The sequence below is a fragment of the Chenopodium album genome, chromosome 2 (genome assembly GCF_948465745.1).
Source record: "Chenopodium album chromosome 2, dcCheAlbu1.1, whole genome shotgun sequence".
NCBI lineage: Eukaryota > Viridiplantae > Streptophyta > Magnoliopsida > Caryophyllales > Amaranthaceae > Chenopodium > Chenopodium album.
This window is the reverse complement of record NC_137835.1, coordinates 69,474,541-69,546,629: the sequence shown is the minus strand read 5'-3', so window position 1 is coordinate 69,546,629 and position 72,089 is coordinate 69,474,541. Positions and strand designations below refer to the sequence as shown.

General features: G+C 36.2%; 2 protein-coding genes and 1 pseudogene across 5 annotated transcripts; 2 read left to right on the top strand and 1 right to left on the bottom strand.

The window, feature by feature from the left end:
* The first annotated feature begins 26,438 nt into the window (after positions 1–26,438).
* On the top strand, positions 26,439–41,510 carry LOC145600170 (SART-1 family protein DOT2-like). Of its 3 annotated transcripts, none has more exons than XM_081656078.1 (14): positions 26,439–26,633; positions 27,060–27,124; positions 30,466–31,436; positions 31,617–31,758; positions 31,867–31,921; positions 32,130–32,243; positions 32,349–32,445; positions 32,994–33,060; positions 33,175–33,234; positions 33,346–33,961; positions 34,862–35,271; positions 36,023–36,243; positions 36,557–36,641; positions 41,218–41,510. In XM_081656078.1, the coding sequence occupies exons 3-14, from the start codon at positions 30,523–30,525 to the stop codon at positions 41,290–41,292; spliced, it is 2,856 nt and encodes a 951-aa protein (XP_081512204.1). In that variant the 5' UTR covers positions 26,439–26,633; positions 27,060–27,124; positions 30,466–30,522; the 3' UTR covers positions 41,293–41,510. The 3 variants fall into 3 exon arrangements, with proteins under 3 accessions (XP_081512204.1, XP_081512198.1, XP_081512211.1); XM_081656072.1 differs by having other exon boundaries at positions 27,055–27,124; XM_081656085.1 differs by lacking the exon at positions 27,060–27,124.
* A 13,027-nt stretch (positions 41,511–54,537) lies between these two features.
* On the top strand, positions 54,538–57,343 carry LOC145586795 (rust resistance kinase Lr10-like; annotated as a pseudogene). Its single transcript, XR_014101025.1, has 2 exons — positions 54,538–54,821; positions 56,183–57,343. The product of XR_014101025.1 is annotated as a rust resistance kinase Lr10-like (transcript).
* Positions 57,344–58,150: 807 nt separating this feature from the next.
* LOC145600159 (thylakoid lumenal 17.9 kDa protein, chloroplastic-like) lies at positions 58,151–62,891 on the bottom strand. Its single transcript, XM_081656062.1, has 4 exons — positions 60,720–62,891; positions 60,511–60,625; positions 58,921–58,990; positions 58,151–58,642 (listed from the first exon to the last, which is right to left on the bottom strand). Exons 1-4 carry the CDS (start codon positions 61,019–61,021, stop codon positions 58,422–58,424), a joined length of 708 nt encoding a protein of 235 aa, XP_081512188.1. The 5' UTR covers positions 61,022–62,891; the 3' UTR covers positions 58,151–58,421.
* Between the last annotated feature and the right edge of the window lie 9,198 nt (positions 62,892–72,089).

Below are 72,089 nucleotides of genomic sequence, written 5' to 3'. Positions count from 1 at the left end.
CAAATATGACCGTGGGACGGGGTATAAAAATATATATAAAATAGACTCATCAAGTTACTTGCTAAGTTATAACGGGTTACTAAATAATACAAAGGACAAATTACTAAGTATTTATGGGGTTAGTACTTGATCAGTAATAATAGGGTTACTATGTAATAGTGGGGTTCTTGTAGGGGTTACTTGATTGGTCAGTATTATTGGGGTTACTTATAGGAGTTGTTTGGTTGGTGATGTTGGGGTTATCTATAGAGGTTAATTACATATAGTAATATTGGGGTTACTTGGTCAGTAATAATGGGGTTACTTATAGGGGTTACTTGATAAGTTATATTTGGATTACTCGTAGGGGATACTGGATAAGTTATACAGGGGTTAATTTATCGGCAAATACAAGTTTATATGCCAGATAAACGAATTTTTGTTAATCTGATGACATTTCTGTAAATATATTGAAAAAGCGTGGTCATTTATTCAGTATTTTTGGTGACCTGTCAATTACTGTTTGCAACTTGCTTTTACTGTTTGGTGAGAAAATTACACATGTATCCCTCAACTAGTACATGAAAAGATGCATATACCCCTCCACTGGTACTTGAAAAGATGATTATACCCCTACATAAACAAATTATTTTGTTTATCTGAGAATTAACTGGGCACAATTCTTACTTAATAAGTTATATTGGGGTTACTTATAGGGTTAATTGATAAGTTATATAGGGGTTACTTAATAATTCATGCTGGGTTACGAAGTGATAATGGGGTTAATTAATTATTTTTTTAAACAGGGGTTACTTGATAGGGGTTATATTGGACATACTTATAGGGGTTACTTGATAGGGGTTATATTGGACATACTTATAGGGGTTACTTCAGGGGCGGATCTATTAAGGTGCACAGTGAGTCACGTGACTCACCAGCACAAACAAAAAAAAAAAAAAAAATCTAAGAGACCGCATATTACAGATAGGCGGTCTCTTTGTTAGTTCTATTTGAGTTTAGCCCACTGTCAGTTTTTTAAATATCAAAGAGACCGCCTATCAAAATATCAGATAGGTGGTCTCTTTGTTGCTGCTATTGCCATCACGTCATTAGAGACCTGTTATCTAGAAAACAGGTCTCTTTTTGTCAGCCATTGAATCAGAATAATTTTTTGCCGCTGCTTTCATTATTTCATTAAAGAGACCTGTTATATTTAATAACCGGTCTCTTAAGTTATTTAACTTTTTTTTTAAATAATTCTTGTTTTTAAGTAAAAAAATCATAAAGTTAGTTTAATGTAATAGTTTTATAGTATGTATTTTTATATCCTATTTTTGGATTGAAATCATTTTGGTGAAATATAATTTTTTTAATATAATTTTTGGATTGAACAAGTGATCAATTATTGATGGTGACTCATAAGTTCGAAAATCCTGGATCCGCCACTGGGTTACTTGATAAGTTTTATTTGGATTACTCGTAGGGGTTACTTAATATAAGTTATACAAGGGGTTACTTAATAAGTTATATTGGGGTTACTTATAAGGTTAATTGATAAGTTATATAGGAGTTACTTGATAAGTCATATTGGGTTACTTAATGATAAAGAGGTTACTTTATTAGTGATAATAATGGGGTTAATTAATTAGTTCTTTTAAAGGGGTTACTTGATAAGTAATAATATTGGATATACTTATAGAGGTTACTTGATAAGTTATATTATAGTCATATTTAGTCAATAATATTGGGGTTACTTATAGGGGTTACTTGATAAGTTATATTTGCATTACTTGTAGGGGATACTTGATAAGTTATATAGGGGTTACTTAATAAGTTATATTGGGTTACTTAATTACTAAGTTATATTGGGTTACTTAATTAATAAGTTATATTGGGGTTACTTATAGGATTAATTGATAAGTTATATAGAGGTTACTTGACAAGTCATATTGGGTTACTTAGTGATAAATAGGTTACTTTATTAGTGATAATGGGGTTAATTAATTATTTTTTTAAAGGGGTTAATTGATAAGTAACATTAGACATACTTATAGGGGTTACTTGATAAGTTATACTACCTCCGGTTTCAATTATCTGCAACAAAGGGGTATTATTTGTAAGATATAAAATATTCCTTTGTTGCAGATAATTGAAACCGGAGGTCGTATTAGAGTTACTATAGGGGTTATTAGATAAGTTATATTGGAGTTACTTAAAAAGCTATATAAGGGTGACTTACTTACTTGATAAGTCATGATTGATTACTTAGCTTATTGATACGGAGGTTAGTTAGTGATATAATAGGGTTACTTGGTTTTCTTTTTTAGGGATTACTTGATAAGTTTTATCGGGTTACTTAGTGATATAGAGGTTACTTGGTTAGTAATAACGAGGTTACTTGGTTTTTTATAAGGGTTACTTGGTTATTGATACAAGAGTTACTTGATTAATGATACATTAGTTACTTTGTAATATAAAGGTTATTTAGTTAATGATACAAGGGTTACTTAATTAGTGATATAGTATAGGGGTTACTTGGTTAATGATACAGGGGTTACGTAGTGATCTAAGGGTTACTCGATTATTAAAAATGATTACTTATTGTTGATATAGGGGTTTTGGTTAGTTATTATACATGGGAAAATTGTAATGCATTATTTTTGTTTAGAGATTTGTGAAATAAATGAGAAAAGTGCACTACAAGAAATTAGAGTAAACTACACACTCACTCCCTAAACTTAGCTATTTGTTGCAATTCACTCCCTAAACTTACAAAACTTGCAAGTTACTCACTCATCCGGTCATCGGAGGTAATAATATCGGTAGTAACCGGTTACTACAAGTAACTCCCTAAACTTTTGAACTTTTTTTTAAAAAAAAAAATTGGAGTATCTTATCAAAACTGAGTAATCAATAGGAGGTCACCTTGGTAAACGAGAAAGACAAAGGCCTTCAGAACAAAGCTTTTTACAGAAGCTTTCTTCATCATTTCATATTCTGCCAAAAAAAAAAAACCTCCAAAAAAAAAACTTTAAAGCTTTCTCTTTGTAGAAGGACAACAAATTTAATGTAGTGGCCTATTGCTCATACCCCAGCCCATAAGCCACGAAGATTGTATTCTAAATAAGGTATATTCTTGTACTTGTTTTTTGTTTTTGTTTAAGTAAATGTTAGAGCATGTTTGGGTGAAATAAATTTTGAGAATTTTGATTATGTTTGTGTGAATCTAACTTAGAATAAACTCTTTGATACTAACAAACCACAATGGCACCTCTTTCCCCCTGAACTCATTCCAGAACTGCTCCTTGGCATATTTCAAATTTACTATATTATTTTGATCAGGAATATTTTGTAACCCGTTTTTTCAATGATTTTTTTGTTACAGATCTAATGTTTAGAAAAATCGAAAGCAATGGAGTATATAGAGCTGCTGCCTTTTATTTTTTATCAAACAATATTTTGTAACGGCAAGTTTTTGGAAGCAAAAGAAAAATATTTCTAAAAACGGTTCAAGGAATTCCTGCAATTAATTCAAAAAGTTTAGGGAGTTGTCAGAAAGTTTAGGAAGTTCTTGCATTTTACCTGTTGTTGTATGTCAAAACTCTCCATAGTGAGTGATTTGCAACTTTTAAAAGTTTAGTGAGTTGTCAAAATGTTTAGTAAGTTTAGGGAGTAGTGGTGTTGTTTACTCCAAGAAATTAGCAATTTTGCGACAGAGAAAATTTGCCGCAACAAATAACTAAAACTATTGCAAAAATTAGTTACGACAATCATCTGTCGCAATGGGTTTGTCGTAATCCGATAAGTCGCAAAATTCCAATTTTACGACAGCTTGACTGTCGTAAAAAATAACTACTACTAAAGATGGGCAACGGGCCGTGTCGTGCCGCGGTGGCGGGCGTGGCGTGCCAAAATTTGGCACACCCCAGCCCACGGCATGGCCCACGTGCCTGGCTGCGGGCCAACCCGTGCCACTTTTTTTTTTAATAATAATATTAATAAATGTAAATAAAAAAACAATATATATATTTTTTTTAGTACAACTTAATTTTATATAAATAATGTTATTAATTTATGTTAATGTTAATATTAATATATTTTGTTTTGAACAACTTTATTTTAATTAAGGTTATATAAATTATTTATATAATTATGTTTAAGTTTATGTAAATAATTTTATTAATTTAGCAAAAAACAACAATGCATATAATAAAAAACAATTACAAGTGCGATAAGCCAAAAACACAAAAAAATGAATAAAACACGTGTCATACTATAGGCGTCGCTCGAAGTGCGCCTACGTTAAAAGCATGTGGTGAATATGCTTGGCACTCATAGGAAGTGGGAATTGACATATACGATTAGGGACAAGGAAAGTAGGGAGCCGCTAACAAGTTTTTAAGGAACTTGTAAACCGTTCACGGATCATTTAAGGCAACCACGAATAAAGGGACAACGATAGGCAACAACGATTGACCCGTGAAGGTTACACCCCATTCATAATCCATGAGATTACTAACTCCATATGATTCGGAACCACGAAAGGAGGATCGAGGATGATGGTACGAAGTGAGTCATGGAGTCACATTCGCCCGTATTGGCCTCTACTCGATTCTTATAGTGAAAAGTGATTCCTGCGATCTCAAAGGCATACAAACAAAATATTCAATTCGCTCCAAACTATTATTAAGCTAAATTGGTTGAATATTAATGCAACACATAATTCTAAAATATCGTGATCACTTGATTAAACAACAAGATTAAAGAGGAACCTAAACCGGTTGTCCAAATTATCTTATTAGGCGTGATTTTCAATTATATATTCCCTTTATACATGCAATATGGTGATCATAATAACAATAGAATTACCATTAATATTGGAAGAAATTTAACAATAATAGCGTTAGTCAAATCAAATAATAAACCTAATCATGATTCTAGCAACAAGAATAAAAATAAGAGTAATTAAGTGATTAACTACTCACTTTCCGCGCTTCCTTGAATTGCTACATCATGAATAAATTGTTAGTAACTTCAATAAAAATATAAATCAAATTGAAATAATTAAATTAAATTAAATAAAAAGTAGAGTTAATTTGGTCCAAACCCTCAGTTATTTGTACCTTTCCCACCTTGGTTTAAGTATAGAACTTTGGGTGTTGTATGGACTCCTTGGAGTGCTTAAGGAAGAAATGATAGAATAGGGAGGCTAGTGTTTAGGATAAAGAGGGAGAAAAGAATTATTTGATGATCAAAATTGTTGATGTTTTAAAAAAGGGGAGATATGACCTCTATTTATAGAGAAAAAAGAAGGGTCGAAAAATTAAGATAAGATCCGAATTAAATCGGAATAAAACTCGATAGACAGCGATTTTTGCGGTTTTTGTTTTTATCATATCTTTTGATCCAGAAATCAGAATAAGATGAATAAGATATCGTTGGAAAGATCTTGAAGTCTACTTTCTAAACCAATTAAAATCAGATTAAAATATTTTGTAGAACAAAAGATATAGCCGAAATAGTGAGACGGTGTCAGTTTTGGATATAGTTTGACATTTTACTCATATCTTTTCCGTTATAGCTCGGAATTGATATTATAATATATCATTGGAAAGATAATTTCAAGGGATATCCAACCATATAAAATTCAGATAAAAAATATGAGACACTAAATTCATATCTGTCTATCTTTGAACGTCTTTCAATTCGGATAGAAATAGGATTTTAAAAAAAAAGGAGTTTTATTCAATTTCAAACTATTTAATCTTATCTTTTCAAAAAGGATAATTAAGATATTTTATAAACTTATGGAAGCTTCCAATTAATTCTAATTGTTTTAGGAATGGGATTAAATAATTTGGACCCTCCTCATGATCATTGGGTCGTAGGTAAGGTGGGCTTAGGTTCGGTTTGGGCTCAGTTTAATATTTTGGCCATAACTTATTCGTTATAACTCGGATATATCGTTGGAAAGCTCTTTTAAAGCACCATCCAACTATTCAATCATTAAACCCAGATAATGGACCAAAATAAACTGGATTAAACGTTTTATAAAAAGGACACGAAATGAATGATTTTAAAGGACACGAAATGAATTATTTTGGGTTTAAAGGCACGAAAAGAGGAAATTAAGTTATGGTTTGGGGAAATGGGCTAGGAATTGGTTTTGTTTATGAAATGGAAACATGGATTTAAGCACTCCAAAAATTAAATACTCAACCCGACCAATAATGGCGGTGAAAGGTTGTTCATCATCGGGTTTGGTTTTGGGGAGACATTTTTAGGTGTCTACACATACCGGGTCGTGTCGCGCCCTCGTACCATGTGTCGTGCCGGCGTGCCAACCCACGGGTCGGCCACCGTGCCTCGTGTCGTGCCCGTGCTAATTCCCAAATTTGTGTTCACGGCACAGCCCACGGCCCACAGGTGGGCCGCCGTGCCGGAGTCGTGTAGGGCTCGTGCCGCCCGCGTACTGGCTCGGCCCGTGCCTACTACGGTTTTACTAATTTCATCGACAGTTTTAAATTTTGTCGAAAAAAAAAGAAACCCCCCCCCCCCAACTACAGTAGATCTACCTCAGCCACCACCCACCACCACCAGAAACTACACAAAAACATCAAAACAACAACCCACCATCACCAGAAATACCAAATTAACCCATAGCACACATTATTGCCACATAAACCACTAGATCTAAAAAAAAAACCCCAAAATTGACCTAAAAAATCGGAAGTAATTACTTGACACTATCATGCTGATATATCCATTTTATATAGTAATTTACCCCCGTCCCTTGGTCATAATTAGTAGTGTTTTTGGCTCTTTCGAGCCACTTTTATTACTAATTTGTGTTTTCTAGTGCTTTTGTAGTTATAGTTGTATTTTATAGGAAATTGCACTTTTGGAGCTTTTTCCCGGGTTTTATGGATCAACTATGGAAGCTAGAAGGACACGGCCACTTTTGAAGCCCAAGATCGGTGAGAGCCGATGATTAAGGGCTCGGTATGAGATACCGAGGCTATTGGATCGTTTAATCAAGACCCGATGAGGAAACTTAGATTGGGCCGAGGAATTGAGCCCAATCGAAATCCGAGCCTCGAAGAAGAAGACCGGGCCCGATCGGGCAAGCATGCGCCCGATCGGGCGGCTGCGCGCATAAGGATCCTCAAGGGAGAGGCGCGCCCGATCGGGTGAGCATAAGCTCGATCGGGCGCGGCACACCAGAAGCGGGCAAAGCAAAAAAGGCGGGCCCGATCGGGCGGCCCTTCGCCTGATCGGGCGCGTGTTTTTCTCAGACCTGATTAGTTTAGTTTTAATTTTTGTTTTGGGGAATGCTTAAGTACGAATTATGTACGTAATTTTGGTTTTACCTTCTTTTTTAGACTTTCTCTCTCTACTTAGGATATTTTCTCTCTCTTAAATTTTCTCTCAACTTTTGTTCTTAATTACTTCCATTAATCCAGATTTCTTTTGGTAACAATTTCTTCTCTTTTAATTTCAGCTATTTTACTTACTTCTTTGATTATGCTTTGCTTTATTTATTTGATTAGTTTAGTTATGATGATGCTTGAGTAGTTTTATTTCTAGGGTTTATGGGGATCTAATAAATGATATGAAGGGGTAATTTTGTGATTGTTAATAATCAGTGCTTGGTTAATTTCCTATTGATTAATTTAATGCTATGCAATTAGGTTTGGCCAGATTTAATTGTATGAGTTTAGCAATGTTAATTCGAGATTCGACATATGAGAATTGATGTTTAGGCTTAGTTTCAATAGGCGGACTAATTTATGAATGGTTAAGTCGAGATTCGACATATGAGATTTAATACCGGTAAATTAACTCTGTGATTATAATACGTAGCGAAAGCCCTTTATAATTTGATTAACCAATGCTTGATGATTGCATATTATGATTTTCCCTGAAATATTGTTTATTAGTGAACATATGCCCTAGGTTTTTTAATATTTGATTTTCTCCTACTTTATTTCTTTCGACCTTATTCTCCGTAGTATAGAATTTATTCACAATAATATTGGTTACTTAGATAATTTAGATTATAATAAATAATTAGGAGTAAAAAGACTTGTTTCCCTGTGGAGTTCGACCCTACTTCCCTATCTACTTTAGTTAGAGGATTTAGGTAATCACTTTTGATTAGGGGATACGACTTTACCCTGTCAAAATTTGGCGCTGTTGCCGGGGAAACGGTTTTTTTTTTTGTTTTCTGATTATTTTTTGTAGTCTAGATTATCCCCTTTTGTCTCAGAGAACGTTAGTTATTTGAGGCAATTCTCATATTTGTCTTTTAGTTCCTTGTTTATGCCCAGGTGTTCCAGATCAGGTTACATTCCATTCGATCATGAGATCGAGCGCTCTTTTCATAGGCAAAGGAAAATCTATAGACAAATTCTGGCGGGTTCTGAGGAGGACAACAGTCGAAGAGATCCTCCCTCTGATTCTAGTGACACAGATATTCCTTCAGATTCAGAATCAGAGATGACGACCCAGAAGAAACTCAGTGACTACTCGCAGCCGAAGCTCACAGACTTCCCGCACCTTAATTACTCCCACTCCGGCACTAGATGGAGTTCAATTCGAAATCAAGCCCTAATTTATCACTATGATAGAGAGAAAGCTTCAATTCCTACATTTTTTCATTAAAAATGACTCTCAAAAGATCTAGGACCGTAAGGGGAGAAAGCTCAAGGAAACAAGAGCCTAGGATTGACCCGGAATTGCAAGTTCCGGGATGGGAGAGGGTGGTCATCACCACCCAAGAGCAAAAGCAAAGGATGATCAATCTCATGTCAAGGCAGGTAATTCCTACACGTTTTGTTCATCACCCCACCCTTGCTAAATTAGGAATTGATAAACCCGTAGAAAAGTTGTTTAAAGGAATTGGCATTAGTGGTTTGTTTAACATGCATTATGATACTTATGATTACTTGACTTTGGAATTTATTTCTAGTTTTAATGTCATAAAATCTAATTCTTTGATTTCTCATGTTCAATTTAGATTACTTAATAATGATGTTAGATTGTCTTTGAAAGAATTTGGCAAATTATTTGAGTTAAAATCGGATAGGCCAATTAAACCTCCTCAAGACAACATTGTCGTTGTCTATCAATCCCTTACGGGGGATGCTAACTTGAACCTCCAACATGCCAAGGGCACTTGGATACAACATCCCGTGCCAAAGTTTTGGCAACGGTTTGTTGGCCTTACCATCTTTGGGAGGCATGAACCCGCCAATGTTAGGCGGGATGAGCTAGAATTGTTAGGGTCATACATGATACCTAGGAGTGATAAGCTCAACATTGTCCACAAGATGGCCAAACACTTCCAAAGGGTGGCCAATGCGGCCGAGGCGGGTAGGTCTAGGGTACCCATTTATTTTGGTGGTCTAGTAACTCACATAGCGGTCAAACACCTTAACTTTGTCCCTAACAACGACGGGAAGGTAGCCGGCCCAACTATTATGGACCTACCCTATTTAGGTGGCCTAAATTGGATAAATGTCATGGGATGTGAGACTTGGTGGGTGATTCAAAGGGAATCGGGTAGAAGGTACAATGCTTTTACTTTGCCCAACCCCACCTTGACCAAATTTGAGAAGGGGAAGCCTTCTTATACTTTCGAGATTAACGGTCAAGGTGAGGTTCAACCACCTCACCCTTCACCACAACCCCACCACTCTCCCCTAGACCACTCCCCTCATCACCATTCACCACACTACCCACCACCTCCACCCTTCACATATGACATTCCCACTTCCTCAACCAACTACAACATTGACCCCAACGCCCCTTATGACTTTTCGGCTTTTAGGAGCCAATTGGATAGGATTGAGATGGGGCAAGGGAGAGTCGAGAGTATGGTTAGGGATTTGGATGCTAGAGTTGGGTCTCTAGATAGACGGGTGGGGTATGTGGAGAGGAACGTCGGGAGGGGTTAGTACCCCATGTATGATGATTATGCCCGTCGGGGGGCTATTCCCCCCGATTCACTTATTCCCGATTGGTTCCAATATCCGCAAGGCAGATACACGGACCCAAGTGGCTACGGTACCTATGTGGACTACTCATCGGTCCATGGTTATGGGACCGATGTTCCTTTTGGTGGGCTTGGGGGGAATGTGGACCCTAACTACTTTGCAGGTGGTTCGGGTTATGGAGGTGGTGGCTCTAGCCATGGAGGAGCTGGTTCTAGCCATGGAGGGGGCTATTCGAGGATGGACGAGGATGAGGAGTAGGCTACACTCCCAAGTCAATGAGGGCATTGCTTGATTTGGCTTGGGGGTGATCTTTCGCTTGGTAATTCTCTTCCTTTTCTCTTTTTATTTGCTTTCTAGTATAGTTTTATTTTCTTTCTAGTGTAGATTTTATTGCTTTCCTTTATGAGAAAAATACAAAAAAATTGAAAAATAAAAAATCCAAAAATACGTTCCAATGAATTGTAAATCATGCTTCCCTATGCTCCTTACTTGAGAAAATTTGTTTTGATTCTTGGTTATTGATAATGAGCATTGTGGATTTGTTGGTCATGATTTGAAGTTTAACTGTTTGGATTCCTAAACATGCGTCAATTTTGCCAACTACTTGTGAATATAGTGCTTGACTAGTTGATTTGGTTAGGAAATGTGTGATAGTTCCATAGTTCCTGGTATGTCAATGAATTTGAGTATTGGTTTGCAACTATGAGTAGTGTTTCATGACTTACTATTATGCACATGAGGAGGACGAAGGCGTTCATTCTTTTAGGTAGCCTTCAGAGTATTTAGATACATTTGTTCCCTTCTTGCTACCCATGTTGTTGCTTGTGCCCTTTTGTTGTTTATTTAGCCACATTACAAGCCTTTATGAGCCCCATTGGTTACTAGTTCCAAGCTTGGCTTGGGGGAGCTATTAGTTGGTGAGATGAGGGAGTTGTGGTGTGCACATTATTTGCACAATGTGGGAATAAAAGAAGAGTGATTGTTCTTTGATTTTTTATTGGAAAATATTGACATGTTGTGTTTCAAAGTTAAAATTTACAATATGAGTTAAAAAGAAAAAAAGAGCAAAAGAAAAAAAAATTAATGTTCAAGTGTTCTATTTGAAGGTCGTTCAAGGAAAAAAAAAAGGAAAAAAATTCAAGTTTGAAAAGAAAGAAAAAAAAAAAAGAGAATGAGTTCAAAGTTTGTATTTCACTCAAGTTCTACATTATCATTATTTTTATGAGTGAATTTTGTAAGTAATGGGATTGTTTATATTGTTTGGAGTTGTATTTGGTGGATTTTTGTTGGAGTTAGTTATGTTGATGGAGATGTATGATCATCATTTATTTTGATCATGGGTTTATTAGGATTTGGCTCCCTTAATGCATAGCTTTTCTCTCACATATTCCCAAATTTATCCTACCCTTTACCCTAGCCTTACATTACAAGCTTTAAAGACCTTCCGACCTTGTGCATAGAGTTGTGTAAATGTGAAAGTGTTGTTTATCAATGCAAGTTATGACTTGACATATTTCGAGTCGACTAGTAGGTTGAGCGTTCATTGTTTTAAACACACGAGAGTGTGAGATGGGTGGGCATTGTTCACAAGTAAAGGGGTTGGTTGGAGAGCGATCGTGTACACACCTAAAAATGTCTCCCCAAAACCAAAACCAAACCCAATGATGAACAACCTTTCACCACCACTATTGGTCGGGTTTAATATTTAATACCGAGAGTGCTTAAAAAATCGTATTTTATTAAACTCATATTTTTGAACAGTCCATGGATTAGTCTTAATGTTTGGTAAAAGCATAGTTTTAATTTCAGCCCAAACTTATTAATTAATTCTAGCCCAAACCTTTTTTATTTTGTTGTTTTATTATTTATTTTTGGCCCAAACCTTTTATTTATTTTTATTTAATTATTTTCTTATTTTAGCCCAAATAATAATAAGTCAGAAAAAGCCCGAAATTATCAATCGGCACTTAAAATACCGAAAGAAATTAGGGTTAAAAATGTATTTAGACGGAAAAACGGGCTAAAATTTCCCGCGCCACGGCAGGTATCTACCGTGTCACGAGAATCTTTCCCGTCTGACGGTGGGATTTCCCGTGACACGGGAAGTCTGCCGTGACACGGGACATTCCGTGTCTTTTCCGCGTAAACCCTTGACGCGTTTTCTATCCCGTTTTCTGAAAATTTCTCGCGTCACGCCAAAAGTGTACCGTGTCACGGGAAAGTGTGTCGTCTGACGGTGGAGCTTCCCGTGTCACGGTACAGTTTGACCGTGTCACGGGATACTTTTTTAGGGTTTTTATCATTTTAGGGTTCCGTGTGCTCTTCAGCACATTTTCCCTATAAATACCCCCTCATTTCTGATGTACGGGGCACCGAGTAATTCTCTGATTTAATTTTCTCTCTTCTATGCTTTAGCCTAAACACTAGTCTACCCCTTTTCTACTTCAAAATTCCTTCTTCAAGTACTCAAAGGAGTCCATACTTTACTCGTGGTTCTATCCTTAAGCCAAGGCGTGAAAGGTAGAACTGTTTGAGGGTTTGGCCCCAAATCTACCTTACTTAATTTAATTTAATTTAATTATTGCTTTATTATTTTCTTGAAGTTACTAACTCGTTTATTATTTTGTAGTTGCAAACAAACAGAATCAAAGTAAGAGTCATGCTCCTTTTATTTTTATTATTTTTCTAACGATTTTATGTTGTTGGAATTGTGATTAAATTGGTTTTAATATTAATGTTGTTTTATTATATTTATGATCACCATATTGCATGTTTAAAGGGAATATGTAATTGAAAATCACGCCTAATAAGATAATTTGGACAACCGGTTTAGGATCCTTTTTAATCTTATTATTAATTGAAGTAATCACCAATATTTTAGAATTATGTGTGCATTAATATTAAACCAATTTAGTTAAATAATAGTTTGGAGCGAATTGAATTATTGTTTGTATGCCTTTGAGATCACAGGAATGCTTTTCAATATAAGAATCGAGTATAGGCCAATACGGGCGAATGTGACTCCATGACTCACTTCGTACCATTATCCCCGATCCTCCTTTCGTGGTTCCGAACCTTATGGAGTTAGTAATATCATGGATTATGAATGGGAAGTAACCTTCACGGGTCAATCGTTGTTGCCTTCGTTGTCCCTTATTCGTGGTTGCCTTTTATGATCCGTGAACGGTTTACAAGTTCCTTATAAAATTTTTGGCGGCTCCGTACTTTCCTTGTCCCTAATCGTATTATGTCAATTCCTACTTCCTATGAGTGCCAAGCATATTCACAACATGCTTTAATGTAGGCGCACTTCGAACGACGCCTACAATTTGGCGACTCCATTGGGGACTCTCCTCGATCACGCCAGCTGGCCCCGACAGGGAAATCATGGACCGCTCCACGACGCCGGCGAGGAGCCAAGCCTGGGAAGTACTCGTAGAACCATAGCTGCGATGAAAAGTAATCTTTAGCACATGAGTCGAACAAGTTAAAGTGAAATAAAAAGGGAAAAGATCATCACCTCTACGACTCTCCACAGACCATAGACGGTGATGGGAGACTCGTCATTCAGCTGCCGACAGCCATGACGTAGCGATAAGAGGAGATCAGCGTATCCAAGGCTGGCCCAGCTATAGGATCCTATCTCATGGATCCTGACCAGAGAGCAGGGAGATAGCAAAGGAGTACACGTGAACTCCTATCGGGAGAAAGGGTGATAGAGATCAGGATCAGGATGAAGATCCGCACTCGCTGCTCAGCCGTCGTATCCTCCATGTCGAAGCCACGAGCTAAAACTGAAGCCAGCTCCGATCGTCCGCTCCTAGGACCTCCTCGAGACACTGGTCGGGACCTGATGTGCTGGACGATCGGACCCAACAAATCAGCTGTCTCAGCCGATCCCCAAGACAGATCAGACATTTGAGCTACAGCCCGGTCAGTGAAGCGCAGCCCGCTGATCATACTGAAGTCTTGGGGGGTCACCGTCATCTCCCCCCAAGCAAAATGAAAAGTGTTGGTAGTATCCCAGAAATACTCCAACAATGCGCGAACGGCCGTCGCACCGCAACCCCGGGGGCTGCGAAACCCTATAACCGCCGTATAGAAATCTACTAAGCCAGCCGATTCCCATAGGGCGTTCGTAGCAGGATCCCTCGTAATGATCTGGTGAAGTCGAGGGATCAAATCTCCAGCTCCAGAACCATGGTGGCGAAGCGTGCCATCAACTATGCCGGAGAGTGGGCGATGAGAGACATGGTTTTCACGGCAGAAAACCAACTGGTCTGGAGTCCACGGAGGTGGAACCCACCAACCCCTACTCGTAGAAGTCCGAGGCTCGGACTCTAAGACATCGTTGTCCATGCCCTTAGGAACGGTGGGAGTGTCCTCCCGAAAAGCCCGACGCCGGCCGTGGGTAGAAAGATCGTAATCTCGTCGTCTAGGCATGCTATTATAAAAATCTAAATGTTTAGCATCATTTCCTAAGACATTTAATTCAAGTTGCATATTTATAAAAATAAAAATCTAAATACTTAGCATCATTTCCTAAGTTATTTAGTTATTTATTGAATTATATGCTAAATTTTTACCTCCAGGCTAAAAATTGGCAAAATTATGGTATTTAGTTTCTCCATGACAAATTAATACTACAGTTCTCCTAGCCGCATGATACTATGTTCTCCATGGCAATATAGTACATATGCAAAAAATGAATCAATACATCATTTCACAAGGTTCACCACCATTTTTTCATCATTTCAAGTACAAAGAAGTAACATGAACATCATTTCACAAAGTAGTACCCAAAAATGGTGATTTGCTCAATTCTCCATCAAATCATGTAATTTTTGTCTCAAATTTCTCACAAACAGATATACATACATATACAAGTAAAATCATGGCAAGAATTTCAACATAAAACCTCAAAATAAAAAATCCCCAAATTGATTTTTAAGGGTTTGTCATGAAATTACTTTTGAAGCAAATTTGAGGCACAAATTAAGAAGAACTTACATAGATTCTTGTAGAGGTTCGAATATGAGGAGTATGGAAAAAGTTTGGAGTAAAATCGGCAGAAAATTGAGCAACAAAAGCTCGAAAAAAGCTCCGGCCACCAGCAGACCGCCGCGACACGGTCAGCAGAATCCGTGACACGGCGAGGCTGTCCCGTGTCACGGTGAGCTCGTAAGGCGACGGAGCTCCGGTGACTCCGACGGCAGCTCCGGCAGTGAACAGCAATAGCAACAGCAACAACAGTAGGCAGTAGCAGCAGCAAGTCGCAGAAGAAAATATAAAAAAAAAAAAGAGAAGGAGGTAGCAAACCGTCGTGACGCGGTTGTGGACGCCGACCGACGGGAAATGACACCGACCGCCGGTGAGAAGAAGCCGAGACACGAAACAGAATAAGCCCAAAGAAAATTCTTTCGAGATTAGGTGAAAATCGGAGGAGAAGAAGAATGAGCCAAAATGAGAAAATGTTGATATTTAAAAACATAAAAATCCCGTGCAACGGACCCCGTTCCCACGTAACGGTCAGTTTTTTGTGTGGTGCACAAGCCTTGACCGGTCAAAGATTCCTTTTTGACCGTTTTTCAGCCATTCGGTTCCCGTGACACGGGACCCCCTTGCCGTGTCACGGGAAGCAGATCCGCGTGACGGGGGGTCCTTCCCGTGTCACGGGAATTTGTTTTGTGACACGGTGATTTTTGTACAGTTATTTGCGAATATTTTGTTAGTTTGACTGAAGTTGCACGATTTTTTTTTTGCATAAATTGGACAGTTATTTTTCGTTGGAATTACGCGGAAAATTCTAACTGATACTTAAAGGGGACTAAAATTACCATTTTACCCCTGGCAAGCATCAAAGTCTATTTTTCGGCATTTTAAGCACTTAATATGGTCGGATAATCGGCTTAAAATTGTGAATCATCTACGGCCCACGTTCGGGGATAATCGAACCATCATACACTTACGAATTTCAGCAATCGTCGGCTTTCCTCAGGCTTGGAAAGCATTATCGGTGGATTTTTTCTTCAAGTATAGAAAACCGCCAAGTCGGCTTTCCTCAGGCTTGGAAAGCGTTATCGGTGGATTTTTCTTCAAGTATAGAAAACCGCCAAGTCGGCTTTCCTCAGGCTTGGAAAGCATTATCGGTAGATTTTTCTTCAAGTATAGAAAACCACCAAATTCCTTTGTCGGCTTTCCTCAAGCATGGAAGGCATTATCGGTGGATTTCTTCAAGCATAGAATGACACCAAATTCGTTCGTCGACTTTCCTCAGGCATGGAAAGTATTATCCGGTAGCTTTCTTCAGGCTTAGAAAGGTACCAAACTCTTCAGTCGGCTTTCCTCAAGCATGGAAAGCGTTTTAACAAATGTCACTCGGTGGATTCCTTCATGCTTAGGAAGCTGCCAAATTCGTTTGTCACCAATACACTGGTGTCAGATACGTATTCTACCCCTTTACTCTTTTATCTGTGGAATTAACATTTTTCTGCAGGTATCGGCGTATACATAGTGATTTAGGATCGCAGAACGTCTTAAATCATTCTCCGTCCCTATCGGCTACTTTGACTATCGTTTTCGAAACTGACGTTTCTACAAACTCAGTCAAAGTGGGGGCTTCTATAGACACCTAAAAATGTCTCCCCAAAACCAAACCCGATGATGAACAACCTTTCACCGCCACTATTGGTCGGGTTTAGTATTTAATCCCGAGAGTGCTTAAAAAATCGTATTTTATTAAACTCATATTTTTGAACAGTCCATGGATTAGTCTTAATGTTTGGTAAAAGCATAGTTTTAATTTCAGCCCAAACTTATTAATTAATTCTAGCCCAAACCTTTTTTATTTTGTTGTTTTATTATTTATTTTTGGCCCAAACCTTTTATTTATTTTTATTTAATTATTTTCTTATTTTAGCCCAAATAATAATAAGTCAGAAAAAGCCCGAAATTATCAATCGGCACTTAAAATACCGAAAGAAATTAGGGTTAAAATGTATTTAGACGGAAAAACGGGCTGGAATTTCCCGCGCCACGGCAGGTACCTACCGTGTCACGGGAATCTTTCCCGTCTGACGGTGGGATTTCCCGTGACACGGGAAGTCTGCCGTGACACGGGACATTCCGTGTCTTTTCCGCGTAAACCCTTGACGCGTTTTCTATCCCGTTTTCTGAAAATTTCCCGCGTCACGCCAAAAGTGTACCGTGTCACGGGAAAGTGTGCCGTCTGACGGTGGAGCTTCCCGTGTCACGGGATACTTTTTTAGGGTTTTTATCATTTTAGGGTTCCGTGTGCTCCTCAGCACATTTTCCCTATAAATACCCCCTCATTTCTGATGTACGGGGCACCGAGTAATTCTCTGATTTAATTTTCTCTCTTCTATGCTTTAGCCTAAACACTAGCCTACCCCTTTTCTACTTCAAAATTCCTTCTTCAAGTACTCAAAGGAGTCCATACTTTACTCGTGGTTCTATCCTTAAGCCAAGGCGTGAAAGGTAGAACTGTTTGAGGGTTTGGCCCCAAATCTACCTTACTTAATTTAATTTAATTTAATTATTGCTTTATTATTTTCTTGAAGTTACTAACTCGTTTATTATATTGTAGTTGCAAACAAACAGAATCAAAGTAAGAGTCATGCTCCTTTTATTTTTATTATTTTTCTAACGATTTTATGTTGTTGGAATTGTGATTAAATTGGTTTTAATATTAATGTTGTTTTATTATATTTATGATCACCATATTGCATGTTTAAAGGGAATATGTAATTGAAAATCACGCCTAATAAGATAATTTGGACAACCGGTTTAGGATCCTTCTAAATCTTATTATTAATTAAAGTGATCACCAATATTTTAGAATTATGTGTGCATTAATATTAAACCAATTTAGTTAAATAATAGTTTGGAGCGAATTGAATTATTATTTGTATGCCTTTGAGATCACATGAATGATTTTCAATATAAGAATCGAGTAGAGGCCAATACGGGCGAATGTGACTCCATGACTCACTTCGTACCATCATCCTCGATCCTCCTTTCGTGGTTCCGAACCATATGGAGTTAGTAATCTCATGGATTATGAATGGGAAGTAACCTTCACGGGTCAATCGTTGTTGCCTTCGTTGTCCCTTATTCGTGGTTGCCTTTTATGATCCGTGAACAGTTTACAAGTTCCTTAAAAACTTGTTGGCGGCTCCCTACTTTCCTTGTCCCTAATCGTATTATGTCAATTCCTACTTCCTATGAGTGCCAAGCATATTCACAACATGCTTTAATGTAGGCGCACTTCGAACGACGCCTACAGATCGAGTTCATCTTTTACTCGCCACATAAATGAGAGTTGAGTGTGTGAGCACTAGTCTTGAATTCTATATGCTCTTGTGGTTTGCTCCATTTGACAATTGTTGGGGAGGAAGGGTGATTAGATGAATAAGATTGATTGATGTTAAAGCATGTTCATTAGATTTTCCTTGAATCGTGTGTGCTTGATTTGATTATTGGGGTGAGGCATGTTTTATATGTTCATTGATGAGCTCTTTGCTTAGGGACAAGCAAAGGTTTGGCTTGGGGGAGTTTGATATGTCCATTTTATATAGTAATTTACCCCCGTCCCTTGGTCATAATTAGTAGTGTTTTTGGCTCTTTCGAGCCACTTTTATTACTAATTTGTGTTTTCTAGTGTTTTCGTAGTTTTAGTTGTATTTTATAGGAAATTGCACTTTTGGAGCTTTTTCCCGGGTTTTATGGATCAACTACGGAAGCTAGAAGGACACGACCACTTTTGAAGCCCAGGATCGGTGAGAGTCGATGATTAAGGGCTCGGTATGAGATACCGAGGCTATTGGATCGTTTAATCAAGACCCGATGAGGAAACTTAGATTGGGCCGAGGAATTGAGCCCAATCGAAATCCGAGCCTCGAAGAAGAAGATCGGGCCCGATCGGGCAAGCATACGCCCGATCGGGCGGCTGCGCGCATAAGGATCCTCAAGGGAGAGGCGCGCCCGATCGGGTGAGCATAAGCTCAATCGGGCGCGGCACACCAGCAGCGGGCAAAGCAAAAAAGGCGGGCCCGATCGGGCGGCCCTTCGCCCGATCGGGCGAGTGTTTTTCTCAGACCTGATTAGTTTAGTTTTAATTTTTGTTTTGGGGAATGCTTAAGTACGAATTATGTACGTAATTTTGGTTTTACCTTCTTTTTTAGACTTTCTCTCTCTATTTAGGATATTTTCTCTCTCTTAAATTTTCTCTCAACTTTTGTTCTTAATTACTTCCATTAATCCAGATTTCTTTTGGTAACAATTTCTTCTCTTTTAATTTCAGCTATTTTACTTACTTCTTTGATTATGCTTTGCTTTATTTATTTGATTAGTTTAGTTATGATGATGCTTGAGTAGTTTTATTTCTAGGGTTTATGGGGATCTAATAAATGATATGAAGGGGTAATTTTGTGATTGTTAATTATCAATGCTTGGTTAATTTCCTATTGATTGATTTAATGCTATGCAATTAGGTTTGGCCAGATTTAATTGTATGAGTTTAGCAATGTTAATTCGAGATTCGACTGATGAGAATTGATGTTTAGGCTTAGTTTCAATAGGCGAACTAATTTATAAATGGTTAAGTCGAGATTCGACATATGAGATTTAATACCGGTAAATTAACTCTGTGATTATAATACGTAGCGAAAGCCCTTTATAGTCTGATTAACCAATGCTTGATGATTGCTTATTATGATTTGCCCTGGAATATTGTTTATTAGTGAACCTATGCCCTAGGTTTTTTAATATTTGATTTTCTCCTACTTTATTTATTTCGACCTTATTCTTCGTATGAGATACCAATCATACCATATTTATTTATGATTTTTTTATTAATAAAAATTGCAATTTTTACATAATTAAAACTAATGAACAATAAAAACTGTTCCTTTTCTAGTAAGAAAATTAATCAAAATATTATACGGTTTACTTATTAATATTATCTTTTTTGTGAGATTTAATATTTAAGTACTAAAATTAATGAATAATAAAAACTATTCCTTTTCTAGGAAAAAAATTAATCAAAATATTATATGGTTTACTTAATAATATTATCTTTTTGTGCGATTTAACATTAAGTACTAGATTTTTTAAAAAATATCTTTTTATTTAAAAAAAAAACTAAATATTATCTTTAGATATTAGCATATAAATTTTTAATTTTTTTTTTCAAATTATCTTTTAATATTAATGATTTTATCTAAATATATCTAATGAATGACATGATATTTTCATTAAAAAAAAAATTAAAACTTATAACGCAAGAAAAACTTTACCCTATTTAAACATTTATGTAAAATTTATATATGTCAACAAATTAGAAGAGGATAAGAAATCACAAGAAATATTCAAAAAAAAGTATAAAAAAATTGTGCATCACACGAGCTTTCATCTAATTAAAAATATTTTTGTACAAAGGGCATAATTCTTATTTATATTTATCCATTTTTTATAAATGTATAAATTATAAATATAAATTTTATATAAACTGTTCTAACATAGTAAATTTATAGCTAGTAACAATCGGCCTGTACAAAACTATCCAAGAATCTGAAAATTCAATCTGTAACTGATCCAAATTTTAGGATATCAAAATCGGATATTGGTTTTTTTTTTTAATTTTTAGATATCCGATATTTTTCAGATATCGGATATCCGAACCGATATCCGATAATTTAAAGGGTAAATATTGAAATTAGATAGGAAAAATTAGAAATAATAATCCTAACTTTCATCAATTTTGCTACAATAATCCAATTTATTCTGGAATAATCCGAACTTTAGGGGTTCTTCTTTTTCTTCAATCCCTAACCGGTCAACAAAAGTCAATGACCTACTATATCAGGTCATTTAACATGTGTCAAGCCCTAATTGGTCCAAATATTAAAAAAAACCAAAAAAAATAGAATAACCTAGCCAACCTCCCTTCCCCAACTGTCCTACCCTAACCTCCACCACCACTGCCAGTCCGTCACCCTTCCCCTCATCGGAACGCCGCGTCTCCCCCATCCCTTGCGTCGCCGTTTCCTCCCCTCCCCGAAACCCCCTCTCATTCCCCCACGCAGCCATCGAAACCCCAAAATCAGTAGTATTATGGGAAAGGACAATGCTCACTAAACCATCCAAAACGCTCATTTCTCAGCTGAAACCTCTGATTTCTCTGACCCCTTAATCAAATTTGAAGAATTAGGCTCTAGGTTCTCTCTCATCACGATATTTGGCGAATTCTTCGGGAAATCCTTGAGGGGGCGTTTGGTTCACATAATTAATGTAACACCCTAGAAATTTCTTTCCTTTAAAAACCTATTCTACTCTTTAAAAATACGATTTAGGAATATTTAAGACATTACCACCACTGTGAAAACGGCTAAGGCAACTATCAAAGATACACATCGGAAGACTTAAAATCAAAAACCGTTTAAAACAAGTCAACTCAAAAGTCATCCAAACGAAAGTAATGTTAAAACCAAATCAAACGAAGTCAAATATAAGTCAACCTACAACTTGGAACCATTAGAGGCCCTAATTAAAAACCAAACCAAATCCAATACTTAACATTAGTTCCACATATAAATAATATCATAAATAAGTAAAGCATAAAACACATCGTAACTAATGAAAACTAACATGATTCGCTCTTCACTCATGCTCCGTCATGAATATGCTTCAATACCTGTAAAGCTTATCTTTTCTTCTTTCCACTACTCTCCATTAAAAATGGGTCATCAGAGGGCTAAGATAAAGACATGGCCAAAACACACATACACACACACAATCATTAAAGCTGAGTACATAAGCGTGAAACACACTAACATGCTTTCACCTATCAACACACACTTACCTCAATGCACTTGTTTAAATTACAAGCACACACAACATTCAACAAAGACTTTTCAACTAGACCACTAAATAATTTATTTAGCGTTGATCACGCATTGAACGAGTTTCCAACTCTACCTCCCCCAAATAAATTGAGGTTAACTGACAAGAGAGCTAACCGTGCCAGCACAAAACCACATTTAGGTGGCGGAATTCTAGCGCATAAAAATAATAAAAAGGAATGTACAGCGTCCTGTACTCCATTAGAAGTTATGATCAAATATAAAGTCACATAACTCCCCCCATATGTTCATACTCAAGGTATATACGTTCAAAGAGTTTTGGTGCGTAATCTCTTTCACTTTACGTTATTTACATATTATTAGACTTGGTGATGACTCTCAAAGCATAATAATTCAATCAACAATAATTATTTAATCAAACAAACATACCAATTTAATTCTTGAATAATTAGTGACCACATAATATTTAATGTTGAACCCTTTTTAATTCTATCTCAGTGTCAAAGACACCTTAAACGCATAAAGCGACACAAGTCCTATCCCTCGGTGTTAAAAACACCTTAAGTGCACAAAGGCACCAACATACAATTTATTCCTCGTGTACCTAGACACTTATATAGCTCTTTTCTTATGCTTAAAACATCAATAAAAATTATATGAACCATAATAAAATTCCTTTTCAATATTCCAAGCCAAATTAAACATGTAGTTTAATTAAACATGCATTCTAACATGCCATAAATAAAAGTGTGGTCCATATCATCATGCCAAAATATAATTTTCCAATCCATAAACCATCACAAATAAATCATGCTTTACAATTCAATCACCAACACCAATAATTCACAATTCCAAACATAGACCTTAGCATGATACTACTTGTAATTGATTTAAATCAAGCCTAGCATGATACTACATCACCAAAATATATTAAGTACGCGAACGTACCTTGAATACGATCTTAAAATCGCCACGACTAATAAAAATTGCTCACTTCAAAGTCCCCTACAATTTAAAATCATAGAAGAGTATTAAAATTCACTCTACACAAATTTCCAGCAATATATACTATTATAAAACTCTTCATAATTAATTAAAATAAGCTGAAATTATATTTAAAACATCATACTTTACTACTTTAGTCTCAATTAATGGGTAATTGAAATGTCTTAGAGAAACTTAGTTTTTAATACTCTACTAAAAATTCCAGCACTTTATTTTAATTAAAACTTGCTGTAATTAAGCCTTAAAACACTTTAATCAAAGATCTAAACCATTATACATCATAATCCTTCAATTATTCATAAATCAAGAACCTAGGGTTTCAAAAATTGGGGCTTTTTACTTAAAAACATAATTTGAAAATTAATCAACATAATACTTATAATCAAACATCAAAATCAAATCCCAAAACTCATAATTTACAATTAGATTTAAGCATGAATTAAATTAGAACAATAAAGATTAAGTTTTTTTTTTTTTAATAATCGAAAAAGGGGGAAGAAGGAGCACGGCAGCCACCTGCTACCTGCTGCTGGCAGCGGCGGCCACCTGCTGTCGGTGGTCGGCAGCGGTGGAGGGGAGAAAGAGCAGTCGGAAAAAAGAAAGGGGAAGGGGAAAAGAAAAAGAAAGAAAAATAAGGAGAAGAGAGAGAGAAGTTTACCTTGGGTTTTCTCCACTCTGATATTTATACCCCTTCTCTACCAACCCTTTTCCCCTAAACTTTCCTCTTTTAATTTTCCTAATCTCTTCCCTAATAAAACTTATTAAAAATCATACTTTCTTAAAATAAACCCCAACTTTTATAAAATAAATAATAAAATAAACTTTTCTTTTACAAAATATTTCCAAACTTACATAGAATAAATAATTAAAATATCATAATTAAAACATTAAAATTATTTAAATACCTTTACAAAATACATATTTTAAATAAAATACGTATAAAAATACGGGGTATTACAATTAAGGTATAAGGTATGGGTTTAGAACGATTTAAACCCATACCTTATGTTTGTTTTATGATTTTAAGAGTTTCAAACCCATACCTCAAACCCCCAAGGTACGTATGGGGTTTAGAAACCTTGGGGGGAGGTGAGTTTGGCTCATTCCCATACTTTTAGGTATCAAAAGTATACCAAACTGTTAGTTTAGATGAACTACTACGAGAGGGGGGTGAATAGTAGTAGGTTCCAATCGTGGAACTTAAGCGGAAATAAACAATAAAAACATAAAGAAAACTTAAGCACACAGCAAGTTTACGAGGAAACCATCCAGTGCCTAAATGGAAGTAAAACCTCGGCCCTATTGGGACTTATGAACAAATTCCACTATAATAGGCAACTCTCCTAGTACAACCTATTACACAGACCTTTGCTTTGCAAGTTCCACCACGGACACTTGACTCTATGATAGGACACTTCCTACCAGACCTAAGACACTTCTCAGGACCCTTTTTCCCCTTACCCAGGACACTTCCTAGGTGACCCAAGACACTTCTCAGGTTCCTTTCACTCTCTGTGCACTCACAGTCTTCACTCGAATTTTAGAGAATTCAAACTCATACACTTGCGTGAATTTAAGAGAATTCACGATCTCACCCCAAAACCAATTACAACTCAAAGACACACTCTAACACATAAATGGAAAGCTACACATGAAACCCGAAATCAAAATGATAAAGCTTAAACCTTTTGGCAAACTTACTCTTAAGCACTAAGTGGTTTTCACGCTTAAAACTCTCACTTTGCTAAGCTGAAATACTTCTATATTTATAGGAGTTCCTCAGCTTCTCAAACTAGGGTTTTCGCAAACAAGATAGATCAAACACAAATCTGATCTTATCCTCTTTTAAACCGAATCCAAACAGATTTAAATTCGTTTTTATAAAAACCAAATTTTATCAAATTCGTTTTTGTTAAAAGATAAGATTTTATAAAAAAAGATAAAATCAAGTTAAACCAGATTTTATGAGATAAAACTCATTAAGTACTTTTTTATAAAATTCATAATTATCTTTTACGAATTAGTTAGTTTGCCAAGCTTTATCTGATTTCTAATAAGTTCCAGGCATATCTATCATTTATATGTTTACATCATCCTACGAAAACAAACTTATCTTTTACACAACTATAAGTTATGAAGTCCATCTTCTTCGGTTGATATCTTGATCTTTGTGTTGATCCTTGATTGTTGAGGCTTGCCCCAGCATTACACCAGAACCAGGTCGTTACACCCGTTTGAAGTTCCTGTTGAGAAACTTCGGGAAGTTCCATTGCTGGAACTCTTCTTCTGTTCTTTACTTGTCCTCATGGATCTTCTAAAGTTCCTTTGTTCCAGTTCCTACTTCAGCCCTCTACGCTTACTGAACCTGCCAACATCACAACACTAGAAAATCCTTATTAAAAGGAAGTTTGCTCAATTCTTAACATCATCAAAACCTCATAAGGGTCAACACAAACATATGGTATTAAGAATTAAGTTCCAAATCCATACCACTATGGTTTCATTCTTGATTCTAACCCCATACCAGTTTGCGAACCAAACGCCCCCTGAAATTTCAAGAGTTCATCTCTAATGGCTAAACAATCTTCTGGGGTTGGTCTTAGGTGAGATTGGTTACATGGGTATGGTTCAATTGCATCTATTTTTGGGTTTTTCTTGGTTTTATTTGTTTTGATTTTTCGTAGTTGTGATTTCTGAATGTAATTTGTTTTTTTTTGGAGAAATTTGCTTCCATTTCCTGGTGGTCTGCATTTTTTTTCAGCTGGATCAAGTTTGCAATTGAGGAGGAGATTTAAAAAAATAAAAATAAAAAATTGGATAGATTAGAGATTTATTGCTAAAAATCGCAGCCATGAAACCCACAATCAAAGCCACTAAACCCCAAAATTGTAGCCACGAAACCCACAATCACATCCACAAATCTACAAAATTGCAGCCACCAGCCACGAAAACGGAGGTTTTAGGGGAGGTGTAGGTGTTTTCGAGAGCAGGGGAGGGGTTTCAAGGGAGGTTCACAACAGGCCGGCGTATAAGTGGCCGGATCTCGTGGATGGGGTCAATTGAGTTGGAGCCGGTGACGAGAGGTATCCAGGGGAAAACCGGCGCAATTGGCCGGCGGGAGGAGGGGTAACAGTGGGCGGCGTTCAAGCGAGGGTAGGGAAAACTGGCAGAGTTGGGGCGGCTGCCGGCATTGAGGGGTGGCAGATTATTGGCGTCAACTCCGTCAAGAGTTTGGCTGGGATCGTTAGGTGTTTTTTTTTTTTTTTAATTTTTTTTTAACCAATTAACATGTGACATGTGTCATTTTATAAAAAAATAAAAAAAAATTAACCTGTTCAATTGGCCACCGATTTTTGAGATTAAAGAAAAAGAGAAACCCCAAGAGTTCGAATTATTTTAGAATAATATTTTTGCAAAATTCATTAAAGTTCAGATTATTATTTCTTATTTTTCCAATTAGATATACTAGTTTTTTTGAATTATTTTACAATAATATTTTTGCAAAATTCATTAAAGTTCAGATTATTATTTCTTATTTTTCCAATTAGATATACTACGTACTAGTTTTTTTTTTTTTAACAAAAGACCTTACTCACTTTCAATTTCTCAATAAAGTAAAAACCCTAAATTCTTCCCCTTCTCTCTCTACGCTCAGCCTTTCATAGCCACCGCGCACCGGCCGGTGGCCACCGTTACGCCCAGATTTCCTTCGCAAGAGTTACACCCAGATCTCTTCTCCTTCTACTCGCATTTGCTCGGAAAATTTCTGGTATGTATTTCGAATTGTTTAATATTTGTTGTGAATTTCGGTTTTCTTGTTTGATTTTTTCTAGTCTTTGTGAATCTCCTTCTAGTATTTGTGTTAATTTCGTTTTTTTATCTGATTTTTTATTAGTATTTGCTGGGAATTGCAATTTTGTATCGATTTTGTATGGTTTCAATATTCAAATTTGTTTTGTGATATGATATTTTTCCTGAGTTGATATTACTGATGTCAATTCTCTTGTTTCGGACTTTGGAGTTTATTCGCTTTCAAAAGTTATATTGCAAAATGCTGGTTTCAAGAATAGGGTTGTTGGGAATTTCGATTTTGTATCTGATTGTTTCTATCAAATTATTGTTTCTACTAGTTTATTTGTCATCTGGTTGTTTCTGAATTTCGTGCTTATTTTCTGTGATTTTTTCTATAGAGCAGTCTTGGGGATAAGCAGTCTTTGGTGCCGATGCGGAATAAGCAGTCTTGGGGAAAGCTAAATGATAGTAATGCTAATTTGTTTTGTGTTTTTTTGAACCCTAAATGATAATAATGCTAATTCATGTTTGATGTGTGTGTGTGTGTTGGGAATTGACAAAGATTCTAGTTTATTGCCTGCATTTATTTTGATGAAACGTTTAATTTTAGAGACCGACATGGTGGCCATCTTGTTCATTTTGAATCAAGGATTAATATTTGTGAATTCAATGCTGTGCCTTTAGAGCATCATCACATCCTTTTATTACCTACTTGGCAGTTGGCACTTGATAAGCAAAACAATGGTGTAGGCAGACCAATTACTTGTACATGTCAACCAAGGAAAAGTTATAAAAAAATCCAATTTCCTTTACACCATCCCTGTTTTTGTATGAGTTGTAAGAGGGTTGCGTAATTGATGTGGTTTGTTCTTGTAAGAAAATGTCTACTGGTCAAGTTGGCGCACATGGATATTTTTTTCCGTTATTTTTTATTTTTCACTGGTCTGGGGGAGATAGATATTGTTTTACTAGTTAGAAAAAACTATTTGTTGCATGCTATGAGGAGTTAGGATTACTCAAAACATCTGTGCACCCCCTCCTCTTTTTTCTGATTAATTAAAACATTTTGCCTATGAATTATATTATAAGAGAGTCGGTTATAGGTATTTGGTCATTAATAGAATGAGGATATGTCAAATTTTGGCTTAAGGAATCTAAAATTCAGATTATGGGTTAGCCAAAGCTTAGTATCAAAGTTTTGTGTTGATATTTTGTTTTATGGACAATTTGGCAGTTCTTTTGATAGTCATTTGATTAGATGTATCTCAAATTCTGACTTTCCTGTGCTGCTTGTTCATGGATTTATCTATTATTCATAGAATCCTCTGTCACTAGTAGTTTAATGGGTTAGTTGTAGGTGATAGTGCTTTACTCACAAACCCACCTATGCTATTACCTATATAGATGTTAATAGATGCAAAACCTTTGATTTGATATAGCATGGGTGATACACACTACCTCACTCCCCTAGATAAAAGAAGACTTTTAAATGTTATATAAAAAAAGCATTACCCTTTTCAGTTTCCTTTTCACGCTCCCTTCTCATTTCTTTGACTCGTAACTTTCTCAATCAGCCTGTAGTTTCTCTTCATGATTTTCTTTGGTGGGCGTCTAAGAGGAACTATTTGGGGATGACGTCACTCAGGCCTTAGCAATAACTTCACCGTCTCTACTGTTTTTTCTCAAATCTTTTCTAGTGTGGTATTGCTTGCGGACATGGTGTTGTGGACCTGCTGTGCGTAGATGCCGGTGTTGGTCTTGTGGTGAGGGGTGGGCTGTGGCAATGGAAAGGGAAATTTAGGAGAAGCCTTTGGTATTTTCTTCCTATTCTTAGGCTCATCTATTCTCTTCCTCTTACAAATTGCAAATATTTAATTTTACTTTATGATTGAAAAACAAGGATGTAGATGTACTAGTAATTTGCATTGTGAGGTTAGTAAACGAATAGTAACTTGCATTGTTTAATGATAATCCTATGTTTCATTATGTTTTGCTAATTTGGGCTTTATGTCACTTGAGAAGAAGCTTGTGTTTATTTAGTGGGTATCCACAACTGGAATTAAAATGATTGGGTTATGACAATAATGCAGTGTATGAAATAGATGTTTTTGATATTATACTATTATAGCTCTTTATAATAATGCTGACCAATTTTACAAGTTGCAATCCAAAGATTTATCTATGTTTTATGTACCTAAATTTGGTTATTATTTGTTATTTGATTGTTTGTGTTATATGGTCACTTCTTTTTTTTCTTTTAATTGCAGAATACTTCTATTTGTGTGATGGTGAACATTTTTTTGGAATTAAGTTGTGTATTTGTTTTATGTTTAGTGTTGGTTATAACTCCTTATAAGAATGATTGGTGATATCTCTTTGGTAAATTGAACCTTAATTAGTGCTCCCTCCATTCTTACCCAGTTGCATCATAAGCATTCTGTTAATCTCTTTAAATATATTGGGTAAATATTATAAAAAGTGAATTTTAAAGCATTTAATGAGACAGATTTGACAAGATTCCGCTTGACCGTAATCATCATTATTAAATAGCAAAAGATGATTAATATGGAGCTTATGAATAATGTAAAAATCCAAATGATGCAATTATAAAAAACAAAAAAAGTTATAATTAGGGTATTAGTGTTAAGCTAAACTATACTCCCCCCCGCTGATAACTTCCCATTTCTACTCGGCATTATTTTCTCGAATATAAGTGAATAAAATGTAAGGTAGTGGGTATTGTTTGTTTAGGTTCGTGCCATTGTTTATAAAACTTTTCATCACCCAGCTCGAACTAAAGGCGATGTAATCAAACTTATGGTTGACGTCATAGAGAATATAAAACCCGATATAAGAAGTGAAGAATCAACAAAGAATGACAAACATAAAACCGTGAGGCGGAGCGCATCAACTGCGTTACAACACATAAGTAATGGTGTGACGGAGTAAAGTATTTAGGCTGGTTACGTCCCTTTAGAGAGAGGGGCCAACAAAAGAACTCGTTCTTCCATTTTGAGATCTTTAATTCTCAACTGAGGTGAGAGAATGTGGGGACTATTGTGCTTGAATAGAGTAGAGAGATGTTAAATAAAAAGATCGAGGAAGAGGAAAACATCATCATATTTAGTGAACCCATGTGTTGCTTTTGTTGCTCGCAATGCACGGTTTGTAATACTCCCCCCTCCCCTCTTGTGTGTGTGTGTGTGTTATTGCAACATTTTCCTTTTTGGGAAGTTTCATATTAATTGCTTTGTTTTCTTATTTGGTATGCTTGTGTTCACAATCTTCACATGAAATATTTTTTGCTTTTATTTTGGCCCGGGTAAGAAAGAATAATTATGCATTAGGGATATCCAAAGTTCCAAACTCTCCTTGCATAATAGTATCCAACAGTCATAATTTATTTATAAGTTTTTTTTTATTCAACAATCAACATAAATCATAAATGAAAATTGTTCAATCTTCATGTTTTATTCTGCTTACTTAAACCACAACTTATGGCACACAAATTAAAATAAATTATTTAGTTGGCACTCCTTATTATGCTCTCATTAGACGCAGTTAAATTGAATGTAGTTTTTATAAGCACGTGTGCATAAATTGGAATGTTGGATCAAAACATATTTAATGTATCTTGTTTGAAAGTATATTTCATGATTTTTTAATGTATGTAGATTATAGTTTTTCATATTGTGCGTAAAAAGTTATCCAATTTACATATATATTGGTATAAAAATTCTAACTTAAATTTTCTCAGATTAGAATCAGCTATGCTTATGGTAATCCTTTTTTTCCCCTTCTAAATTTAGGTTGCAAATTGGTAATTTTCTTTGTGACGTGAGATCAATATTCTGATTATTATCTTCATGGATGCTGACCGATTTGGATCAAGGCATGATAGAAGTGAAGAAAGGTATCGAGCTGGCTCTCCCGTAAGAGAGTCTACTAAAGGTGCTTTTGATGATTCAGAAGAAAATGATAAAGATAGATCTAGAGAATCGACAAAACACAGAAGCAAGGATAAGAAGAAAAGCCGGAGAGAGGATAAGGATTACAGAAGCAAAGACAGAGATCGTTCAAAGCTAAAGGATGAGTTGAAAGAAAAAGAAACTGAAAAGGATTTGGAAAAAGAAAGAATTTCTGTCAAGGAAAAGAGGAAAGAAGAGAAGGAAGAGGATAGGACTAAAGATAAAGGCAGGGAGAAGGATAATGACAGGGATAAGCATAGAGTGAAAGATCTTGATAGAGATAGAGATGAAAAGGATCGAGGGAGAAAAAAAGATCGTGAAAGAGACCGAGATAATGAACCAGAGAGAGGACGGGAGAAGGATAGAGGAAAAGAAAAGAGCAAGGAAAAAGAGGAGAGGGATAAGGAGAAAGCAAAAGATAGGGATAGAGATAAGGAGAGAGAGAGGACTAGAGACCGAGAGAGAGAAAGAGATCATGAAAAGAACAAAGGTAGAGATATGGTAGAAAGGGAGCAAGTGAAGGATATTAGTAGAGAAAGAGAGAGGGAGATAGATTATGAAAAGGAGCGATCCAGGGACAAAGAAAAAGGTGGCAGAAGAGGACGAGAGGATCAAGATCACAGTAAGGATGGTGGAAGAGACACTAAGACTAAAAAAGCTGGTGATTATAACAAGGAGAGGGCATCCATTGAGCTGGAAACCACACCTTCTGACGAGGAAGGCGTAGGTCCCATCAAGCAAGGGGATTATGTCACACATTCATCAGTGGACCCAAGTCAGTCTCGAATGGAAGTTGCAGAGCGCATCTTAAGGTTAGTGTAAGCATTTATATGAATATATTTGTATGATTCTATTGGCTCAGTTTAAGGAAACGATGAACTTTCAGTAGCTTTTGAACCTTGACAAGTTAATGAGATAGAATCTGGCTTCAATATTAAGTGACCTCAGTTACATATATTCCTTGTTTTTATTAACTTTGTTTCATCTACTAGGATGAAAGAAGAAAGACTGAAAAAGAAATCTGAAGGCACTTCTGAAATTTTATCATGGGTACATAAAAGTCGTAAACTTGAGGAGAAGAGTAATTTGGAAAAGGAGAAAGCTTTGCGGAGGTCTAAGATATTTGAGGAGCAGGTTCCTTTCTATGAGTTTTGCCCTTGCTTTGTTACTTGCTCTTTTTTCTTTGTCTCTGTCTGATCGTCCTGATAGTTATGATTCTACACTTTTGTTTGTATCTGTCAGGATAATCTGGATGAAGATGACTATGAAGTTGACATTAAAGCTAAAGAGATTACAGGTATGTAATCTATAATGCATTAGGCTTCTTGTTTTTTTTTTTTTTTTTTTTTTTTTTTTTTTTTTTTTTTTTTTTTTGTATTGGTCTGTGAATATGTTTTACTTCTGATGCTGTGAATATGTTTTTTCTCTGATGGTTGATTTACTTTTTTTTAAAAAAAAAGCTTATGTGTCTATTCTAGTTTTGTTTTCTGAACATTCCTCTGCAGATTCTTTGGCAGGAGTCAAGGTTCTACATGGGGTTGACAAAGTTCTTGAAGGAGGCTCAGTTGTTTTGACCCTTAAAGACCAGGACATAATTGCCAATGGTGACTTGAATGAAGGTATGTTCGTTGTGAAAAGTGTCAGTGTGACAGTTATTTTGTGTGCTGTAATTCAATACTGTGACAAGGCATCAGAATTTTATCTAATATCTTTGGTGATACCAGATGTTGATATGCTTGAAAATGTGGAAATTGGTGAGCAGAAGCGGAGGGCTGAAGCTTACAAAGCAGCAAAGAAGACTTCCGGCATATATGTCGACAAGTGAGTATCCCCCCCCCCCCCCCCCCGCCCCGCCCCCCGGCACGCCTCCCAACTTAATCACATTGAGATTTCGATTAATTTGCCCCATATCACAGAGCTTGTTATTCATATGAGCCACAAATGTCATGTCAGTATGTCACATAAGACATGTTGACTTACAGTACAATGACGGTCTATTGTTATTATAAGTCTAGTTAAAGCACAAATTATAATCGCTATTCTTATGAAATGAGAGCTAGAAGAATATCTGTGGGAATGGGGCTTATGAAAGTGGTGTTGTCAAGAGAGAGAGTTTATGGTTCTGATTATTTCAGGCACTTTCTTCTTGTTTGCAGAATGCTGTAAAATGTCCCAATAACAATAATTTTTTGGTCTAAAATAAAAGGATAGGGATGACTATTATCTATAAATGTTGATCATACTTTTAGCAGAAAATCACGTGCAGTGTTTTTTTAATTAGTAGGACATGCTTTTAACTTTTTAAGTGTTTGTTGGTGAAATAATTTCTTTGTGTATGATGACTGACTGATTTTTATTTTATTGTCTAGGTTCAATGATGAGTCTTTGGAAGAGAAGAAGATGCTTTCACAGTATGATGATCCAGCTGTAGAGGAGGTAATTTCGATGATTGAAGAAGCCATGTGTTCAATTTGCTCAAATGTGTCATAGTTTTTTAATTTTATTTTATTTTTTGCTTGTTAACTTTACTTTTATTGGGTTCTTTTCTAGGGGGTTGTTTTAGATGCCGCTGGGCGGTTCACTGGTGAAGCAGAAAAGAAGTTGGAAGAGGTAAGAGCAAATATTTAGCTAAATTTGAATGCCTTTAAGAGAAAATATCCATGTCCGAGTCTGAACCTTTCTCGTGCATATCATTTACTTTACTTTATCTTCACTTATCAGCTTCGTAGAAGGCTTCAGGGTCCTACAAACAATCAAGCTGAGGATCTGAATGCATCTGTAAAGATATCATCAGATTACTTTACCCCTGAGGAAATGCTTAAGTTCAAGAAACCCAAGAAAAAGAAATCTTTGCGTAAAAGGGAGAAACTTGACTTAGACGCCCTTGAAGCAGAGGCAAGGGTTACTGGTTTGGGTGCTTCAGATCTTGGTTCACGTAGTGATAGCAATAGACAGGCTGCTAAAGAGGAAGAAGAAAGAAATGAGGCTGAGAGGCGAAAGAGTGCCTACCAAACTGCATTTTCAAAAGCGGATGAAGCGTCTAGGGCTCTCCGCATGGAGCAAGTTGTTACTTCTGCTGAGGAGGAAGATGATACCCTTGTTTTTGCAGATGATGCTGAGGATTTGCAGTTGTCATTGGAAAGAGCTCGAAAACTAGCTTTAAAAAAACAAAATGAGAAAGCCCTTTTTGGGCCAGAGGCAGTTGCACGTCTTGCATCTTTAGCTATCAACAATCAGGCTACAGATGCCCAAAATTCAGCTCTCGAGGATGGTTCAGATAAGAAGGTTATCTTTACTGAGATGGAGGAGTTTGTCTGGGGACTTCAGCTAAATGAAGGTTTGTTCCTTTATCTCTTTTATCTCAATGCGAACACTTAACCTTCTTCAAAAAATCATCTGGAAAAAAAAAAGAAAAGAAAAATAGGCAATCAGAGAGATTAATAAATCGAGCATATGGTACTTTTAGTTCATAACTTAAACCGAAATACTTTTTTTTTTTTTTTTTGGGGTGGATTATATAGCTGTGATGTAGTTCTCGTAATGTGGTATGCAACGTGTGATGCCTTATCAATTTTTTTGCAGTTTGCAGGCCTAGAAACAATCAAACTACTAAAAAGATTGTTGATTTAATTTTTCATTCGTAAGATGTGCAGGATAGATGTTCTAATGGTATATAAAGTGTATATGTATTTGCCAGGCTGCTAGCTCTTTCTCTAGATTTGTATGCCTTAGATGAACTGAAACTTAATATAGTTGTGCCACTATGCAAATTCATAAACCCATTAAATGTTACTCATTTCAACCCTAGTGCCTATGTTGAATCCTTGACATAATGAAAGCGGTATGGACATTAAACCTTCAGCTTGGACTATAAGTCTATAACTACATACTCAGAATTTTCATAAAATGATTGAGGATGACAACTAGATCTATATCAGTATTCTATGTTAATAACTGAACCTGCATAACGTAGCTTATCCCTATTTCCTGTTCACTTTTATGATTTTAAGAATATCAGTTTCTATGGTCACTGTCCAACAATTCTTCTTGCATGTTTGTCTAAAATGTGAATTTATACTGTTTAGGATATTTTGAACTTTATTGTTTGATAGCTATTAGAATTTTTGGTTTTAAGATCTAAATCTGAAAGTTGTTGAATACTGTTAAGAAGGTGGTAAAAAAGACACAAGACTTGGCTAATCATTTCTCATCTTAATTTGCTTATCTGCATATGCAGAGGCTCAAAGGCCATACGATGAAGATGTATTTATGGAGGAAGATGAAGTGCCAAAAGCTGTCGAGGAGAAAAAAGATGAGACTAGTGGTTGGTCAGAGGTTGTGGATTCCGGAAAGGATGAACAACTCAAGAGTGAAGATGAAGAGGATGTAGTTCCAGATGAGACACTTCATGAAGCTCCTGTTGGTAAAGGTTTGTCTGGTGTGCTTAAGATGCTTAAAGAACGAGGCACACTCAAAGAAACTATCGAATGGGGTGGAAGAAACATGGACAAAAAAAAGAGTAAGTTGGTTGGCATCCATGAAGAAGAAGGACCTAAGCAGATACGTATGGACAAGAAAAAGGGTAAGCTGGTTGATGAAGTTCCTAAGGAGATAAATCTGGAGCGTTTGGATGAATTCGGCAGAGTTGTAAGTTGATTCTCTTGTACTCTTGTCTTTTGTTTAGTACTTTTTGTACTTTCTTGCAATTTAAGGCCCCACAGTTTATTTATTCAAGTTTTTGTTTTGAAAACAATATTTTGCATGTCACTTGTGACGAGGATTAGGTATGAGGGTGGATTTGAATCCAAAAGTGGTGAATTTGCCTTTTTTTTTCAGGAAACACTTTTAGTTTCTGGAGTTCTGGACTAATTTTGAAATATTGGCATATTGTGCTGTCCATGCTTTAGTGTTGGTCTGTTGGACATTTGTTATTTGAATTGGAATATAGTGCTCTAACTTGGTTAAGCGTGATTGAATTACTTGTATTTACTATGCCCATTGTCTGAAAGAAGGTCAATGCCTTTCTTTCCCTATATTGATGATGTTACCACACTCTTGCTGTTGCTGAAGTTAATTATGAAAAGTTCCTGGCATTTTTTTCTTATTATTACTATTATTATTTTTTTTAAGTTTTAAATTTTTAATTAATTAATTAATTTTATTATTTATTATAAATTTAATGGTATTGACATGTGGAATTTTCTAGACAATTGTTTATATGTCCCAGTGAATTAAGAGATGAAGATGCGTGGGGGTGCACTTGATATTATTTTTCATTAGTCTTTACATTATATTGTTAATTAATGTATATGAATTGTATTTAGTTTAGGGTGCAGACTTGAGCTTTAAATATGTTACCTTTGAAACATTCTTAGATCCTTTGTATTTTGTTTTGCAGCTAACTCCAAAACAAGCCTTTCGCTTGCTTTCTCATAAATTTCATGGAAAAGGGCCTGGGAAAATGAAACAAGAAAAGCGGATGAAACAGTACCACGATGAACTGAAGCAGAAGCAGATGACTTCTACAGATGTGATTCCACAGTCTGTGGATAGAATGAGAGAGGCTCAAGCTCAATTGAAAACACCCTATCTTGTTCTCAGTGGGAATGTTAAACCTGGGTTAGTACTTTGCTTTTTTTACTTGTATATCAGTATTTCTCAACATGAGTTTAGCTTTGAGAAAGTGACCCTCAATGACCAGAGAAGTAAAGTGATGCACTTGGAAACATTTGCAATTATTACAACTGTGAAGAAGATATTCGTACTTTGCTTTTTCTGTATTTGCTATGTTATAGCATCTTAGGCAGTTACAGTTTTTGCTTATTATCTATCATCTGTTTGATGCCTCTTTGTTCTCTATGTAGTACTTTTTTAAATATATTTGTTAAATCAAGGCTATTATTCAACTGACTCTGTTGCCACCTTCACTCAGGCAAACTAGTGATCCTAGGAGTGGCTTTGCAACTGTTGAGAAGGATGTCCCTGGAAGCTTGACACCTATGCTTGGCGATAAAAAGGTTAGCTCTCATTTTGCCTGTTGCTTTATATATATATATATATATGATAAAAATTTAGTATACATGATTCAAAAATTAAAATTTAGAACATATGAGCAAAATTAAGAACATATGTGTGAGTAATAATTTAGAACATTTGATTTGAGAATTAGAGCACGGGAGTAAAAAAATCAGCAAACTATAATTTAGAACATATGAGTAAATTTTGGAACATCTAATTTAAGATTTAGAACATTTAAGTAAGAATTTAGAATACCTGGTTTAAAATTTAGAACGGTAAAATTTAGAAAGTGTGAATAAAAGCTTAGAACTTACGAGTAAAAATTTAGAATATTTGATTTAAACTCTAGAACATATGATTAAAAGTCTTAGAGCACACGATCTAAACTAATTTACAATTTAGAACTTACAACTAAAAGTTTGGGACATGGAGTGTGTTCTAACATAAGAAAGTGCTTTCACATAGAAAAATATGATTCAAAATTTAGAACATATGATTCAAAATTTAGTACATATGAGTAAAATTAAAAAAATGTGCATAAGTGGTAACTTAGAACATCTGATTTAAGTTCTAAACATGTAAGTATAATTTAGAAAACTTATCTAATTTAAGATTAAACATGTTAGTAAATTAGAAAACCTGATTTGAAATTTATATATATGTTTTAAATTAGAATATACGAGTAAAATTTAGAACATACGATTTAAAATCTAGAGCCGTCAAAAGCAGACCCGACCCGAAATACCGACCTGAACTTGATTATTAACCAACCCGTCTAAACCCGGAAAAAAGGTGAGCCAAACCCGATCTGACATGACGTGAAACCAACCCTAGACCCGAGTTAACCGGAGTATTTGAGATCATCCGACCCAAAATCAACACGACCTGTTATTGACCCGACTCGAAATCAACTCGACTTATTATTTTATACTATACATCATTATTATTGTAGATATTGACTAGCTAAATAAAGAATATGCTATATGCTGAGTATATTATAATCTACTTGTAAATTTATAACTTAGTAAGGCTAAAAGCCTAAAACTACTCTATGTTAATATTGAAAGTGTTTTGTCTTTGAACCCATGAATGACCCAACTTGGTAATGACCCGACCTGAATATAACATGCAAATTATTGACTTAAATCGAAACCAACTTTAACCCGAGAATGACCCGAACTGATTATAACTCGTAAATTAGACTTGAACCGAACCCAACTCGAACCCTAGAATGACCCTAACCCGTTTTAACCCGAATTAAACCTGACCTATTATTCATGCGACTTGAATGTAACCCGACATGTTATTAGCCCGACCCAAACCCGATAAGATGTATGACCCGACGTGACCCGATTCAAGCATGACCCAACCTTAACTCGACCCACATAGGTTACGACATAAACCCGAATTAACCCGACTCGAGCTGACCCGACCCGTTTACAGCTTACATTTGTATAATAATTTTGAACATACAATTTAACTCATCTAAGATCTTAGAATACATGATTTAAAATTTAGGACAGCTTACATGTGTGTAATAATTTTGAACATATAACATGTGAATAAAAATCTAGAACACCTTGTGTAAAATTTAGAACATTTAGAACATATGAGTAAAACTTTATAACATGGAGAGTCTTCTCATATAAAGTAGGTGTATGGTAGGAGACTTGGACTTGTAAAATGGATCATTGGTCAGGTTCTAGTCGGATGATTTCGTGTTTAGGTCATTTTGTTATGGGATGCTCGCGACCTAAGTGTTGGGACATTTGGACATGACAATCTTTAAACATCTTTCTGATACTAGAATAATTTTTTGAAAGAACAATACTAAAATACTTGCATTTGCTGTTTGTCTTAAAAAAGTGCATCCGCATTCACATTTTAAACAACTTGTTTGCTAGATCCTGTTAACATCTCATGCCCATTTGTAAGCATAGCCCAATATTTTGTTATGTATTTATTTTTCTCTTGAAGTGGCCTAAGATAATTACGACATTGTGATAAAAACTAACGGTATTTTTTTAGTTTATAAGTAGTGGTAATGGAAGAATGTAAATGTAATTTGGCAAGCATTATAACACATCTTAATGTCCATAGTAATGCAATCTCGTCCCCAAACTTTTATTTTTCCTTCAAAAATGTTCATTTTAACCCCATGCCCATTAATGGTAATGGATGGTCATCAAATTTTGTGAAGAATAGTAATTTGGGGGTAAAACTATTTTTTTTTTTTCCTTTTTTCTTTTACAATAGCAAAATCCTAAATTAATCATAAACTAAATTACACAATAGAACGTTAGGGGTAAAACCATAGGAAGCTTTCCTTTTAGAGCCACTCAACCTGCAAAACAAAGAATTAGTAAAAACAGAGGAAGTTACACTTCTTAGATAATCACTTTCCTTCTAGCTTTGGTTCGACGAGAGGAAACCAATATCATTAAATTCTGAGAGGGTTTATTAGGGCTTGCAACAACCTTCATATGATCTATGATCGTGGACTGGAGCAACTAGAAGGGGCACCGACGTACTTTCACACGATGACCACTTGATTAACTATACCTATGGTCAAATCTTCTTTTGTCAAAATTGGAGTTGTTTCACACCTATCATGCCCTTTTATAGGGGTGACTAATCTCCATTGGTGTAAAAACTTCTTGAGTTTCAACACAATCCTTCTTTGGAGGATCAAGTACTCGAATGCCAATAAAATTCTTTCTTGAAGAGCAATAGTAGTGTAGTGTTTGTCTCTTAGTATTCGCTCCATACATTGTTAAGAGTGAGATGCAAATAGGAATCAATACGTTATCGATTAGAAAATCGATAACTTGACCCCATAAGATTTGGGGTTTTTTTTTTTTTTTTGAAGTTGACTTCAAATCAGAATTGTTATCAATAACGTTGGGCCTTTGATCTTGATTGATAGGGTCAACCTTACCCTTCTCCGAATTCAAAGATATGCAGCAACATCCTTTTTCATTTTAGTAACATCTTTTACACCAATACACCTATGAACACAACCATATCCACCACCATCTCCTTCCATTCTTTTTCCTTCTCTAACTCCTTTTTTTCTTCCTTCCCAAAATTAGCATAATCTCAAAACATTTCATCCTCTCTTGTAACTGCGAGTGCCTCATCAACAAAATCCCGGAGACCAACCCAGCAGAGACGACACCTCGAGTTTTTGTTGAAACACTCTGTTATTGGGATCAATATTAATCACTTGTGCAAGATCCATGAAAAGCTAAGTCGGGTTTATTGAGCTCTAAAGCTGCCACCACCCTTCTAAAGTAAGCTTTCACATTAGAAGTATCATAACACAAAACTGCAGACCACAATTAACCCACCTTATTAAAGTTTTTCTCTTTGACATAACAAGCACCCAAGTTCATATTAAGAGATATAGCAAGGCTCGAAAAGACTAATTTATCTTCATCATTACAAACCAAAACAAATGATAAGATCTCAAGTGCAAGAGAGTATTTTGCAAGCGCTAAACCCATATTACTCTGTTTGTAGAAAGTGTTACCTTCATCTTTCAAACCCCGGACAACATTCAGAATACCAAAATAAGAGCTCAAGTTTATGAGAAGAGATATCCTCTTCAGCATGAGAAATACACAAAACCCCCGCAAACTAAAAACACCAAAAGCAACTAGAAATTAAGAACTAAACCGATAAAGAGAGAGCAAACATGCAACTCCATAGCTGAAACTAGCCATACCAGAAGAAGCCATCAGGAAGAACACTGGCAAAAGAACGAATTGAAGGAAGACCCCTGCCCGACTGATGCTGCACCTGTACTACTTGGGGTAACCATAGTTTTATAGTCAATTTGCTAGTCCTTAGATGTGGGAATGGTCTACAAGAATAAGACCATAAAATTCCCCAAATTTGAAAAAACAAACCCTAACCCTAATTTTTCCTTGGAAAAATTCTAGCTTTTGGGTTAGCTTAGCAAAGGACCGGACCTAGTTGGTCCCGAGGCCGTTAAGAATTGCTTGCCGATGACCTTAATTGAGCAGCGGTGCCTTGGCAGGCAAGCTTGAAGGAGGACTCTGTTTTAGAGAGAGGGGAGAGAGTTTTAAGAGAGAGAAGCGTTTGATAAACTATTATTAGTTATTATGTAAACAAACTTCAAATTCTGATATAGATATATGTACAAATTCACGTCCATTAGACCATTACCACTATACAAATTCTGTTTTAGAGAGAAGGGAGAGAGTTTTAAGAGAGAAGCGTTTGATAAACTATCATTAGTTATCATGTAAACAAACTTCAATTTCTGATATAGATATATGTACAAATTCATGTCCATTAGACCATTACCACTATCCAAACAGGGCATAAGTTATCAGGCAGTATTTTATACTTAGATAGGAGTGTTTATAGTACATAAATACACAAGGTGTGTAAAATATATTGAACTGTACAGGCAACATTGATTGTGAATATGTGAGCTTTGTGGGTCACTTTATAAAGCGTTTTGATGTACTTGTGTTTGTCCCTTTTTAAAAAAAAAAAAAAAAAAAACTGTGCATGTTAATTTTTAAGTTTAATTATGTCTTTCAGGTAGAGCACTTTTTGGGAATCAAGCGGAAAGCTGAACCTGGATCTAATGGCACCCCAAAGAAGCCTAGAACTTGATTTTTTTGTTTTGTCCAATGATTGAAAAACCGTAATTTTACTTTGGAGGTTTTCAAATTGGAAAGGCTCCACTTTAAATCCATCATAATAGGGTTAGTGAAGATTTTTTTTATCATGTTCTGATTTGTACTGTATATAAAAACGATAGCTCGATCTAGTTTTGGGTGATCATGTTATGATCTAGTTTTTGGTGATAAGGTTTTTAATTTTTGATGTTTAATAGCAAGTTAATTCGTTCTGAAGATGACTTATGCCTTTTAATTTTGTCTGATTTTTTATATGTCTTGAGCAAATCATTTATATATATTATCATTTGTAATTAGTCAACCAAATGATAATTTGAGCAAATCTTTGGTATTGCTCAATAATTGTTTGCTGTCTTCAGATTATGTTCCTAAGGCACATTAAGGTTGGAATTTCTTTGGTTATTTTAACTCGAGTTTGTTATGGCGCTTTAGTTGTGTTTAATGTGTAGAAATGCAGTCGAAAGTAGGCTTGTCTTTTCTTTCTATCCTTTACTTCTTGAGGTTAGTGGTCGAAATTTTTGGCCAAGTAGTAGCTGTAGCCTTGTGATTTGGAAGCAATTCAACAATAATCCAACAATATAAATCGTTAGAAAAATAATAGAAATAAAAGGAACATAATTCTTATTTTGATTTTGTTTGCTTGCAACTACAAGACAATAAACGAGTTAGTAATTTCAAGGAAAAATAATAAAAAAAACAATTAAATTAAATAGAGTTGATTTGGGGCCAAACCCTCAAACAGTTCTACCTTTCACGCCTTGGTTTAAGCACATAACCTCGAGTAAAGTACGGACTCCTTGGAGTGCTAAAGGAAGGAATTTTGAAAAAAGAAGGCTAGGCTAGTGTTTAGGCTAGAGCATAGAAGAGAGAAAAGGAGAGTTAATTCTTGCCCCGTATATCAGAAATGAGGAGGTATTTATAGGGAAAATGAGAAGAGGGAACACACGGAACCCTAAAATAAATAAAAACCCTAAAAACACTGCCGCGACACGGCAAAAATTGCCGTGACACGTTTGTGTGATGCAGGATATTTTTGTGTGACAAGGGAAATATCTGACCTACGGGAGGTAAAACGTGTGAAGGGATTACGCGGAAAAGACATGGGAGTGTCCCGTGTCACAGCACTGGCATCGTGTCACGGGAAATCACACCGTGGCGCGGTAGTGAGCCCCGTGATGCGGTGCATTTTGCCGTGACGTGGCAGATTCTGTGTCCATTTTTCCGTTTAAATACATTTTTGCCCTAATTTCATTCAGCCTTATAAGTGCCGATTGATAATTTCGAGCCATTTCTGATTTATTATTTATTAATTGGGCCAAAATAATAATAATGAAAAATAAATAAAAAGGTTTGGACCAAAATTAAAAATTAAACTATGTTTTGACTAAACATCAAGACTCATCTGTTGACCATTTAAAAACTGAATAAGGAAAATTTGGATTTTGGTACCTCGAAAATAGGGGTAATTGAATTTTCGTACCCGTTTAAAATTTATTTTTAAATTGGTACCTCCAAAAACACAAAACTGTAGATTTCAGTACCTCTGTCCAGTTCCGTTAAGTTTTCCGTTAGTGGGGCCCATTATCTAATTATTTAATAATTTAATTTATTTAAAAAAAAAGAAAAAAAAATTTTATAAAAAAAATACTTAAAAAATAATTAAAAAAAAACCACTAAAACAACCAGCTACCCACCTTCCGCCGGCGGTAGACCAACCCCTCCCCTCAACCGCCACCCAGCCTTGCCTCTCCGTGCCGACGCCACCCCCCCACCAGCCCTGCCTCCCCGCGCTGACGCCACCCCCCCACCCACCTGATTTGAAAACCCGCAACAGTAAATTTCTGCAGCCCACTGCCTTCACCACCAACATCCCGCAACTAGCAGAGCACCGCAACCCCTGCTCCGTTCCCACGCACCAGCCAGCACCAATTCCTCCGACAAAACCACCACCTTTCGCACTTCCAATTGAAGTCGTTGATCTTCAATTCCTCAACCCCGATTTGGTTTCAGGGTAAGGGTGAGAGGAGTACGACGGTTTGTGGGTTTTGGTATGGGTGTGGGTTGGGGTTTCGGCAGTTCGACGACGGTTTTGGGTAGGGGAGAGGAGTTATGCGGCGGCGGTGGGTTGATTTGCTGCTGTCGCTGGGCTGGTTTAGGTGGTTGCGCTAGGGTTTCGGGGAAGGGGAAAACAGGAAGGGAAAGGGAAGGGGTGGACGGCGCCGGTGCTCGGGGAATTCGGCCACCAACAGCCGGAAGCCGGCACAGGGGAAGGGTGGCAGTGGCTGATTTTTTTTAAAAATTATTTTTTAAGTTTTTTTTTATTAAATGTTTTTTCTTTTTTTTTTAATAAATTAAATTATTAAATAATTAGATAATGGGTCCCACTAACGAAAAACTTAACGGAACTGGACGGAGGTATTGAAATCTACAATTTTGTGTTTTTGGAGGTACCAATTTAAAAATAAATTTTAAACGGGTACACAGATTCAATTACCCCCATTTTCGAGGTACCAAAATCCAAATTTTCCTTTAATTAAATATGATTTTTTAAGCATTCTCGGGATTAAATACTAAACCCGACCAATAATGGCGGTGAAAGATTGTTCATCATCATATTTGGTTTTGGGGAGACTTTTTAGGTGTCTACAACGGCGGAGGTTCCCGAACAAGGAGTAGTCCATAAGTGTTCTAAACGAAGATCTAGCTAGGAGAAGTGGTAAATTCCCGAGCACTTAGATCATTTTCCTTTATTTTCTTGTTTAAATAACTTTTAATTAATTAATTAGTGTTGTTTGATCACTTTAATCGAACTTTTAATTAATTAATTAATTCTACATAGTATCTTGTGTTAATTAAAGAATATAATTAAATAATTAATTGTTGATTGATCACCTAAGTCAAGGCGAATCTTGTTTATTTATCACTTTTCACAAATATTGATTAAATAAGAATAACAACCTTTGCAATGTAATTCCTATGTGATTGATGTTTGTAAATAAAATCAACTAACTTAGTTTTAGGTATCACGTTGCATATATTGTTTGGTGATGAAATTGTGAAAAAGGAAAAGCTAGTAGAGGTCGTAATAGGGCTAGGATAGCGATTCCCCCCTAAAGAGAACGTTATTTTGGTACCCTTGCCCCCAAACTCATTTCTGGTACACGTAGACCAATTTGGGCATGGGTAAACTTACGATTTGTGCTAAATATCCCTTGAACTCTACATGGGAGAAAGGCATGAACGAGGTTTATGAGTTTTCCTAAAACTCATTGGCGACTCCTACTTGTTTCTTACAAAAAAGCGTAATGATAGAATCAATTCTAATTCAAGGTCCCCCAAACAGTCAGGAATTCAAATCCTAATACACCCCAATGATATGTCCATTTTATATAGTAGTTTACCCCCGTCCCTTGGTCATAATTAGTAGTGTTTTTGGCTCTTTCGAGCCACTTTTATTACTGTAGGGAATAAATTTCAAGCGTTAACCCCTAGCTTGAACCCCACTGTGATCATACACTAAAGTACGGTGGCGTCCAAAAGGGAAGAAGATAGAGCAAAAGAGTCGCCAACAAGTTTTTTAGGAACTTGTAAACCATTCACGAGGTGAAGGTTACACCCCTTAACGATCCAAGAGATCGTCAACTCCATAAGGTCTAGAACCAAATAAGGGTTCGGGGATGATGGTACAGATCCAACCTAAAAGAGATTGAACCTGCCCTAATAATAGGCCTCTACTTTATTCAGATCGTATTCATGTGCGTTTTCTAATTAACATACAATCAATAGGATTAACCCTAAACCTGTTTAACTATGTTAGTTGAATATTAATGCACAAATAAATCTATTATTGGCGATCACTTGAAATTATAATCATATTAACCCTAAACAAGATTATTAATTATCTTATTAAGCGTGATTACAAATACCAAATTCCCTTTAAACATGCATAAAAGGTGTGATCAAGCAATAATGATAAATATCATCAAGCAACATAATAATCATAATAAATTATAATCATCATAATAGTCATAATAATAATCATAATAATAATAATAATATCATCATAGATAAAATAATCATCATCAGAATAATAATAATCATAATCATCATAAATTATAATCATAAATCATGTTAAAGCATAATAATAGCAAGATCCTAGGCATGATACTAACAAGATTAATAACAAACCCTAGCATGTCACTAAGCAATAAAAATCAAACCTTTAGCCCTAACATGATACTAACAATCATAAATATTAGGAAGAACATAGGAAGCATCATAACAATCATATTTAATATTAAAATTACCCTAGACATGATACTAGGAATATCATAGTAACAATATAAACATGATTTCTACATCAATAAATCAATAAAAAACATTAAAGCACTTACTTTGATGCCTCGTACCTCTTTCTAATAACAAAACACACACGTTAGTAACTTCAAGGAAAATAATAATCAAAATAATTAAATTAAATAATTGAAAGAGAGATTTGAGACCAAACCCTCAGAAATTAAACCTTTCACGTCTAGGGCAAAGGCAACTTCGAATATGGCTAGGTGTTTCTGGATCTTGCGAATGCGGAATTTTGTATGCAAAAGATTAATTTAGAAAAGAAAAAGAGAAAGAATTGATGAATGAGAAGAGAATGAGAGAATTAATGAATGATTGCGAATGAAAACTGATTGTAGGCGAATGTTAATTAAAACTGATTGTTGATGATAACTGGTGAATATTGGTGAATGAAGACGGAGTTTTTAATACGTTATTTATAGAGAAAATCAGCCAAAAAGATAAAATAAACAAAACAGAGTCTGGCGCACGAAAAACAGAGCTGGCGCCAACCCTGGCTAACTAGCGCCAGGCACCAACACTAGCGCCAGGCCTGGTTCCAGGCGCCAATGCTTGGAGTCAGGCGCCAAGCCTGTTTTAACGCGTTTTCGAAAATCAGATAAGTTTGCCGTACTGGAGGATAAAATCAGATATTTTCCTCAAAAATGCTATTTGATTTCAATTAAAACTCTGAAAAGTCAACAAAAGTCAATTTATCAATGCTAATTGAATTAGGATTGAAAAGAACCTTCTAGAAGAATCTAGAAGACTAAAACCATTCCTAATTGCATTAGGAATGATAAATCATATTAGGCCCTCCCCTAGATCATTGGGCCGCATATAAGGCTCAAACCGGGCCCAGTTTAATAAATTGGCCATAACTTCCTCAATATTCATCGGAATTGGGCTTATAATATATCGTTGGAAAGCACTTGTCAAGCCCCATCCAACTACACTACTATTGGACCCATATCATGGACCAACCAAACTGGATTGGATGTTTTCTTAAAATAAGTTTTCAAAAACAGAGAGAAAAGGAAAAGAAATTAAAACTATCCGCAACACTAGACTTTCCACACTTTCACTTCATTCGATTATGATTCGACGCGAAAGGTACTCATCACTGGGTTTGTTTTTGGGGAGACAGAAATGGGTGTCTACAATTACTAATTTGTGTTTTCTAGTGTTTTCGTAGTTTTAGTTGTATTTAACAGGAAATTGCACTTTTGGAGCATTTTCCCGGGTTTTATGGATCAACTACGGAAGCTAGAAGGATACGACCACTTTTGAAGCCCAGGATCGGTGAGAGCCGATGATTAAGGGCTCGGCATGAGACACCGAGGTTATTGGATCGTTTAATCAAGACCCGATGAGGAAACTTAGATTGGGCCGAGGAATTGAGCCCAATCAGAATCCGAGCCTCGAAGAAGAAGACCGGGCCCGATCGGGCAAGCTTGCGCCCGATCGGGCGGGCGCGCATAAGAGAACACCAGCAAGAAGGCGCGCCCGATCGGGTGAGCGTTAGCTCGATCGGGTGCGGCTGCCCAGGTGGATCGTGAAGAAAAAGGCGGGCCCGATCGGGTGCATGTTTTCTCAAGACCTGATAAATTAGTTTTAATTTTTGTTTTAGGGAATGTTTAAGTACGAGATTTGTACGTAATTTTTGATTACCTTCTTTTTTAGACTTTCTCTCTCAACTTAGGATATTTCTCTCTCTTAAATTCTCTCTCAACTTTTGTTCTTAATTACTTCCATTAATCCAGTTTTCTTTTGGTAACAATTTCTTCTCTTTTAATTTCAGCTATTTTACTTACTTCTTTGATTATGCTTTGCTTTATTTATTTGATTAGTTTAGTTATGATGATGCTTGAGTAGTTTTATTTCTAGGGTTTATGGGGATCTAATAAATGATATGAAGGGGTAAATTTGTGATTGTTAATTATCAATGCTTGGTTAATTTACTATTGATTGATTTAATTCTATGCAATTAGGTTTGGCCAGATTTAATTGTATGAGTTTAGCAATATTAATTCGAGATTCGACAGATAAGAATTGATGTTTAGGCTTAGTTTCAACAGGCGGACTAACTTATAAATGGTTAATTAACTCTGTGATTATAATACGTAGCGAAAGCCCTTTATAATCTGATTAACCAATGCTTGATGATTGCTTATTATGATTTACCCTGGAATATTGTTTATTAGTGAACCTATGCCCTAGGTCTTTTAATATTTGATTTTCCCCTTCTTTATTTCTTTCGACCTTTTTATCCGTAGTATAGATTTTATTCACAAAAATATTGGTTACTTAGATAATTTAGATTATAATAATTAATTAGGAGTAAAAAGACTTGTTTCCCTGTGGAGTTCGACCCTACTTCCCTATCTACTTTAGTTAGAGGACTTAGGTAATTATTTTTGATTAGGGGTAACGACTTTACCCTATCACCCAACAAGTGTAAAGTCTTAGTCTTTAAAAGGGTCATGGGCATTTAAGGAGAAGGATCCCCTACGATGGGCACACCCTCCTTACAATTAGTTGGGTTACTAGGTGTGTGTGTGTGTGTGTGTGAATTACTTCTTTGCATACAGTATTATAGGCTTCAAGGTTGAAGCTGAGTGTTAGAGTTATCAAGGAGTACGAGTGAATCTAAGTCAAGGACTTAGGTTACGTAGGATAGGGTCCTACTAGGTAGCAAGTTCAGTCTAGAGCTTGTGAGTAAAGGTCTGAGTATAATAGGTTGTAACTTGTGTGTTTTCCCTATAATAGTGGATTGATTGGTTTTGGAAATCCCTTAGAGTGTCGAGGTTTTACTTCTAGTTGGGCTCTAGAAGGTTTCCTTGTAAAATATTGTGTGCATTGCAAGTTCTTTTACATTCTGTTTTATATTCTGCAAAATTAGTCAATAGGAACTCACATACAATTCACCCCCCTCTTGTATTGTTCGTCTCAACTAACAGTCAAGAAAGACCAAATGTGGATGATAGTAATGAAAACGATGATAATTCGAAAGGGAATGAACAAGAAGATCGAAAACACAATGGAGAATATACAAGATGACAAAGACATCGATAATAATGAAATTTCAATGAATTATGTTTCAACCAAGATTCGTTGGAATAGAAAAGATGTTATCGTAAATGAAATATTTGCAAATTCCATTGAAATTGAAATTGTGTTTGATGAAAATGATCTTCAGCCATAAGTGATTGGCCAAAGTGGAAGGAAGCAATGCAAGTTGCGTTAAAGTCACTTGAAAGAAGTTTTTAGAAAATTAACCATTACATCGGTAAGTGTAAAACCAGTTGGACACAAATGGGTATTTTTGAGAAAACGTAATGAGAAAAATGAAATACTTAGATACAAGGCAAGACTTGTAGCCCAAGGATTTTCTCAAATCTAGGGGATTGGTTTTGAAGAAACATATTCCCCATTAGTTGACGCAACTACATTAAGATTTCTAGTAAGTTTAACAGTCACAAAAGGATTACAAATGCGATTAATAGATGTAGTGACTGCATATTTGTATGGGTTTCTTGATACAAACATTTACATGAAAGTCCCCAAAGGACTAAAAATACTAGAAAACCGCAAGCCTACACAATTACTTTCCATAAACTTAAAAGGTCACTTTATATGGATTGAAAGTATTTGGGAGGATTTGTGTGGTATAACCGTCTCAGTGATACCTTATGAGAGAAGGGTTAGAACAATCAAATTAGTCCCTGTGGTTTATGAAGCAATCACAATCATGATTCGCTATTATTGCAGTTTATTTTGATGATCTGAATGTATCATCAGAATCCCAAATGAACTTGAGAAAATTGTGAAGTACTTGATGAAAGAGTTTGAAATAAAAGATCTTAAGAAAACTAAATTGAGCACTCGAGTAATGGTATTTTTGTCGAACAATTAAACTATAAAAAGAGTTTTGAAAAAATAAATTATGGACAAAATAACTCTAATCAACTCCCCAATAATGGTTGTTCATTTATTGAATTTGAAAAATCACCAATTCAAACCTTGAGAGTAAAATGAAGAAATTTTGGGTCTAGAATTACCATACTAAAGTGCAATTGCGGCTTTAATGTACTTAGATAACAATACTAGACCCGACATAGCTTTTTATGTGAACTTGTTATCCAGGTACAGTAACGTAGCGACATAATATATATAGACATTGGAAGAGAGTTCGACACGTACTCTGATACCTACGAGGGACAAGACCTTGGTTTATGTTGCTCTCGTTGGGTATGTCGACGCTTGATACTTATCAGATCCACAAAATGCCAATTCAAGTCACAATAAATTGGATATTTGTTCACTTATGGTGGCAGTGCAATATCATGGAAATCAACAGAACCGACATTGAACGCAACATATTCGAATCACGTAGAGTTGATATCTCTTTATATATGAAGCCGGACAACGGGACAAGAATGTGTGTGGCTAAGGTCAATGATCAGTACTATCTAGACCTGGCAATCTTGACCCAGATCCGATGACCCGACCCATGACCCGAAATTGACCCAAAACCCGAATTAACCCGACCCGACCCGTACCCGACCCGAAGTGGAACTGACCCGACCTTGACCCAAAACCCGAAATGACCCAACCCGAAATGACCCGACCCGAGATGACCCGACCCGAAGTTGACCCGAGACCCGAAACGACCCGACCCGAAGTTGACCCGACCTTTAACTTCTTTTAGTAAATAATTGTATAAGTTATAAAAAGTTTATATTAAGAAATTATACATTAAGATAGACCCAACAACATCTTACATGACTACATTGACTTTCATATAATAGCTAAAAAGACGGTCAAAGTGAGATATGTAAATAGTGCAAAATGTCAAATCGTTAACAGTAATTTGGGACGGAGAGAGTATAAGAATAATTCAAAGAAATTATTACAACAATGACAATGATAATAAGAGTACGTATTAAAACTAAGATCAATAGGAGAGTGAGGTGTAACTCAATTAGTTAGAGCATCCCTCTGAGATCTTGAAAGTGATTCTCAATCTAAACACAAAAAAAAAAAAAAAAAAGGTTAATATAAGTCAAACAATTACTATATTCCATGAAAAAAATAGCCTTAATAAATATAGTGAGTTTTTCGTCAAAATATATATATATATATATATATATATATATATATATATATATATATATATATATATATATATATATATATATATGTATAGTTGAATTTAACCCAATGAATCACCCGAATATGACCCGACCCGAAGTTAACCCGAAAATTAACCTGACCCGAACTGACCCGACCCAAACTGACCCGACTTGAAAATTGACCCAACCCGAACTCGACCCGAAGTGTTGACCCGATACCCGACCCGCCCCGATTATCAGTCGACCCGAAACCCGAAATGACCCGACCCGAACTTGACCCGATAACCTTTTGCCCCGAACTTCACCCAACCCATACCCGACCCGAATGACCCATTTGCCAGGTCTAGTACTATCCAAGAAGAATGTGGAATGAACGTAATAACAAAATATCCAACCATCATCTTGTAAGACAATATGGCATGCATCACTCAAGTAGCTAATGGATATATTAAGGGAGATAGAACAAAGCATCTATCCCCAAAACTATTCTTCACACATGATCTGCGAAAGGAAGAGAAAATAAATGTCCAGCAAATTCAATCTTGTGACAATCTTGTCGATTTGCTCACCAAATCCCTTCCTTTGAAGAAATTTGAGCAATTATCACAAAATCGAAATACGATGTCTTAGTGAACTGCAGTAAAATCAGAGGAGTATTATATACAATGTGCTCTTTTTCCTTCGATTAGGTTTTTATCCCACTAGGTTTTTATTGAAATTGTTTTTAACGAGGCAATATACCAAAACATATAATATAATATCATTGTACTCTTTTTTCCTGACCATGGTTTTTATCCCATAGGGTTTTACTTACCAAGGTTTTTAATGAAATGACTCGTACCCCATTTCATGTGAATATTAAAAGGGGGAGTGTTGAGAAAAATAAAAAGTTGATAGAAGTTCACATGCATGTAGTCTTTAACTGGGTTTTTTTTAACTGGTTAATGCAATGTAACCTATAGTACAACACTTAGTACAATAATAATGCTAGTTTTAATATTGTAAAACTTTGCCTATAAAAGGGCAAGTTCACAATTGTGAATGAAAAATATAATTCTACTACACAATACCTCAATCTCATTTTCTACTTATTTTCTACTTCTTTAATTGTTAACCTATCATTAAAATATAATTCCTATTTTAATGATAAAATTTTCATTTTTAAGATGAAATTTTATTTGTTTTGCTAGTATTCCGCCCAACTTATTTTTATATGTCAACTTATTTTTATATGTGGCTAGCCACATAGTGTGACAACTTCACAATAAAGCAATTATTAAAGTAATAGGGGGTTATGTTGATGAGAAAATAAGGTTACCTTAATGTATGTGGGTTATTTAAATGAAAAAAAAAGTTACTCTCTTACATATATAAGTGGAATCATTCTTTTAATTTTAAAACAAAAAAATAGGGGTTACTTGAATGAACAAATGGGGTTACTTATTTCTAATTAGTTGATAGTATTCATATAATGAATTGGAGTTACTTTATTAATGGATAAAATAAGGTTACTCTTAAGAATAAATAGGGTTACGCATATATATAAATAAGGATTGTTCTTATAAATCAGTGTTGGCACACCATGTAGCTAGATACATACAAAACTTATTCATTACAACCATAAAGATTGAAAAATTATCACGAAATAGAGAGCCTCATTCAGAGCCCTAGTTAAAGTTACTCTTAAATTAACAGTCATACATTGAATTAACGTAAACCCGCCTTATACATGTTAGTTTAGATGAACTAATACAAGAGGGGAGGTGAATAGTAGTAGGTTCCAATTATGAAACTTATGTGGAAATTAAAAACAAAACATAAAAGGAACTTAGGGGGTGTTTGGTTTACATAACTAAGGTATAAGGTATGGGTTTGGAATGGTTTAAACCCATACCTTATGTTTGTTTTATGATTTTATGAGTTTCAAACCCATACCTCAAACCCCCAAGGTATGGGGTTTAGAAACCTTGGGGGGAGGTGGGTTTGGCTCATTCCCATACATTTAGGCATTAAATAAAAGAAAAACATTGGATTTTATGATCATACCAAACATATGGTATTAAGAATCAAGTTCCAAACCCATACCACTATGGTTTCATTCCTGATTCCAACCCCATACCAGTTTGCGAACCAAACGCCCCCTTAAGGAACACAACAAGATTTTACGAGGAAACCTTCTAAGGCCTAACTGGAAGTAAAACCTCGGCCCTTCTCGGGACTTTCAAACAAACTTCACTATAATAGGCAACTCTCCTAGTACAATCTATTATTACATACCTTTCTCACAAGTTCCACTATGGACACTTGCTACCATATCAGAACATATCCTACCCGACCTGAGACCCAGTCAGGTTCTCTCAGCACTACTTAAGTGCCTACACTCTGCTTCCTCACTGAAGCCTACTCTCTGTGTACTCACTGCTATCACTTGAACTTTAGAGAAGACACACGTACTCCTCCACTCAAATGCGAATTGTCAAGAATTCACGAACTCCCCAAAAACCAATTACAACACAAAGACTCACTCTAATATATAAATGGAAAGCTACACATGAAACCCGAAATCAAAATGATACAGCTTAAACCTTTGGCAAACTTACTCGTAAGCACTAGGTGGTTTTCACGCTTAAAACTCTCATTTTTCTTCGCTGCATTACTTCTATATTTATAGAAGTTCCTCCGCTCATAAAGTAGGGTTTAGCAAAATGATAAGTTCAAACAAAAATTCATTCTTATCATTTCAAAATCGAAATCAAACAGATTTAATTTCGTTTTTAGGAAAACCCTTTTTCTAATCAAATATGATTTATTTAAAAGATAAAGTTTTATGAAAAAGATAAAACCGAGTAAATCAAATTTTAAAAGATAAAATCAAATAAAATACTTTTTCATAAACCTAAGCTTATCTTCTGCGAATTACTTAGTTTGTCAAGCTCTATTCGATTTCTAATAAGTTCCATGTATAACAACTAGATATATATTTACATCATCCTAGAAAAACAAACTTATCTTTAATACAACCTAAGTTATGAAGTCCATCTTTTTCGGATGATATCTCGAGCTCTACTCTGATCCTTAGTTGTTGAGGTTTGCCCCAGCCTTACACCGGAACCAAGTCATTACAACCCGTTGCGAAGTTCCTGTTGGAAACTCCTTGAAGTTTCATTTCTGGAACTCTTCTTCTGTCTTTACTAATCATCCTGGACCTTCATTCTAAAGTTCCTCTACTTCAGTTCCTACTTCAACTCTTAGAGTCTACTAAACCTGCAAACATCACAACACTAGAAAATCCTTAATAGATAGAAGCTTGCTCAATCACAACCATCATCATCAAAACTCATAAGGCCAGGGTCAACAATACAAGACTTATGGTTCCATTAATTGCAAATTGGATACCACACAATAAACTATTTTGAAATTGATAAGGAAATAGTAATCTCTAATAAGTAATACTACGTAAGTAATAAGCAAGAGTATGACTTGTCTTATCCTTAGTATTGACTTAATATCACAAGTCAATAGAGTTCAAATAACCACGTAGCTAACTTATGTCCATTAATTAATTATACAGTGTTTCATTCATACTTTGCTAGTGAGTAGAGATTGATAGTTTGACACTAATTTTTGTTGGAAGTTCTCTAAAAATTGCCAATTATGGCTGACAGCTCTGATGGTTTTCCAGCAGGTAATTACATTGTATCTTGTCCATCCTATTCAACGTGTACACCCGAGTGTATGACGGAGTATGAATGACGCGCCACCTTCTTTCCCTAATCCTCTTGGCACTGTGTCTTTATTTGCAGTGTGGCTTGTGCTTGTCATCTTTCTAGTTTTTGCACTGTTAGTGACGATATGCTGCTGTTTCATAAGGATCATGGAGATGCACGCAGAACCCAACCAAATTGTGTCAAATCCAAATTTGGCCGATGAAGCTGCACCCACTTTAGAAAGATTTTTAAGCAACATTGCTCGTGAAAAACCCCTTCGCTTCTCTTCCCAGCAGCTTGCTGGATTCACTCAAAACTTCTCTAAGGTACTCTTTTGATGATTTTCTAGGAACTACTTAGCTTATCAATTGAGAGTGAGGGATATATAGCTTATCTGACTCGAGCTCCCCTCTCAATTTTAGGAGATTTTGAGGTTCTCTCTAAACACCCAACAGGTCTTAGTCGTCTTACTATATTTGTATTAATGAAAATTTTATTAATATGATATATACTACCTCCGTTACAAGTTATGTACAACGATCGTTGCACATAACCTGTAACGAAGGTAGTATAATGTTATCTTCAATAGTTTTTTCATTATGGACCTAAAATTATTTAATAATAAAATTCGCACATAAAGCCATGTTCATTATTTACTTTTTCTGGTCTAATTTATTTGTTCTTATTATTTTTTTTTATTTGATCGTAATAAGATCTCGTTTTGTGCACCTTTTTTTTATAATTTGAACTTATATATTTTGATCCGGATTAATATGAACATATTTTTGTTAATCCGATTTGATTGTCTGATCCGATCAAAATTTAACCTTATATGTATTGTAATCTATAAAGAAAAAAAGTTATCAAATGGTGTCTTGTTAAATTCGTAAAAATGTGTACTTTATTTTTTTGTAATTTTCATAATATTTTTCATTACAAAATTAAAAATATTTAGCGATAAAAACCGCTCATAAAACAAAAAAGTATGTTATAAACAAAGTTCCTCTAATCTAATACTCCCTCCTTTTTAAAATACTTGCTCCACTTTCCTTTTACAGTCGTTTTAAATACTTGCTCAATTTCCTTATTTGGAAAACTTTTATTATATTTAATTAATTTCTCTCACCTAGTGAACCCCCCATAATCATATTTTATTAAATTTATATTCTCTCCCTTCCAATTCTCCCCACTACTTTTATTTTTTACAATTTTTTTATTCTTCCTCCTACCCCACTACCTTCATATTTTATTACTTTCTCCAATTTCTCCTTAAACTCAGCGCATGGAGAAATGGAGTAAGTATTTAAAAACGGAGGGAGTATGAAATAATTAATCAGATTCTAAAATAAAACAAGGACTAAGAACCTGTTCACTTCAGCTTAATTTCAACTCAGTTTATTTCAACTCCAATCAATTCATTTCATTTCAGTTCAGCTTCTAATTTCCTTCTCTCATAAAATATTCATTTCAACTATATTCATTTCATTTCAGTTCAGTTCATCTCCTATCATTTCAATTCAGCTCCTATTAATGCAGTTCAGCTCAGTAAATGTGAACAAATCCTAAGTTTATTACGCCACATATACTTGTATATTGTCTCAAAACAAATAAATACTCCCATCCAAATTAGTTACGTCGCTTTCCTTTAAAATCATGAGCACTTAAATATTTTGTTTTTGTTTCCAAGGTGCTAGGCTCCGGAGGATTTGGGGTTGTGTACAAAGGAGAGTTCCCAAGTGGAGTACCAATTGCGGTCAAAGTTCTTAACAACAATACAAGTAAGACTGCTTCAGAACAATTTATGGCAGAAGTTGGCACCATTGGGCTAACCTACCATAGAAATTTAGTCAGGCTCTATGGCTTTTGTTCAAATAGCACCATGAGAGCTTTAATATACGAGTACATGGAGTTTGGGTCGCTCGATAAGTTGCTGTTCACTGAGATCAGAAAAACCATCGAATGGTCAAAGTTACATGACATTGCTATAGAAACTGCAAAGGGCATTGCATACTTGCATGAGGAGTGTCAAAAGAGGATTATTCATTACGATATTAAGCCCGGAAATGTGCTTCTTGACATTAATTTAAATCCAAAAGTGGCTGATTTCGGACTAGCAACACTTTGTAATCGTGATAGCACACATGTTATGTTATCCGGCTATAGAGGAACACCGGGTTATGCTGCTCCAGAATTGTGGACTCCTTACCCGGTTACCTAACGATGTGATGTGTACAGCTTTGGAATGCTACTCTTTGAGATTATTGGGAGGAGAACAAACCATGACACTAATCTTAGTGGGTGTAGCCAAGAGTGGCTTCCAAGATGGACTTATGAAAAGTTTCACAAAGATGAGTTGTCAGATATGTTCTCTACTTGTGAAATTCAAGAAAAAGACAGCGAAAAGGCAGAGCGAATGGTGAAAGTTGCTCTATGGTGTGTCCAATACTTACCCAAGGCTCGGCCAATGATGAGCCTTGTGGTTAAATGGTTGGACGGAGGAATAGAAACTGATACACCCCCAGATCCATTTGAGCATCTTCAAGACATGGAGCTTGGAAGTAAAGACTATTCGAATGGATCACCATCAATTCAAAATAGTGATGAATCTCTTCCTCCACTTATAGCTTGGAATCATTCAATGGAACCAACAAGTCCTACAATATGGGTTTCACTAGAAAACATGGAGAAAGGAGCAAATACCTTATGAGGTAAAATGCATACTCGACAGTGGACACTAAACAATCTATGGATGACAAATGTATTATAATTTACTGGATGATATTTCATCGTCTTTTCGACACTAAACTTTCATACCTTACTGTATTTTTCTGTTTGCTATACTTTATATCCCTATAATATATCCTTTATTAGATTCAATATCTGAATAAAATATGTGCCAATGTTTCATGAGTTGGATCTTAGATGTTGCTTTGATGATTGTATAACGAGACTACTACAATTTCTGCCATTTCCAAGGGTATTCGGCCACGTTCTTTTGGACTAAATAGAGTTGAACTGAATTGAACATAAAAATAGAGATGAGTAAAACTGAACAGAATGAAGATAAGCTAAACTAGTAAACTGTACAAAAATTCTGAAAAATAACCTTAATTTTTCCACCATCTCCAGAGCCGCTACCTCCTGTCATTGCTCTCGACTCACAGGGAAAAAATTAAAAAAAAATAATTTGGACCAAGAACTCGGTGCACAGACTCAAGAACTCACAGCAAAACGAACGTTGATTATGTAAATCAAACGCACGAAAAAAATTTAAACCTTAATTGGCTCTGATACCATGTTAAACTAAGCACAAAACATCAAGAATACTTTCTGTAATTCTCATTAATCACAAAGATCACAATACATGAATATATAACACTTAGGATAATAATATCCTCAATATTCTATCATATCTTTTCATAAGATATGTTTCCTAAATTATGCACAATAATATCACAATAAGATAATTCTAGATACACTAGAATATCTCCAATAAAAAGAATAGAGCCGAGGACTACAAGGGGCTAAAATATTAAGTTAACATTCTCCAAATGATCACAGATTAACAGCTCTAAGGATCTAGAACGAGAGTTGAAGGCACTATATTCGCGTCAAATCATTATTTGTACAAAATCAACACAGTTGGAACAGAATTCAATTCAATTACCCAGTATGATTCCACTAATATGTAAATAATTTTTCGTTGTATGATACAAAAGGGTTGGTAGAGAAACAATGCACAGAAATCAGGTTAAACTTTTTAGTATCTCGCACGATTTACAACTATCCCTGGTAAAAATGAAAAATTACATATAACCAAAGAAAATATGTAAACTATGAGTGACTAGAATGACATTTGCTGAAGCTGGATCAATGTTGAAATCAATCAGCATGTTTCTTTTGACAAATTCAGTAGATCAGTGAATTCAATCCATCAAGTCCAAATTGGGAACATACCAACCTAACTGTTCTACAATTTTATTCATTCTCTCTTGCTGACCTTTTGAGTCCCCAAAAGCTGTTGTAAAGGGGTAGATGTACGTTACCTTGGTGGCCATACAGCGATAGGCTACAACATCTCCTTTCACCAAGAACTCCATCACATCTCGCCCAAATCCTCCATCAACAACAGCTCGAAGGTATTGTCCTGGGTGTCATGGTTCACTATTAGCTATAACTGTCTAAACTAAGGGGTTGAATTACTTCATTTTGTCAGTTCTCATTATTAGAACTAGCATGATGTAAAATAAGTATATCAGCCTTTTCCAATAAAAAGTCTGTAACATGTGCAGATATTGCTTCTCTTGCAAAGTTCTCAATCACAATCCAAATATGCTAATCCAATTAGATACATATAAGAGAGTAACCAAAAGATAAAATAAAAAACTATTTACAAAGACGAGGTAAATAGAATACTACGATTACCATTAGGTGTGTCTTCCACAACTTGTATTTCAGCATTTTTCTGTGTACCCAATATTGCTTCTTGCAATTTCTGCACCAGTTTTAAAAACAAAAAATTGTGAACTCTATGAGATGAGATTGGAACTCTGGGAGCACAGAATAAAATAGGATAAAAGATAACAAGCTGGTTTCTTTACAAAACAAGCAAACTGATAGGAGTTATGACTAGCAGTTTCAATTTAAATTTAAATGAGCAGCACTTTCCATGAATGTGGTACATTCTGGCCTAAGGTAGCGAATCGCATACAAGTACAAGATGTACTAGTAATTTAGTTAACACTGGGAGTGAAGATTGGAATAGAACTACCTCCTCTCCTAAAATTTTCACTCCAAGCTTGGTCACGCCTACCAGTACAAGTATAAGATATGTTTTATAATATACTCCGGTGTTAGCTAAGTTCAGCTTTCATATAATCAATGGTGGTATACTAATATGATTGATATCTTGTTCGTCATCAGTTATAACAATTATTTTAGAGTAACATATTTCCAGAACTGCATGACCCCGATTCACTTTTATGAACTTCATAACCCTTAACTTATTTGCGTTATCTAAATATTTAGAAATTTCCTTAGCTTATTATATTCCTTAACTTATTCACCCTGTTTTAAATTTATTAAAACATACCTGAACTTTTCAGCATCATGTTCTGATAATCTGATTACTAAGCACTCAATAACCAAAAACTTTTACTTTTAATTTTAGAGTTATCTGGTCAATAAAATTGTTGTATGCTCCATAATTTCTTAGAGTTTCTATACAAAAAAATTAGAAAGATAAATCTTGAATTATACTTTCTACAATTCTTGTTTCTTAAAATCTATCCTGTTAAATAATTCCTTGACAACCAATTTCAGATCAATTGTAGACGAGCTGCAAGATGCACTTTAAATAATTGAACTCACTCAATCATGGATATTAGTTTTTGTTCCAACATAAATAAGAGCATCATTCTACCCCTATGAGTCAATATAGCCATTAGTTTATAATTCTACCTATTTAACAAATCTTTATCCATTATCAACAACACTGACTCATTGATATTGAAGTTGCAAACTGTAAATTATGCTAATCGCTATGTCCTCAAAGGTATTGTTTCTGATCCTTTCAAGCATTATATCTTGCCACCATGCATGTCTAAGACCCTATCAGGCAACATATTCTAATAGAACTTTGATTGAGTCAAAACTTTACCAAATTAAACAAGTTCTTTCAATCTTACTAACTTTTCATTCCAAATTCTTTCCTAAATTATTGATTTGAATTACAAACCCCAAAATGGCTAAATGGTCATAACCCCATTAGTTGCCTCTAAAATGGAACGGATAGTGAAAAAATGAGCAACAAAATAGTGTATGATACACATGCCACAACTAACCCTCAAATTGACCTCATCTCATTGAATAATGAATACCACACAATAAACTACTTGTATATTACTTCGTACAATCGATAAGAAAACAACAATAAACTAACCACATTATGACTACCTTTAACAATTCAAAATATTTCTGCTTCTATTTTCAATCCCAAATCATAAGAAATCATACCTGAACAGCATTTTCTGTAGAATCCAAGGGAATCTGCCATGGAAACTCAAAATTGGAAGATTTGGGGTTGGTAGTAACACACCCAGGATTAATGGAAGGGCAACCTCTTATTTTTCTGCAATTACAAAACTAATTATACCAAACAAAACAAAATTCAATCAAAATATAAAAATGGGAATGAGAGAATAAATCAATAATTAGTAAATTACCCATTTTCTAACCCAATAGGCAAGTTTTTGGACTGAGAAAAGGGAGTGGTAGGAGAAGGAAAAGGGGATGATTTAGAACTCAATGAAGGAAGAGCTAAAGAGGGTAATGGAGAACAAAGAGTGAAGGAGAGAGAAAGAGAGAGTGCCACTATATTGGTTAGAATACTGGGTTTCGAATTTTCGGTGGAAATTGCGGTGGTGGTGGTGGCAGAGGTGGGGTTGGGAGAGGTGGTGGTGGAGAGTGAGAGTTGAGGTTGAGGAGGTGGGAGTGGGAGAAGATGAGTTATTGAGTAGAAGCTCATCTTGGTCTTAATCTTTTGGGATTCTTGTGATCTTGTTGCATTATTAAGCGCCAATCTCAAGGATAATATGTGCTCAATTTACTATTTAACATACACTAGGTGGTTGTTTGGTTGGAATTTTTGGAATAGATTGGATTGCAATGGAGTTACAATCGATTCCATCCATTTTGTTGTTTGCTTAGACAAATCTAAACTTCTATATTTATTATTTAAAAACACAAATAGTGGCGGATCTTGGGCTAAAAAGTTTGGGAGTCAAGGTTTGATCCTCCAATCTTTTGCTCAAAAATAACAATACTTAACCACTATGTCATAACTTTTTAAATGTATATTTCTCTAGTTTTTTTTTACAGAGAGAGTGTTCTCTCTAGGGTTTATCTCTTGGGAAGGTTTCTACTTCTCTTATGAAGACTTTACCCATAGATCGGGCCTCTTTATCTCATCTCTTCCTTCTCTCTCTCATCCTTTTCTCTCTTTCTCCTCTCTTTGCGTTTTTTGGTGGTGGTCCGAAGGGGGGCTTGCCGGCGTTTGGGTTAAAACCCTTCTTTGTCGGTGAGTCACCCATCCCTTTCTCTTCCTCGTTTTGGGCTACAGCCGACGTTCGAGTTTTACTAGTTTGGTCCTCTTGCTTTGCCGCAGATCGTTCTCCTCCTCCGACGATCTTCTAGTGCAGGTCTTCTTTTCGGGCTCCGGTTGTTTAGTGTTAAAACCTTGGTTTGATCATTTTGTTGTGGGCTTAAGGGGTTGGTTATGGCACTGTGCATCCACGTCCGATCAAGGAGGTTTTCGGATCCGGTGTTTTGGCTTGAGCGGTTCGATTGTAGTCTACTTCGTTGAAGATTTTATTTGGTTTGGTGTTGTTTTAGAGTCTTGTTTGTTTTTTGGTTTTTATTTGTTTGTGTGTCTTTTATTAATACTTGGTGTTTCATAAATAATTCACTTGTTTCCATGGATATTAATTAGTGTGTTGAAGATTTTGGGTTTCATGGTTCCTGTCAAAGTTGCGAATATTGCGGGCGTATGTTTATCAGATTAATTTTGCATCAACAGATAGAATGCCGAAACATAATGAGCTCACAAAATCGTATTGCTTCAGATGAAGGGGATTTTTTTAAGGCTACTTTTTTAAAAATTTGTGATGTATTCAATTATGAAGATTCATGTATGTCTGTTAGTCTTCTGATATTGTCAGAAATTTTTGTAAGTGTTGTTAGGCCTTATGATCAATGAAATCTTTTTCTTTCTGTAAAAAAAAAATAAAAAATAAAAAACCCCTTTTTAAATGTAATTATTTTTAGACATTATATTACTTATAACCAACAACTTAGAAAAATTAAGGGGGGCTGAGCCCCGACCTGCCATAACAAAGGATCGCCTCGAATCATGCTTCCACGCCTCCCCAAGAAGCCATTTTTAAGAATTCGACGGGCCCGTAAAAAAATGAGGGTCCTTCCCAAACAAAATCAGGGGAGGCAGCAACCCCCACCTTCATCGCCACGGCACGGGAGGATTCTTTTCGAACAAATTGGACAAAGGGATGACCCAGTCGAATCCACTGTTTAATATAGTATGCCCATCTCTGGATTCTGTCTTTCAAAGAGAGTCTCACACTAACCAACCAACTAAGATGGATTCAACTGGTTGTTTGGGTGCCAGAATTCCTTTCCATGCATGTTATGGAAAAGCATAAAGATTATTTTCTGGAATGTGATGGGCTTCAACTGCTACATTTTAATATGTGGTCGCCTAGGTCACGAATCGCAAGCAAGACTATTTCGAGAAGCGCCTATCCACTATGAGATTAGATAGAATGTCCAGATAGCTCATCATAAAAATAGAAAGAAGCTCTTACAGAATTGAGATAGACTATCATGCCACATGGAAAATGTAAACTTTATTTTTCACCAATGTCACATGTCACCTCATTTAACCTTTCTTTTTTTAATCCCCTTCCATGTCAAGTTTTGCATGTCAAGTTCTCGATCTTCTTTTCAATCCAAATCGAGTTATGCGCTTCAGTTTCCGGCTTTCCGCCTCCACATTGTTGTTGTAATACTCCTAAATTAGCGAAGATCAAGATATCAACAACCAATCGCAACCCAAGTAAAGCTTTCTTTAAGTGCAATGATTGTGGTTTCTTCAAATAATTGGATGAAGGTGATATTCAATGACTGGGCAGTATGCAGACTAGTGACATTGCACAAGTTGTTGACAAATTAGTTGATTTGAGTAGAAACTTTAAGGATGCAGTTAACATAGGAGTTTTTATGTATATCATGTTATTGGTGATTATCTTGATTAAAGTTGGGTGATTTGATAGGATTAATGTAGTAGCAAAAAAAAATTAGCATTATCATGTAACAACATTTGAAGCTATCCTATATGAAACTTATTGATATTATCTAAGAAATATTTGGGTTTTATTGTCAAATTATGCGCATCATTCATATTATACGATCCAATTAAGATAAGAAAATTAAAGGAGTACCATTTCATAGAATAAGATAATAGCAGTTTCACCATTTGTTACACCCAAAAAATTATCACTACAACATAATTACATAATAATCAATTCCAAAAAAATAACCCCTTGCTAATTAATTAAATGTTAATCAACCCAAAATGTAAACTCCATCACAGTAGAATTTGTTAAAAATTAACCCGAACAAAAAAAAAACAATTTTATGCAAAAGACCATATGACATTCGAAAAAATCAGAGCATGGACAACCTCTTCAATATTTTCCTTCTTTTTGGGCTGATGTAGCCTTCCTCATTGTTTGTTGCTGCTGCAGTAATTGGTTCAGGTTAAGTGGAAGCTTCTGCGGGGAATGTTGCTTGTTTGCTTCTGGTTCTTGGATTGGTGGTTGAAGGAACGGGTTAGCTTGAGATTGGATTGGTGGTTGAAGGTACAGGTTGGCTTGAGCAGGCTCTAAGAACATGTTGTGGGGTAGATGCTTGACTGACCATCATTTCAATCAGGTTCCCATCATCTTCATCTTGTGAGTTGTGATGCCTTGATCTCTTTCTTACCTTGACAACTTCTTTGGTCTTGAAAAAACCTGATTTCTCTTACATTTCCTTCTTAGTAGGTCCACCTTTACAAGTCAAGGTGTTATGTCCAAACTGCTTACAGTTCCCACATTGGACAGTTGAGAACCTCTTGCCTTTTCTTTGTTCACCCTCCTCTCTCCTCCTGTTCCTAGAAGGTCTGCCTACACTTCTTTTCATAGTTGGGGGGGATTAGTTTAGGAACATCTAGGTCATGCCAATGTTGTGGATCAGGTATGGGCAAGATATTGCCTTTATAAGCTGCCTTGTATCTAGAAATAGAGTACCATTCACTAACAAAATCCAAAGGGTCTTTCCCAACATGAAGTATAGCTCTTACTCCATGCTTGCATGGAATTCCTTTAATTTGCCTCCTACCACATACACAACTCTCACACATTGTTTGGATAGAAGGAAATGGAAGGAAAAGAAAGGGAGGGGGACAAAATCTCTTGCTTGGGTAAAGGACGAGGGGAAGGAAGGGAAAGGAGAGGGAGGGATCCTTTTTCCTTATCTCTTTAATAAGCATAATACTTGCAAAATTGGAGAGATTTAGAGGGAAAATGGAGCTCACCTCCCCCGCCCCCTTCTCTTTTCCCTTCCTCTTTTATCCCTCCCCTTCCTTTCCTTCCATGTTTCCCATCCAAACAAAGCATTAGTGTTTAGAGAAACAGGTTGCATGCTTCTCCCATCTGATATCTCATACTCTATCTCATACTCTCCCCTCCCTGATGGATATTGTAGACACCTAAAAATGTCTCCCCAAAACCAAACCCGTTGATGAACACCTTTCACCGCCATTATTGGTCGAGTTGAGTATTTAATCTTTAGAGTGCTTAAATACATGTTCTATCCAATATATTTCATGAACCAATCCAATTTCTAGCTCATTTCCCTAAACCATAACCTATTTTCCACTTTTCGTGTCCACTGAGAGAAACTGATTTTATGGCTATAAAATTTTGATCCAATTATTATTTTTTTGGATAGGCCTTTAAATAAGCTTTCCAACCATATATCATAAGCCCAATTCCGAGCTATAACGAAAAAGATATGAGCAAAACATTAAACTCGGCCCAAAACCGACACCTTTCTACTAAAACGACCATATTTTAAAATCTACAAATTATTTTGACCTGATTCCAATTGTGTTGGAAATTAGACTTGATAATCTTTCCAATGATATATTATATGCTTTATTCCGAGTTACGGATCAAAAGTTATGATGATTTTAAAAACGCGTAAAAAACTGGAATTGCCGCGCAGCAGCTAAAATGCCGCGACGCGGCAAGATCTGACGTGGCACGGGAGAAATTCCCGTGACACGGTAATTTGGAGGGGATTTTCATGTTTTTTAGTGCTCCGTGACTTGGCATAAGTACCGTGACCCGGCGCCATATGCCGTGACACGGTGGACTTTGCCGCGTCACGGCGTTTTCTGCCGTGTCACGGTGGGTTGCTGACGTGTCACGGTGCTTAAAACTTCCCCGCGTCACGGGGAACTGTGCCGCGACACGGGAATTACTGCCGTGTCATGGTAGGAATTCCCGTGTCACGGTGCCAGTGCTGTGACACAGGACAACTCCGTGTCTTTTCCGTGTAATCCCTTCACGCGTTTTTACTCCCGTAGGTCAAATATTTCCCGCGTCACTCTATTTTTCCCCGCGTCACGCTAATTTCCCCCGTGACACGATAGAATCTGCCGTGTCGCGGTAGCCTTTTTTAGGGTTTTTATCTTTTTAGGGTTTCGTGTGTTCCCTCTGTTCATTTTTCCTATAAATACCCCCCTCCTTTCTGCAGTTCGGGGCACCAATAATCATTCTCTCTCACCTTACACCAAAAATCATTCTCTTCTCCCTCTTTAACCTAATTTCTAGCCTCCTTATTCTTTCATAACAATTCCCCTAAGCACTCCAAGGAGTCTATACTTAACCCGAGGTTCCGTCCTTAAACCAAGGCGTGAAAGGTACAAATAACTGAGGGTTTGGACCAAATCAAATCTAATATTTATTTAATTTAATTTCCATTTACTTTATATTTTTATTGAAGTTACTAACAGTTTATTCATGATGTAGCAATTTAAAGGAACGCACGGAATGTGAGTAATTAATTAATTTAATTACTCTTATTTTATTTTCTTATTGCTAGTATCATGATTAGGTTATTTCATATTTAATTTGACTAAAGCTATTATTGTTGAATTGCTTCCAATATTAATGTATATTCTATTATATTTATTGATCACCCTATTGCATGTTTAAAGGGAATATGTAATTGAAAATCACGCCTAATAAGATAATTTGGACAACCGGTTTAGGATCCTTTTTAATCTTGTTGTTTAATCAAGTGATCACCAATATTTTAGAATTATGTTGCATTAATATTAAACCAATTTAGCTTAATAATAGTTTGGAGCAAATTGAATATTTTGTTTGTATGCCTTTGAGATCACAGGAATCATTTTTCACTATAAGAATCGAGTAGAGGCCAATACGGGCGAATGTGACTCCATGACTCACTTCGTACCATCATCCCCGATCCTCTTTTCGTGGTTCCGAACCATATGGAGTTAGTAATCTCATGGATTATGAATGGGGTGTAACCTTCACGGGTCAATCGTTGTTGCCTATCGTTGTCCCTTTTCTTGGTTGCCTTTTATGATCCGTGAACGGTTTACAAGTTCCTTAAAAACTTGTTGGCGGCTCCCTACTTTATTTGTCCCTAATCGTAATGTCAATTTTCACTTCCTATGAGTGTCAAGCATATTCACCACATGCTTTTAACGTAGGCACACTTCGAGCGACGCCTACAATTTGGCGACTCCACTGGGTAGGATTCTTAATTATTTATCGATTTGAGTGATCGATATTTAATTAAGATGAGTGGATGAGACTTGAAAGATTCTTGAAAAAATATTCCTGTGATTAATTTGGCATTTTTGCATCTGCATAGACGTTTTAACGTCGCATTCAGGTCTGTCCCGTAGGAAAAATTGGATAACTTGGTTGCGCGCGAAGGAAAACAGGGCACCAGTCAGATCTTCTGACTGCCGTGCCACGGCAGAATCTGCCGTGTCACGGTACAGTGCACCGTCTGACGGTGCACAGTACCGTGACACGGGAATTTTTTCCGTGTCACGGCAGTCCTAAAATCAGTCCGGTGGCTTATTTTCTTTCCTCATAGTCGACTTCCTTCGATTTTTCTGAAAAAATGTATGTGTTCTACATGCGTCTTAGCCCCGGGGGATTTAAGCTCTATCGACCCAAAAACGCTCATGGCAATAAGGGTTCATCCGAGTTATTAAATCCACCCAAACCATGGAGTCGAGTTCTATTTCATCACGAACTCGCGGAGCCGCCCGTTGGCATACACCCTCAAGGGAGGCTGCCTTGCTAACGCGTCCAAATTCTTAACCATGGTACCCTATTGACACCAAATAAACTTGACCATAGTCGAACATAGAACTTGACCTTAGGTTGCGAACTATTCTTTGCATCATTGTGCCTACATGTTTTATGTTTGGTCGTTTTGATCCTAACCTTAACGATCTTTATTTGTCGATGGTGGATTATTTTATGACTAACGATTGCCAATGGACCGTACTCACTCAGTAATTAGCAAAAAAAAAAAAAATTGTCGTGTCACGGTACAGTGCACCGTCTGACGGTGTGCCGTACCGTGGCACGGGAAAGTTCACCGTGTCACAACAATTTCCACCATGACACGGTGGATTTTCCAAAAAAAAAAAAAAGTTTGCCGCGCCACGGGAAACTCTACCGTGTCACGGCAAATTTCCACCGTGACACGGTGGATTTTCCAAAAAAAAAAAAAAAAAAAAAAAAGTTTGCCGCGCCACGGGAAACTCTACCGTGTCACGGAAAATTTCCACCATGACACGGTTGATTTTCCAAAAAAAAAAAAAAAAAAAAGAAAGCGTCAGTCAAGTCTTCCGTGTTAATTTGGTCCTCGCGTCAGTCATTTTGGTTATTGTTCACATGTCTAGCCATACGATCATACCACGAGTCTTATAACATCACTTAGTCACTCACGAGTCAAGTATAGTCCACACACTTTCTTTATGTTCCGACTCGAGTCGTGCACCAAGTCGTTTATGATCGTATATTAGGTTCATGCACCCTTTTTTCGTCATAATAAAAAATGAGTGGAGTTTTCTCACTTGTTTTCAAATGTCTATTTTTTTCCTTCCTTTCCTATCTTGAGAAATGAGTCAAACAATTAAGTGAATTATTTTATTTCACAGTACTTGGTCAAGGAACAGGGATAGATCAATACGGTTCGAGCCATTACCGCAACAATCTCTCAGATCTAATAGGCGTTCAAAGAGAACTTTGTCATCTCCGTTACTCATCACCTTTCAATGGCAACTAAAGAAGACATTGAGAACATCAACAAATCCATTGAGGCACTGTCTTCCATGATGCAAACCCTTACCACTAGGGTCACTACCGTGGAACAAAACAAGGTCACTGTTTCCACCCTTGACAAACTGAAGGAACAAATGAGTAAGATCTCTGAGGATTTCACTTATGTGGAACGCCCTCCCACTCCTTTGGATGTGAAGGATAGACTCCCTGAAAAGTTCTCCACTACTGATATTCCAAAGTTCAAGCCTACTGAAAATCCAATATTCCATTTGAAGGCGTTCTCTGCAACCATGGCTCTTAAGGGATTGGACGTAACACTCTTCTCTACGGTGTTCCCTCTCTCCTTAGAACATGCTTGCCAACAATGGTTTTATTCCTTAGATGCCAAGCGTACTGCGACTTGGCAAGATGTCACCGAAAGTTTCATGAATCGTTACAAGTGTAACATTCAAACTAAAACTTCTGAACGTGAACTCTCCATTCTCAAACAGAAAGAGAATGAAGGCTTCACCGCTTATCTGAACAGGTGGAGGGAAACGGCTTCACTCTTGGTAGATCCTCCCAAAGAAAGAGAGATGGTTCGCCTCTTTATTCAAAATCTGACTCACAAGTATAGGGAACATCTCAAATTCCTTCCACTGAACACTTTCGAAGCTGTATACGACATCGGCATCAATATCGAGGATGAGCTAATAAAGACTGCTGGTAGTAACAATAATAACACTTGGAAAAACAAGAAGAACGACCATCCTTCTTCTTCGTCTTCTAAGCACGAAAATACTACCAACAATATAAGCCAAGTTGATCTCAATGAAGTGTTAGCTCTTGATACTCCATTGCCCAAGAAGAAAAGAACTTACACTTCTTTAGGAATGACTTATGATGCGGCCTTTGATCGCCTTCACAGTTAAGGCTTGATCACACCTATTGGGCCATTTCCAGAGCCAAAACCTGAAGAAAGGAGCGCCAAATGCAATCCCAATGCCCATTGCAAGTACCATCAAGGAAGGGGCCACACTACGGAGCAATGTTGGAATTTGAAGGACGTCATTCAAGACTTGATAGATGCAAATAAACTTCCTGTCCCTCCAGGCGGCAAGAAGTAATGAATACAAGGCACACAGATCCTTCGTGCAAGATTTCATGCTTTTTTTTATTCTTTTGTTTCAACCCTCTCCCCTAATAAGTCTAGCATAGGTTCTCGTTATCCATGTGTACTGTCTATGTGTCATATTTCTTACCTTTTCCATCAATGAGCATTCCTTTCCTTTGCAATCGATCATCGAATTCATTTGCAAAATAAAAAAAAAAAATCAATTACCGAACTAAACCCAAGGTACACCAATGACTTGAGGCACCTTTGCAACCATGTCATTCCCTGTTAACCGTTCAATCACATTCCATTTCTTCATCAACCATTTTGAGCCTCGTCTAACGTTTGGCCTTCATTTCTTCAACCCACATTCACTTAACCCTGGGATTGGAAGATGTGTAATTGTATAACATTCAAAAAACAAGTAAAAAAAAAAAGAAAGCAGCAAAGCAACAATAAAACAATGTCTAAAGGCAAGTGTTCCAATGTCTTTGATATGAACACGTCTCAAATTGCGTCTCTCATCGAGTGCTCGGTACCGTGCCTGAGAAACATGAATGCTAAGTGAGTGATGGACCGCATGATCTAAGATTGCCTACATTGATTCAAAAGAATGAAAAAAAAAAGTTCAAAGCAAAAAAAAAAAAAAAATGTGTTGAAAATAAACTCGCAAAATTCAAAATTTTCAAATTCAAAATTACACATCTTGGGGATTCTCTCGGGTCTTGAGCATTTTACCCCTTTCTTCCTTAAACCATCAACTTAACCACATTACAACCCTTGAAAGACCTCTTTGAGGTGTACATACACTTGTGCAAAGTTCGGTTAGAGCTACGTTGGCCTGATTCCTAACGGATACGTAGGCAACCTCATATCGAGGTGCGGCCACATTCACATTCATATTCACATTTATATTCATATCTATGCATGATCGAGTCAAAGAATATCCAATGCTTATCCCTACCCATTTAGAGCTAGACTTGGGGGCTTGAACCCAAATCACATTATCTTACCCAGCCTGAAGAGTCATCATCTTTAACTCTTCTCACATCTCTTTCCATCGCTATAACCCTTGCGGCCAGCCTTAGTATCACATTCACACACTTCACTCACACATCCATATCCATATCAATCATCCTTCCCTTTAAGAGCCCTTTATCATGAAATCTTGTTTCAACACTGTGCATGCTTCATCATATTTAAAGACAACATTCAGTAGAAGAAACATTGCATACTTGCTTAGCTTCCTGACCTGAGCAATGTTCATTGTTTCGCATAATGTGCTAAGAAATATTTATATATCAATGATTTTTAATCATACAAAGCATATCGTGCTTAGCTCCTTGACCTAATACGTGCTTAGCTTCCAGACCTAAGTGACGTTCAAAATCGCTTCTTTACACCATATATGATGCTTAGCTCCATGACTTAAGTTCATTCATCTATTGTGTCACATGATGTAATTGTCCTTAGCCTCCTGGCCTAAGAACATGCATCATGCATACATTATTTTCAGGACAAACAATTCAATCCATACGATTCATTTTGTCTTGCTCAAGGAGGAAGTTCAAAACTTCTTTCCTTTTTCATTATTTTATTTTGGAGAAGTTCAAAAACTTTTTCCAAGTTTTCATGGAAGGAAGTTCGAAAATAAAAGTTCAGTTTTCACATCTTTCTTTTTCGGGAGAAAGTCGGTACCCTCCACTCATGACAAAAATTGACGGAAAATTTTTGCTTTTGCATCTTCGTTTGCTTGTGTCTGCACACACACATACACTCACAAGTCATACACATGTCATGTCACATCAAGTCAAACTTGGTCAAGTTAGTGGTCAAGTCAATCACAGTATATACGAGTCCATTGGCAAATTTATTTTTGCATGTCTTATATACAGCCCACGTCCGGGGACAAGCGGACCATCTACAGCCCACGTCCGGGGACAAGCGGACCATCTACAGCCCACGTCCGGGGACAAGCGGACCACCATCATTTCATGACGCAAGGTTCTCGATACACAGAGACTTGCAATCTCATCATCTTTTGACTTTCCTCAAGCATGGAAAGTATTATCCGGTGGATTTTTATTCATGTATAGAACACCGCAAAATCGGCTTTCCTCAAGCATGGAAGGTATTATCGGTGGAATTCTTCAAGCATAGAATGACACCATATTCATCAGTCGGCTTTCCTCAGGGTTGGAAAGCGTTATCGGTGGATTTTTCTTCAAGTATAGAAAACCGCCAAGTCGACTTTCCTCAAGCTTGGAAAGCGTTATCGGTGGATTTTTCTTCAAGTATAGAAAACCGCCAAGTCGGCTTTCCTCCAGCATGGAAAGCATCATCGGTGGATTTCTTCAAGCATAGAATGACACCAAATTCATACGTCGACTTTCCTCAAGCATGGAAAGTATTATCCGGTAGGTTTCTCCAGGCTTAGAAAACTACCAAACTCCTCAGTCGACTTTCCTCAGGCTTGGAAAGCGTTATCGGTGGATTTTTCTTCAAGTATAGAAAACCGCCAAGTCGGCTTTCCTCAAGCT

Bases quoted from the DNA above. Each gene is read 5' to 3' on its own strand.
- LOC145600170 (XM_081656085.1), top strand. From the start codon at position 30,523: ATGGATGCTGACCGATTTGGATCAAGGCATGATAGAAGTGAAGAAAGG. The intron at 32,244-32,348 runs GTATGTTCGTTG...TGGTGATACCAG, and splicing joins CAATGGTGACTTGAATGAAG to ATGTTGATATGCTTGAAAAT. The intron at 33,061-33,174 runs GTAATTTCGATG...GTTCTTTTCTAG, and splicing joins ATGATCCAGCTGTAGAGGAG to GGGGTTGTTTTAGATGCCGC.
- LOC145600159 (XM_081656062.1), bottom strand. From the start codon at position 61,021: ATGAGCTTCTACTCAATAACTCATCTTCTCCCACTCCCACCTCCTCAA. The intron at 60,626-60,719 runs GTAATTTACTAA...TTGTAATTGCAG, and splicing joins CCTATTGGGTTAGAAAATGG to AAAAATAAGAGGTTGCCCTT. The intron at 58,991-60,510 runs GTATGATTTCTT...AAACTGGTGCAG, and splicing joins CTACAGAAAATGCTGTTCAG to AAATTGCAAGAAGCAATATT.